General features: G+C 29.4%; 2 protein-coding genes and 1 pseudogene across 3 annotated transcripts; all 3 read right to left on the reverse strand.

Moving 5' to 3' along the window:
- Positions 1–5,978: 5,978 nt before the first annotated feature.
- LOC111298345 (beta-D-xylosidase 4-like) lies at positions 5,979–44,828 on the reverse strand (annotated as a pseudogene). Its single transcript, XR_016328447.1, has 5 exons — positions 44,582–44,828; positions 44,308–44,477; positions 44,119–44,212; positions 43,542–43,892; positions 5,979–6,454 (listed from the first exon to the last, which is right to left on the reverse strand). The product of XR_016328447.1 is annotated as a beta-D-xylosidase 4-like (transcript).
- Positions 16,365–43,261, reverse strand: LOC111298344 (laccase-14-like). The gene is made up of 7 exons (XM_022893095.2): positions 43,018–43,261; positions 19,459–19,559; positions 19,233–19,384; positions 18,890–19,131; positions 17,713–17,841; positions 16,646–17,590; positions 16,365–16,561 (listed from the first exon to the last, which is right to left on the reverse strand). The coding sequence occupies exons 1-7, from the start codon at positions 43,259–43,261 to the stop codon at positions 16,431–16,433; spliced, it is 1,944 nt and encodes a 647-aa protein (XP_022748830.2). The 3' UTR covers positions 16,365–16,430.
- A 5,137-nt stretch (positions 44,829–49,965) lies between the features above and the next one.
- On the reverse strand, positions 49,966–53,674 carry LOC111298346 (laccase-14-like). Its single transcript, XM_022893097.2, has 6 exons — positions 53,564–53,674; positions 53,338–53,489; positions 51,597–51,841; positions 51,251–51,379; positions 50,178–51,122; positions 49,966–50,096 (listed from the first exon to the last, which is right to left on the reverse strand). Exons 1-6 carry the CDS (start codon positions 53,672–53,674, stop codon positions 49,966–49,968), a joined length of 1,713 nt encoding a protein of 570 aa, XP_022748832.2.
- Positions 53,675–72,089: the final 18,415 nt, after the last annotated feature.

Here is a 72,089-nt window from a genome sequence, read left to right on the forward strand (position 1 = left end):
TAAATTAATTAGACAAAAAAATTTTTCTTTTATACTATAAAATTTTAATTGGTTACAAATTAAAATAATTTAAAATACACCATATATATATATATATATATATATGGTAATATATAAAATTTTTGTAAAAGTAATCCGACGATAAAGGCTAGCATTTACTAGCTTTTTTGATATGGAAACAATTAAATTAATTAAAATTTTAAAATTTGATATTTCACCAAAAATTGTAGAGATTTTTCTTTTATCATAAATAGTTTATAAATATCATCCTGTGAAGGTGAATGTAGACTTGGGTCTTAAACTTTACCGACTAACATTTCATTTTTTTTTATGCAATAATCAATAGGTGCTAAAATATATATTTTTTCATATTCTTATTTTTTGCAATTTAATATTTGTGTTATCTTAATTTATTGGTTTGTATTATATTTTATAGTATCTACTTCCTTGATTGTTTATATTTTATCCTTTATTAATTCTTTTTATTATTAGTTTTTTCATTTATTTTGATTTATCAAGTTATTAGATTATTTACATTACTTTGGATACTATAAATTTTTTTTGCAGGTTCATTGGCATATCTTACTTTTTCATTAACTTATTTTAGTACTTAGTAAGTTTGTTTTGTTATTAATATCTCTAAATTAGTGGTATTGTAAATGATTTTATTTTTTAAACTTTATTATCTCTTTTTCTTAATATTTTTTATGAATAAATGTTTATAAAAAAAACTATTATCTCACATATATAAGAAAAGTCATATTTTGGATGAGAATAATACTTTAAAAAAGTGTGCATTTTTCTAAAGTGGGTAGTTTTTTTTTTTTTTTAATTGAAAATATATACATATGCATATTTAATTGTATATTTTTATATTATATGTTTTTTTTTTTGTAATTTCTTTAATTAAGTCAAAGAGCATTATTATAGATGAAATACTATTTCAATGTGGAATACTTTTATATAACGTCCTTTAATTCAATAAGATTACATTTTAATTCATAAATTTCTCTATTAAAAAACTTACATAAAATTGTGTCTAATCTTTCATTTTTTTTTCTTTTCTTCTTAGTTGTCATTTTTAAGTATGCATTGTTTATATATCAAATTCTTTTCTTTTTCATAATAGCAAATTCTTATTTATAAATGTATATTTGTATGTTACAAAAATAATATTACAGATGGTTTATATCATGAATAGTTGATTTTGGTTTTTAATTCCTCTTTCCAATGCTAATGAATAATGTCCATAGACACCCTAATTAGTCCAAGCTTAAATTCATTGGGTTTGATTCAACAGGGTTCGAGTCTAAGCTCATTGGGTCAGTTCAATGAGGACCTATGATTTCATTAATTAGTATCGACATATTATAGACTTAGCCTCAGATTATCTTTCTTTACAGAATATGAAAAAAAAAGTGACTGAATCTTTTAAAGAGTATGCCCAGAGGTGGAGGGATATTGTTTCTCAAGTACAATTTTCTTTGACTGAGAAAGAAATCACGGTATTGTTTGTTAGCACTTTGAAATTTTTTATTATAAAAAGATGATAGAGAATGCAACAAAGAATTCCGTCGACATGGTGAGGTGAAGTCATTGAAAATGTCATTAAAAATGGTAAGTTAAAAGGAAAAAAAACCAAGAAAGTGTCAGAGAAGAGAAAGAATGAAGCTCAAGTCGTGAGCTTTGGTAGACAGTTTAGGGGATATCAACCTTATCTACTACAAGGTTATCCCCATACTATCGTGCTATGAGTTTTTTTAACAAAATTAAATTTTTGTACATTTATTTTAAAGGTTGATATTCATTCATTAATGAGGTAGCATTATTTGATTCATTGATAATATATAAAATCTATACATTGATAATGCATCAAATATAAACTCTTCATTATAAGTAAACCTTTTAGTATAATTATTTTTATTATTTCTGATTGAAAAGTTTGATATTTTATTGTATCTTAAAGATATAATTACTTTTAAAAAAAAATTCTTTACAACTCAAAATCTAAAATTCTTTTCTATTCTCTTATTTATTTTTTCTAACCAGAGACCAAACATACCCAGTATGATTGGAAACTCTGCGTGGGGCTTTGGAAAGGGATACTCAGATCCAAGCACTGGATAAAGTACGATTGCTCCATGGACTGTTGCCCTCGCCGCTCCATGGACTGTTGCCCTCGCCCTATCCATTATGTACATGCCACCACTCTGTTCCTCCTTCTACGGAATTCTCTACTGTGTACGTAAATTTCTTACCTGCTTGAATAGGGCACTGAGTAATGTATTCAGGTCCATACGACTGTGGATTCCTCTCTTGTTTCAATCCATGCCTGCAAAACTTCGTATTGCCGTTAAAAAAAATTCTCCACAGTTGATGTTTTAGCAAATAATTCCAAGTACTACGCAGGCATTTTAGTCTCAGAATCCACGTACCAGTGAATGGTTAAATTGTATGTTGCTTTTTTGTAGACCTCTATGATCATTTTATCCCCTCTACGAGCTTTCAAAGTTGGGCCTGGGAACCCACCATTCACTTGCAGGATTTTCTTGGTGCTACTTAGTCGACTGTAAGGAGATGATTCCACCTGCAATTATCACAAATGTCAGAATATGTGGTGGAATGTAGGCTTGCCTACGGAGATCGGAAAGCTGCACATACCACAAACTTATGGTGATGGATCACCTTCCCAAATTCACTGCAAATTATAGAAACACAAAAACCAAGAATTGCAAGAGTCTTTACTATTGGCATTGGACAACCAGAGCCCATCGGTGGTTTCGATATGGGGAGTTAGGCACCCAAAGGCAAAGCAATAAGAGGTCTTAAATATGGAGCATTCTTGTTTTTATTCCATTTCGTTGCTTATTTTGCTTTCCTTCTATATCTAACAGCTTTTATTGCAGTTTCCAAGTATTATATGTAGAAATATATATGAAGAAATCTCTTGACTAATTTTCTAGTCAGGTGGCCAGGCCAGGAAATGACTTGCCAATATAATATTTATATATTAAAAAAGAAAAAAAAAGACATAATTTTAGGATATTCCAATATATATATATATATATATATATATATATATATAAACAAAAAAAATTGAGACAAGGGAGTATGGTTAGGGTGTTTTAGGCCAACTCGATCTTGTTGCAAGTAGCTGATGGTTGAATTACAAAATTACCATTTATAACAATAACAATAAACTAAGTTTTATATTTTATAAATTTAAGATCGACTATATAAAAGGTAGAAAAATGAATCATGTTAGGTCGTGATTTTGAATTTTCTTAAGTTATTCATTTCTCAAAAATAACTTTTTCATCAACTTGTTTAACCTTCATATCATTTTTTATTATTTACATTTATTTTTTTTTTGATTTATTTTTAGAAGTTTTGATCTCTTCTAAATCTAAAAGCTCATTTCTCATAATTGATGTAAAATTAAGCCTACATTTTATATGTTCAAATAATCTCAAACGTGCACAACTAGGTCTCCAAAACTATCCTTTATTACATAGAAGAGATTTTTCTGTTTTGAAAAAACTTTAAGCGTTTTTTTCATTATTATGTATAGAAGATCTCTAGAGCCAAAACCCAAATTAAAAATTTCAAAAAAATTCTACAAATGGGCAATTTAGTCATTAAAAAATTGGTTCTCCATTATTTTTAATAAAGGAGGCAATTTAAAAAAAAAATACAAAATTTTAAATTTTAATTTTAAATTTATTAAATATTATTTTTTTCAAATATTCTTATTAATCAATTGAATTAATTTTCGAATTTATTGACTCGGCATTATTAGTTCTATGATTCTTTTTCCTTTGGTTGATTCCAAGCTGCAGAATATTTAAAAAAAAAAAACAAAAGGGTGACAAGTTGATTGTTTTTTGTTCTTTTAGTTAACAACATCTGTAAGCAATTTTTTAATAAAATTACAAATTTTAAAATTTATTAAATATTATTTTTAAAATAATTATATTAATCAATTGAATTAATTTTAAAATTTATTGATTCGGCATTATTAGTTCTATGGGTCTTTTCCTTTGGCTGATCGCAAGCTGTAGAACATTTAAAAAAACAAAAAGGTGATAAGTTGATTGTTTTTTTAGTCTTGTAGACAACATCACTAAGCAATTTTTTTTTAATTACAATTTTAAAAATTTAATTTTAAATTTATTAAATAATATTTTTTAAATAATTATGTCAATTAATTGACTTAATTTTTAAATTTATTGATTCGGCATGATTAGTACTATGATTCTTTTCCTTCGGCTGATTCCAAGCTGCCGAATATTAAAAAAAAAAAGAGTGACAAGTCTTTTTAGTCTTTTAGTTAACGTCACTAAGCAATTTTTTTAATCATTTATAAGGAACCCCGTCTTGGTGGGGTTCTTATTGTCACCATCTTCTCCGACTAATGATTTTCATCAATCACATATTTTTTAATTTGTTATAAAATATAATAATTTTTTAAATTTTATTTACGTTCAATTTGTCCAATGACCAACATTTGATGGATAGAGAATTTGTCTGACTCCATTCGAAATAACATTGATAAGAATTTTCAATCTTGAGAATGATTTTATTGGTGATATTATTTTATTAATAAAAATATTTTATTAAAATATAAATAAAATTAAATTTAAATATTTTAATTTTTTAATATTAACATACATAAATAAATAGATTTTAGTAAATTACGTTTGAGTCTGAGTTTAATTTTATCTATAAACACTTTAGCTCAAGTCATTATAATTTTAATCTATTGGCGCATGACACGTGAACAAAGAAAGTTGTTAGGAAACATAAGGATTAGAGTATTTTCTTTCTTTCTTTATTTATTTAATTAATTATGGACGAATCATCTCTAATAAAAATAATGTAAGAACTAGAATCTTACTTGATTATTTTGTCATTCTTTACGGGTAGGAAGACAAACAAAAAAATAAAAAGCTTATATTACATGTCACCCATAAAAAAGAGAAAATAATTTTTTATAAATATAAATATTAAGATTTAAATTTTAAATTAAGTGAATGTCATTTTTTAAAAATAATTATATAAAATTTTTTTATGTAAATGAATTGCAAGTAGTATTTTCTTACACAAGTTCAAACTAACATTTTCATAGAGACATTTTCACCCAAATAAAAACTAGTACAATTTGTTATGAAAAAAAACATATTTGTGCTTCATTCTCATTTGCATAATAAAATTTTACATAAAAAGTTATCTCAATACTTTTTTTTTCATATATTTTTTGTTGCCAGAATTTTATTTTGATAAGATTTGGTTATAATTATTGATTATCATATTCTAATTGCTTTTAAATTTACCTAATTAAATTTGGTTGGGCTAAGTTTGAAATTTAAATGGTCGTTATTTTGTTGTTCAACCCTTATAATAACTAAATTAAATTTTAAATTGCATGGATAATTGAGTTAAAATTTAAGTTCAGCTATATTATTTTTTCTATGTTGGATTAATTAGCGTGGGGAATTGGGAGAGGTTTGTGCGATTGAATATGGCCTAAACTGAAGCAACCATAAGCTGGATTGAGCCCCAGCTCGAAATGTTTTGCTTTGCTATGCGGCTATGCCTCGGCTTACTGCTATCACTTTATTACTACTACTCAACTTTGAAATTGCTAATATTGGTTCCCCCATGTGCAAGGCTTCAACTTATTTCTAAATTAGAGAATTAGCAAGAAAAAGAAAACCTTGTCTCATTACCTTCTTTTTCCCCCATTTCTTTAGGCAATGAATTACTTTGCTTCTATGTTAATTGATTTGAATAATTTGTTTGTCCTACCTATTATAATCACGCAAAGTTGCAGAGCTATTAATATATGAGAGCGTGAAAATTGATATGATTACAGTATAAATATACAAATTACCAAATATAATTAAAAAATTTTAAGGTATTTAGGTACTAACAATTATCATCTAAACACAAAGAAGTGAAATTCCTTTGAAGTGATCTTAGAAAAAAAGCATAGTTATCAGGAAAGCCGCTACTTTTATGTTCAAAATCAATGTAGAAATACTTGGATTATAATACCCAAAAATCACATCGGCTGTTGCAGCTCCACCAGCTTCGCCAGGGTAACCAACCCAAAGAATACTTGTAATTTTGTCATCGTTTTTTGCAAATGTTATGTCAAAGCCTCCTCCAGACATTATGACAAGAATCACAGGCCCTTTGGCAGCCTATGCAATTTCTGTTATTAGAAGTGGTTGCCGTCCTGGCAAAAGAAGGTCAAGTCTGTCAAAGCTCTCTCTTTCAAGATATTGATCTATGCCCATCACAAGGACAGTGGCATATGCTGACGCAGCCATTTTCTTAGCATCGTCTACTTGGGCAGTGCCACAAGCCATATTCGAGCAGCCAGGCAGATAGGTTGTTGCTACTGAAGCTGTTAGGCCCTGCAAAGGTGTCGTATATTTGCATGGAATGCCTGCAAACGTTTCCAATGATGAAAGTTAATCATGTTATTTTAGACATGCATGAATTACTAACAAACTTGCCAAGTTCGTAATTGAGAGTAATGTGTTCGATTACCTTCATAGTTTCCAATCATGGTTTTTGTGACATTGGCATTGGGTCCAATTACTGCTAAGGTTTTGGTAGCAGTCGGAGATAGAGGCAACGATCCTGCACTGTTCTTGAGCAACACAATCCCTTGTCTTGCAGCTTCACGGGCCAACTCTACTCTTGATGCTCTGGAGTGCACACGTCTTTTGGGCCAAGCTTTCCATAAAGTTGCTTGCCGGGATCACCATCGAAGAAGCCGAGTCACATTAAAGTAAAGAAATTGTTAGTGACGGCCTTATCAATGGCCTACTCATTCAAAAGTCCTGCTTTCACCAAAACTTCAGTGTGTTGGCCAAGGAATGATCCACAGTTGAGATCCAACCCTAGAACATGGAAACATTTGCAAACATATTATTCGACTCAATCAAATGGGCAATTAAACCTAATACTTTCAGCATGTAAAAGTCTATTTAGGTTAATTAATTAGTATTCAATCTGTATTATATTTTAGTATGACGGTATATTCCATATTGATAGTGGATCTTAATCAAATGTATTATTAAAAATCTGTAAGGTATTATGATCTTATCTTTGCTAGAAGACTAGCTATTTATAAAAATCATCAATCATACAGTAAAGTGATCATATCCTGTTTGATAAGATCAAACTTGGTTGTTCTTAAAGAAAAACAAAGTTTTTGCCATATGCTATGGTTAATTTGGATGGAGGATGTAAAATTCAATTCCTATAATTAATTAATTGAGGTTGGATTAGACGGCTACGTTGTTACTTAGTTTGAGCCATGGAGGTCGGATTAGACGGCAAGCTCGGATTAGGAGGAGTGGTGGGATCAATTTAGATTTAACCTCCTTTCATTGAGTCCTTGCACTGTTTCTATGATTAGGAGGAGTGGTTAGTTCAATTAACACATGATTTTGGGTCGAAATTCCATCCATGTAGGACTTGAGAGGACATGAAGAATGATTTTGGGTCAACACAAAACATATTCTTTAAATTATGGAAGAAGAAAAAGTTTGGAACGGAAGTTAGGGAGACTGAACTATATTGCTCATTTCATCTCTCAACTCACTTATAAGTGCGATCCTATTTTCAAACTTCTCAAAAAATATGATCTAGGAGAATGGAATGATGAATGCCAAGAAGCTTTTGATAAGATCAAAAAATACTTGTCAAATCCACCTGTGTTGGTGCCTCTAATCTTAAAAAAACCTTTGATCTTGTACTTAACAGTGCATGAAAATTTTATGGGATGTGTGCTGGGGCAAAGAGATGAAACTGACAAGAAAGAACGAGCAATATACTACTTGAGCAAAAAATTCACTGATTATGAATCAAAGTATTCACCATTAGAGAAGATATGTTGTACATTAGCTTGGACAACTCGAAGGTTTAGATAATATATGCTTTATCACACTACTTAGCTCATAGCAAAGCTGGATCCTATTAAGTATATCTTTGAAAAGCCATCATTGACAGGAAGAATAGCGCGATGGCAAGTTATGCTTTTAAAATATGATATCATTTATGTGACTCAAAAAGCTATAAAAGAAAGTGTCGTAGCCAAGTTCCTTGCTGATCGAGCTACCGAAAATTATGAACCAATGAACCTGGAATTCTCTGATGAAGATGTGATGGCCATTAAAGAAAATGAACTTGTTGAAAAGTCTTGAATGATGTATTTTGATAGAGCTGCTAATGCTTTGGGTCATGGTATTGGGATAATTTTAATATCTCCTGATGGGCACTATTATACCATTACAGCCAGGTTAAATTTTAATTGCACAAATAATGTGGCTGAGTATGAAGCTTGTGTTATAGGTATGCAAGTAACAATTGAAAAGAAGATCAAAGTATTAGATGTGTTTAGAGATTCAGTCTAGTCATCTATCAGTTACGAGGAGAATGGGAAACCAGAGATTTCAAGTTGATACAGTATCATAAGTACATTTCTCAGTTGGTTAAACAATTCAAAAAAGTTCAATTCGAGCATTTACCTAGAGAGGAAAACCAAATTGCTGATGCACTGGCTACTTTAACTGCAATGATTAAAATAGATGCAAATATTAAAATTCAACTCATCAAGCTGGATGTGAAAGATGAACCAGCATATTATTTAGGTGTTGAAGAAGAAGTTGATGGGAAACTATGGTATCATGACATTATGCAATACATTAAAAGCCAGTAATACCCAAAACATGTAACAAAGAATGATAAGAGAACTATCAAAATGTTGGCTATAAGTTTCTTTCTTGACGGAGAAGTCCTCTATAAAAGGGATCGAGATCAAGTACTCTTAAGATGTGTGAATGCAACTGAAGCGAAGAAGATTATTGAAGAGATGCATGATAGAGTTTGTAGGGCACGTGCAAATGGTCATATGATGGCTAGACAAATTATGAGGGCTAGATATTATTGGTTGACAATGAAGAGTGACTGTATTGATTATGCCAAAAAATGTCATAAATGTCAGATCTATGCTGACAAGATCCATACTCCTCTAACAGCGTTGCATGTTTTGGCTCCTTTATGGCCATTCTCTATGTGAGGTATGGATGTCATTGGTTTCATCACTCCAAAAGCTTCAAATGGACATAGATTCATCTTTGTGATGATTGATTACTTCACAAAATAGGTAGAAACCGTATCATATGCTAGTGTGACCCGATCTGTGGTATGTAAATTCATAAAAAGGGAGATAATATGCAGATATGGGCTTTCAGAGATAATTATTTCTGATAATGCCAAAAATTTAAACAACAAGATGATGAATGAAGTTTGCACTCAATTTAAGATTCATCATTGTAATTCGACACCATATCGTCCAAAGATGAATAGGGCAGTAAAAGCTGTAAATAAGAATATCAAAAGAATCCTAAAAAAATGATTGATACTTATAAAGATTGGCATGAAAAGTTGCCCTTTGCTTTGCATGCTTATAGAACATCAGTCCGAACATCTACTGGGGTCACTCCATTTTCTTTGGTATATGAAATGGAAGCTGTGCTACCGATCGAAGTGGAAATTCCCTCACTGAGAGTCCTGATGGAGGTAGAATTAGAAGAATAAGAATGAGTTCAAAATTGCTACGAGTAGTTGAACCTCATTGAAGAAAAAAGACTTACAGCACTTTGTCACAGTCAATTATATCAAAAGAGAATGATGAGAGCACATGACAAGAAAATCCATCCTCGTTGCTTTAGAAAAGGAGATTTAGTGCTGAAAAAGATCCTTCCAAATTAACATGATAATCAAAGAAAATGGACAACAAATTAGGAAGGTCCGTATGTGGTGAAAAAGGCTTTTTCTGGTGGGGCATTAATTTTGGCAAAGATGGACGAAAGTGATTTACCTGTTCCGATAAACTCAGATGCTGTGAAAAAATATTTTGCTTGAAAAAAAAATAAAAAAAAGTAAAAAAATAAAAAAAATAATGACTCATCTGAAGCTAAAAACCTGAAAAAAATAGCTTGGATGCGAAAAAGAAGCATCATTCCATAATACAAGGGCAAGTATAGTTTGATAAACTCTGAAGGATCAAGGAAGTCATCTAATTTAGTTTTAGAAAAAGAATATGAGAATATTCTATTCATGATTATCTTATGATCATCATTTGAGCACCTTTGTTTCAACTCAAATACTTTGCCATGCACTTGTTACCAGTTTAATAAAATATGGTATCATTCTTTTAGAAATAACACCTATCCATTCCTTTATTCTCATTTTTGTTTGCCATATGAATAGAAGAAATGTGTGATTGCATTTTATTGGTCTTGAGTTTGAAATGATGAAAAGAAAAACAAACATGAAAGATCTTAGCATTACTTTTTAAAAGTCGACAAAGAAAAATGAAAAAGGATGAGAAAAACATAACAAGACATTGATGTTGCAGACTTTTGAAGAAGAAAAAAAAATATTGTGGTCAAATGTTAAGAACAGATTGGTCATATAAGAATTCTGATAAAAGAAGTCAAAAGTGAGAGATTTTGAGAACCTTTTTACTACAATGAATAATTTTGATTGCATTACATGCATTGCATTTAGAGCACTCAGTACATGCATCCATGAACAATTTTAATAAGGACGAAAACTTTCCATTTTCTGATCAAATAAAAGATTTCAAAAGAGAAGAATTTACTTGTTAAAAGAAAAGAACTTAGTTTTGAGAAAAGATGAAATTTTTTTAAGGTTGTTGAGTCTCTGCTGAGAGGAGCCTTTTTCAAGATAAAATTTTAAAGTTATTGAGCCTCTGTTGAGAGAAGCTTTCCCAAGATGAGATTTTTTAAAGTTGCTGAGCCTCTACTGAGAGGAACTTTTCTAAAATGAGATTTTAAAGTTGTTAAGCCTCTGTTGAGAGGAACTTTTTTCAAGATGAGATTTTTTTAAAGTTGTTGAGCCTTTACTGAAAGGAGCCTTTTTCAAAATGAGATTTTTAAAGTTGTTGAGCCTCTGTTGAGAGGAGCTTTTTTCAAGATGAATTTTTTAAAGTTGTTGAGCCACTGCTGAGAGGAGTCTTTTTCAAGATGAATTTTTAAAAATTATTGAGCCTCTGCTGAGAGGAGCTTTTTCAAGATAAGATTTTAAAGTTATTGAGCCTCTGCTGAGAGGAGCCTTTTTCAAGATGAAATTTTTTTAAAGTTGTTGAGCCTCTGCTGAGAGGAGCTTTTTCAAATGAGATTTTAAAGTTATTGAGCCTCTGTTGAAAGGAGCCTTTTTCAAGATGAATTTTTTAAAGTTGTTGAGCCTTTGCTGAGAGGAGCCTTTTTCAAGATGAATTTTTAAAAGTTGTTGAGCCTCTGCTGAGAGGAGCTTTTTCAAGATGAGATTTTAAAGTTATTGAGCCTCTGTTGAGAGGAACCTTTTTCAAGATAAATTTTTTAAAGTTGTTGAGCCTTTGCTGAGAGGAGCTTTTACAGATTTTAAATTTTTAAAAGTTGTTGAGCCTCAAGTGAGAGGAGCATTTTCGATTAAAAAAAAAAAATTCGTTTGGATTCCGAACAAAATTGTTGTTTTTGTCTTTGCCCTATTATTGATTACCAGTAATGTGCAAAGAGGGGCAGCTGTAGACATCAATTTGTCCAGAAGTATAAAATACAAAATATAAGTATAAAATACAAAATATAATAAAAAAACATGAAATAATATAAAAAATATGAAAAAAAATAGAACAGAACAAAAAAATTGAGGATTGCAGTGGTGCCATCCCCAGCACCACTGTCACCACCCGTGCCACCAGACCCACCAGACTCTACACCCCATTCTTCTGATCACCAGACCCTACCCTCCACCCCTCGAATTAATCCTTCCGTTGATAAAACTATCAGATATGACCAAAATTAATAAAAGACGCATGGGGCTCATGTTTATACCCATGCCGAGCCCCATGCCCTTCTTTCCAAACACACATGGCTGGAGCTCTATAAATAGAGCTCCTAGCGAAGCCAAAAAAAAAAAAGAAGAAAAGAAATGAGATGCTGTAAAAAAAATGAAAAAAAAGACACAAAAAATACACAGTCCTCCTGTAGGGAGGAACCCAACGCCGAGCTTTCTGCACGAAGAAGAGAAAAAAAGGGGTTAGTTTAAAAAAAAAAAGGGTCAAGATATAAAAAAATAGTCTCATCAAAACTTCATCAGCAGATCTGGGGGTCCTGAGACTCTTTTTGGTGAAAAAGACCTCAGATCTGAACTCAAGAGGTCGAAAGAAACATTTTAGAGTTTTAAGAATTTTTTCGACCACCGACGACGGTGGTTGGTGACCGACGAAAGACGACGACGATGGCGGAGGAACGATCAGTCGACCATCTGTATTTGGCAGAGAAAAAAAAAGAGAGAAAAGAAAGGATTTTTTGTCTGAGAAACGGAGGAAATGAGTGAAATTTTTTTTTTGACTTTTATATAAGCTATTAATAGCCAAAACGATGTCGTTTCAATTAAACACCTAAAACGACGTCGTTTTAAGCCCAAGATCGACGTGTCAACCCGTGACCCGACTTGCGATCCGCTTCCTTCATCAGCCTCTAATCTGTCTGACTGAACTGAAATCGAATCGTCCAGATCGAACCGAACCACCCAGATCGTGCCCAGACCGAGCTGAATCATTTGACCGAACCATCGAACCGAACCGCGCGTTGATCGGTCCGATTCAGGTAAATTTTTTTTTTTTAATTTTTCTTATTTTTTATATATTATTTTATTAATATTATGCATATTAAAATGTTTATATTTGTTAGATCAAATGATGAAATTGTGATTAAATTTTTAAAAGTAATAATATAAAAATAAATTAATAAAAAATGAGAGAAAAAGAAATTTTTATCCGACGATGAGATTCAAAGGTATTTCGAGTAGTGATGCCTATGAAATCTCTAAGTGAAAAGATTTTTTTAAATACTACCAGTGTATTTGAGTATTTATAAAAAAAATTTTCAATACAATAAAAATTTTCTTTTTTTTTTTAAATAATAAATAAAAATTGATTAATATATTAAAAATAAGTAATAAAAATGAGAAGAAAAGAAATTTAATCCAATGATGGGATTCTAAAAGTATTTCGAGTAGAGATGCTTTAAGAAATCTCTAAGTGATAAGATTTTTTATAAAATATTACCAGCGTATTGAAATATTTGTAAAAAATTTTCAATATAATTAAATTCCTTTTTCTTCAAAATTTCAATAAGAATATTAATAAAATAATTAATAAAATTTCTAACAAAGAAGAATAAAATGTGTGCATCAACATAGTAACATTTTGCATTCATGCATGACATTTTTTTCGAAAAGTAAATTTGAGCCTCCGAGGATGAGATTCTAAGGTATTCCGAGAAGCGATGCCTAAGAAATCTCTAGGTGAGAAAAAGTTCTTCTAATGTTACCAACGTACTGAAACATTTTAAGAATTATTTCAATAAAAAAGTTTAATTTATTTTTCTCGAGAATAAATTTTTTTTAATAAATAAAAAATCAAGGGAATTATTTTTTTGAACACCGAAAATTAGACTATTTTTATCAAAATCAAAGGATAACACGTTGTTAATTGGTACCGTTTTTTTACGGGCGTTGTGGGGGTGCTAATCATTCCCTACACGTAACCGACTCTCGAACCCAGACTGTTTCGTAGATCAAAAAATTATTTTTTTTAATAAATTTTAATTAATTTTAAAATTTTATTAAAATGATATGTTTTAATAGGTGGCCAATCACACCTAATCTAAAAAGATTGGTGACGACTTCATTTATTTATTTTATTTTCAAATTCGTCGGATGGACACAAAACTATAACGACACATGTCACCAAACATCCAAAGCCATTTTCTAAAAGGAAACTTGGACAAGTAGCTACGTACTTCAGCCTCGCAATATTTACCCAATCTGCATTTCTCACAATTTGAAAGTTGAAACACATACCAAGTTTTTCCATGTTGTCATGTATTACCACTACTAACTATAACGCAGATACTGATCATGCAATTTGCCTGCAAAACAATTTGCTGAAACTAAACAAGGGAGAAAAAAAAAAGAAAACCGACTGTCATGTTTATGTTTGAAAAAACTAGTGATTAATAACAAAAGATCAGAAATTGAAAGTGGAATAAATTTGTTGAATGGACAAAATTTTGGGCGTTTATAAAGCCAAGATTTTTAGTTTCCAGCCCATAATCATGAAGCTGATATTTGGAAGCTTGTTAAGAATGGAACGGCAATTAGGAAGTTCCATTAATTGTTCTTGGCCCAAAAGGAAGGTAAACCTCACTGGCCAACATTGCTTCCCATTCACAAAGTAATCATCTAACAAACAGCAAAATCATTGCACATTGGGCATTTTTGGTGGTGGTTGGTCTGTCAACCTCTATTTTGATTGTCTTTTCTCTACTTAGATGCTCTATCCTAAGCTTTATGTGGATTGATTGAAGAATAATTACTAGAAAGTACTTGAAAAATATGTACAAAACAAAAACAGCGATCGCGGGTGCCTGAATTCATGACTCAGATAGTCAGAATAATTCACAAGGAAAGGCTCTTGGCCCATTTTGTCAGTCTCCCCGCAAGTTTCCATGCAGCCTCAGAGCTGGCAATGGATGGTTTTGACATGGAATTAAGTGTGTCCTGGCCACCTGTTTTTCATGTGGCCTTCTGATCACCAATAAATATGCGGCTCCCACTTAGTTGATATTATGGGACTTATCCCAACATTCCTTGTTGCCGCTACTGCGTCTATGACGGATGCAGCATGGGAGTTTATCTGCTATGTTTGATGTGAACATCATGACCAAACCCGGATGAAATATACTCTGCTACTGATAAAATCCCGTGGTGGTAGATAGGCAAAATCAAGCGCCATTCAAGGACCTTTTTTTTTTTTTTTGAAGCGATTCATAATGGGAAAAAGGTTACGATTGTGGAACTGAAATGGTACACCGTAACCCCCATCCCCAAAAGTTTTTTTATCTTTATCTTTTTTTTTTTATTATTATTGGAAGATTCATAAGGCCACAATGAATGCTAATGCTTTGATTCTATATATATATATATATATATATATAGACACACAGAAGCATTAACTTATATCATTATAATATTTTTTAATTATATATTTTTTTAATCATTAATTTCAATAAATTTAAGAGAGGTGATTAAATTATTATTATTATTTTTTAAACTTATCTCTTTTCATTTTTTAGATCTATTAATATCAATTATTAAAAAAAATATATAAAATTAAAAAATTTTATATTGATGTAAGTTATATATATTCGTGTACAACTAGTAATTTGATTGTTTTTATAAAATAAATTATAACTTGAGAATAAGGAAAAAAATTGTATACACTAAAATTTAAATTATAAATTTATTAAATGTTACTTTTTAAAAATAAATGCATAAATTATTTAAGCATTTTATATGTACAAGTATTCCAAGTCAAATTGAGTTCATCCTACTTAAGGATGGCCAAACAACTATTACCCAACAGGTTTTGATGTGTTCCAATTTGATAGGATCGCAAATTTTTTTTTTTTAAATTGAAGGTCACGTAAAGATGAATAGAATTTTTTTCTAAAATTAAGATCAAATTAGAGTCTGATTTTAAGTAGTATCATTTCGATCTAATTCGAATATATAAAATATATTTTTTATTATTTTTTTAATTTTATATTTATATATACAATAAAATTATTATTTAATATTTTAATTTAAAATGTTCACTTAATAAAAATATTATATTTATGAATAATTAAAGTATATTTTATATTAAAAAATAATATTTATGAATAATATATTAAATTAATTCTATGTCAAATCAATTATAATTTATCAATATATAGATTAAATATAAACAATAATATTTTAACATCAAATTAAATTAAAATCAAAATTGAAATAAGACCTGATCTCTAACTCATTGTCATTCCTGCCATTCCAAGACTTTCCCATAGTTGGGAGAAGTTCTAAGTGACCCAAGGCTTACCACGGCTGAATAGGCTTCTGGTCACAAGTACTGGGCCTTAAGTTCTTTCTATTCCAGGCTCCAGTTAATTTTTCTTTTTATGGACTCATTAATTAGGTTTCCAAAGGATTGCGGGTTGGAGCTGTGACAGTGACTCAAATGGGCTAGTCTGAATTTCTCTTAGCGAATGTCGAAAGCCTAATTTCTGTTATAGATCAAACCATCTTACCTATAAAGCTCTTTTAGGGAAATGCGTTATAGAGCCTTTTCATAAAGAAAAGCCCTTTTACCTTTAAACGTTGAATTTGTAGGTCAAATAATCACATGGCAGTTGCTTGGGAGGCCAAAATTGTTTCTAAAACGTCAACGCGTAATTTTATTTCATGAAAACAACTAAACAAGCAATGAATACTTTCTTTCTTTTGTTGATCTATTGCCCTCAACAGGTTGGCAAATCATGAGGAGGTGGGACTATTTGACTTCCAGTAGTATTTCCATTTTTTACAATGAACACCATGCTCATTCCCCAAGTGTGATGACGCTCTTTGTGGCAATGCAGCAACCAAACTCCTGAAATCATCAAAGTAATAGTAATAAGAGAAATTTTATAATTGACATAGTTCAGGAACAGGAATAGGTAAAAAATGAACTCACCTGGATTGTCTGCCCTAAATCTGATGGCAACCCAGCCATTCTTCGGAACTCCAACAGTGGTCTCCTCTGGTGGGTTAACAAGATTATACTTTAAGGGGTCCTTCTTGGGGTTGAAATTCCCAAAACCCCAACCAACGACATAAAAGCTATAGCCATGGAGGTGAACCGGATGGTTATCACTTGACAAAACATTTGTTCCCTGAAAAATCAGTTCAACACTGCAATTGTATTCCAAAACCAATACCTTGGTGCCAAAGCTAGGTGTCAGCAGGTTTTCTGGTAGGTTATCACTAGTGTAATTGAATTTATTGGGTGGTTTTCTTGGAAAATTTTCTTCAAAAACGCCCTCGATTCCATAATAGTAAGCCTGAAGGATATCAATTTTGGGGGTTATAAAGCTTATATTGTTAACACTAGAAGCAAATCTTTTACCAAAGGGACCCTTGCATGGTTTCTCAGTGCTGCAATTAAGTAGGTTGACAGATATGGTATATAGCAAATGAGTGTCTACGACTAGCGGCACTTTGGCTGGATGGTTTTCGTTAGCCAGGCTTCTGAATTGCTTACTGAAGTGAGTTGCTGCTTGTGTCCTATTATATGGGGGAAGGTTTGGCAATGGAGACCGTGGGCTATGGTATGACCCCTGATATTGTAGAAAAGCTGTTACTATCGTTTTGTCAAAGCCAGCTCCTACAGCATCAGCATATGCTCTAGCTGCAATAAAATAGTTTCCAGGGGATTGGTTTGCTTCCAATAGAACATCCATGGATTGACCTGGGGTGATCATCAAGTAATCTGTTGTAAATCGCTTCATGTAGAATCCATCCTTTCCTACTAACGTTAACTTGTGTTTTGCAATGGCAAAGAACATATTTTCATCCATGATTGCATTAATTATCCGAAGAAGATATTGTTTGCCCTGCTCCACCATCATCTTATAAGTTCCTATATTTTTAGATACAATACATTAATTAGGCATCATTTTCTGAAAAAACAATATCATAGGTCATCCTTACCAGAATAGAATAAAAAATGTAGTAACCATTTTATTTGTCCTGATAATTTACCTTTCTTGGAGCATGGATAGAAATAGCCTGGTTGCCCGTTTATGGTATATGCATCTGAAGTTAGGGGTTCCTCTCCAGTTAGATTTGCTTTTCCCGAGATTTCCATCACATTTTTCTTCCACCACTCTCCTGCATCGGGAACATTGGCATCAGAGCCATGCTTATTTAGGTGGCATAAAAAATTTATTCTCTTTTTTTTTTTTTTTTTTTTTTTTTTCAAGTTGCACATTGAAGAACGCATAGTCAAAGGCTCATTTTTCTTTCTTTTTTCTCGTGAGCATCTCTATTTAGTTAGAAACTAACGTGGTCCATTGTATAGAGATGATGAGTTTTTTAATATTTTAATGTCTAAAGCAATGAAAACCTCATGAAAATTTTATTTATATAAATATAAAAGTGATGTTGCTTCAACAAAAAAAATTGAGATATTTATATAAACATAAAAATAATATCGCTTCAACAAAAAAAAATTGAGGTTTCTCTTGTAAATATTTGTGAATAAGATAAGTACATTATCATAATAGTGCTAAAACGATTATAAATTTTTAACAAATGAATAAATAAGTCTTATATGTGTTATATTTTCAATTCTAACACTAAGAGTTAAAGTTTAATCTGTGGATACCATCAATTTTATTAGAATTCTAAGATATATATATATATATATATGTTAATTGAAAGTTTAAATTAAGAGATAACTTCTTATATTCAAAATATTTATTTGTGTGAAAAACTAAAGATTAAGTATCAATATTCTAAACTAATGATAAATTATTGGTAATTTAGAATGTGGTGCATCTTATATTAGATAAAAAGATTTAATTATTGGTAAATAGACTTCGTTTTTGTATTAATTTTATTCTTGTTCTGAATAATTATATTTAAATAAAAATAATTATTATAAATAGTCACAGAATATAAATAAATTATTATTCATATAAGTCATGATTATACAAGTAATTATAAGTATTTGAATAGAAATTTATATCTATTTATTTATTATAAATAGATCTTTTAGTATAAGTAATTTTACCACTTCTAATTAAAAAGTTTAAGACTTCCTTATATTTTAGAGGCATAATTATTTTTTTAAAAAATATTCTTCCCATCTCAAAGTTAAAATTTTTTTTTCTATTCTCTTATTTTTTTTTTCTAATATACAAACTAATTAACATACCAAGTATGATTGGAAACTCTGCGTGAGGCTTTGGAAAGGGATACTCAGATCCAAGCAAGGGATAAACTATGATTGCTCCATGGACTGTTGCTCTAGCCCATCCATTATGTGCGTGCCACCACACTGTTCCTTCTACGGAAATCTCTACCCTGTACGTAAATTTCTTACCCGGTTGAATAGGGCACTGGGTAATATATTCAGGTCCATCCGACCATGGATTCCTCTGTTGTTTCAATCCATGCCTGCAAAACTTCGCATTGCCGTTAAAAAAAACTCTCCACGGTTGATGTTTTAGTAAATAATTCCATGTACTATGCAGACATTAGTCTCAGAAGCCACATACCAGTGAATGGTTATATTGTATGTTGCTTTGTTGTAGACCTCTATAATCATTTTATCCCCTCTACGAGCTTTCAAAGTTGGCCCTGGGAACTCACCATTCACTGTCAGGATTTCCTTGGTGCTACATAGTCGACTGTAAGGAGATGATTCCACCTGCAGTTATCACAAATGTCAGAACATGTGGTGGAATGTAGGCTTGCCTACGGAGATCAGAAAGCTGCACATACCACAAACTTATGGTGATGGATCACCTTCCCAAATGCACTGCAAATTATAGAAACACAAAATCCAAGAATTGCAAGACTCTTTACTAATGGCATTGGATAACCTGCAGAGCCCATCGGTGGTTTCAATTTGGGAATTAGGCACCCAAAGGCAAAGCAATAGGAGGTCTTAAATATGGAGCTTTCTGGTTTTTATTCCATTTCGTTGCTTATTTTGCTTTTTCCTCCTATATCTCACAGCTTTTATTGCAGTCTCCAAGTATTATATGTAGAAATATGAAGAAAATCTACTTTTCTAGTCAGGTGGCCTGGCCAGGAAATGACTTATTTCAAAGTAATATATGTAAGGCAAGATGTCAGCTTAAATTCTTTATGTTTTTCATATTTAACATTAAATATGCAAATTCGAATTAAAAGTTAAATTTATTTGATTAAAACAATCAAATATGGCCAAGCAAAATTAGACAAAAAAAGTATTATATATCATATCAAACTTGTTTTTTTTTTATTTTATTGAATGTATGTATCTTAAAATCTTCTTTGGACTTAAAAGTCTTCAATGTTTATACTACTTTCGTCTCAAATTATTTGGTTGTTATTAATTTTTGTAAATTTTAAAAAAAAAGTTTTGATTTTAATTTATTTAATATTAAATTTTAAAATTTTTTATAAAATTAAAAATTTATAATATTTAGTGTCAAAAAGTAAAAAAATTATTAAATATAATTTAAAAATATAAACACCTAAGATTTGTAGATGTTCATATATATATATATAATTGTAAGATATTCCAAACAAATATAAACAAAAAAAAAATGAGACAAAAGGAATATGGTTAGTGTGTTTTAGGCCAACTCAATCTTGCTGCAAGCAAATGACAAAATTACCCTTTGTAACAATAACAATAAACTAAGTTTTATGTTTCACAAATTTAAAGTCGATTATATAAAGGGTAAAAAAAAATTATGTTAGGTAATGATTTTGAATTTTTTTGTGTCACTAATTTTTCAAAAATAATTTTTTTTTTTACTTTTTTAATTCTCATATAATATTTTATTACTTATATTCACATCTTTCTTGATTTATCTTTACAAATTTTAATTTTTTTCAAATTTTAAAACTCATTTTTCATAATCGATGTAAAATTAAACTTATATATCATTGGTTCAAATCATCTTAAATGTGCTAAGTTAGACCTACAAAACTACCCTTTATTACATAGAAAAGAGTTTTTTTCGTTTTTTTTTTCTTTTGAAAAAAACTTTAAACTTTTTTTTTCCATAATCAGGTATAGAAGATCTTTGGAACCAAAAGCCAAATTAAAAATTTTCAAAAAAATTCTACAAAGGGTAATTTAGTCATTAAAAAATTGGTTTCCCATTTTTTTTAATAAAGGGGGCAATTTAAAAATAAAAAATTTTAATTTTAAATTTATTAAATATTATTTTTTAAAGTAGTCGTAAATTAATTTTCAAATCTATTGATTCGGCATTATTAGTTTTATGTTCCTTTCCATTTAGCTGATTCCTAGCTGTAAAACAGCAAAAAAAAAAAAAAACAAAAGAGTCACGAGTTGATTGTTTATTAGTCTTTTAGTTAACGTCACTAAGCAATTTTTTAATAAAATTATAAAATTTAATTTTAGATTTATTAAATATTATTTTTAAAATAATAGTATTAATTAATTAAATTAATTTTCAAATTTATTGATTCGGCATTATTAGTTCTATTGTTATTTTCCTTTGGTTGATTCCACGCTGTAAGACAGTAAAAAATAAAATAAAAGACTGACGACTTGATTGTTTTTTAGTCATTTAGTTAACGTCACTAAGCAATTTTTTAATAAAATTACAAAATTTAAAATTTTGATTTTAATTCAAATTTATTAAATATTATTTTTAAAATAATTCTATTATTTAATTAAATTAATTTTCAAATTTATTTATTCGGCATTATTGTTCTATTATTCTTTTTCTTTGGCTGATTGCCCGATTCCAAGCTGTAAACAGTAAAAAAAAAACAAAAGAGTGACGAGTTGAATTTTTTTAGTCATTTAGTTATCGTCACTAACTAATTTTTTAATAGAATTACAAATTTTAAATTTTAAATTTATTAAATATTATTTTAAAAATAATCATATTAATCAATTAAATTAATTTTTAAATTTATTGATTTGTAATTATTAGTATTATGATTCTTTTGTTTTCACTAATTTCAAGCTGCTAAGTAAAAAAGAAAAAACAAAAGAGTGACAAGTTGATTGTTTTTTAGTCTTTTAGTTAACGTCAATGGGCAATTTTTTTTAATCATTTATAAGGTACCCCGTCTTGGTGGGGCTCTTACGGTCACTGTCTTCCCCATCCAATCATCTTCATTAATCACATATTTTTCAATTTCTTATAATATATACTAAATTTTTTAAAAATTTATTTACGATCAAAATTTGTCCAATGACCATCATTTGATGGACACGGAGTTTGTCTGACTCAATTCGGAATAACATTAGACAAAAATTTTTAAATTTGAATATATTTGATTGGAAGTATTATTTTATTAATAAAAATATTTTTATTAAATTTTAATTATAAAATATTAAAATAAAATAATTTTTTAAACATTTTAATTTTTTTTAATATTACCTTATTTAAATGAATGAATTTGAGCAAATCAAATTTGAATCCAAAGTTTAATTCTATTTATAAACAATTTTAGTTCAAATTATTATAATTTTAGTCTATTGGTATATGGCACATCTTCGAAGAAGGGTTGTCAGGAAACATAAGGATTAGAGTAATTTTTTATTTATTAATTTATTTAGTTCAAAAGCAATGTAAGAAACATAATCTTACCTGATTAATTTGTCATTCTTTATTGGTATTGTTAGGGGTATTTATCATAATATATAGATTTGTGAATCTACTGTTAAACATGGATGAAAGAGACTTATCATAAATCTTTTTTACTTAGGTGTGATTGGTCACCTGAAATATATTTTAATTTATAAAAGTATATGTTAAGTTCGAGAGTCAGTTAAATATAAAAATGGTTATAGTACTCTCATAACACACATCCAAAATATGATATCTATTTGATTTCAAATTATTCAAACCTTGGTTATTTTTATGATTTACCAAATAATTTAGTATTAAAAATTGATCTTAAAAAGTATTACAATAGTTTGATAGCAATTTAAGATTTTTTTTTACCTCAAAAGTATTTATAGAGACTAATATTTAATTCTGAAGAGGTTCCGTCGTCGGATTTATCAAAATATTTTATTCAAAAAAATCTCTCAATAGTTTGGTAATACTTAATTTAAAGCAATCCTCCAATAATTTAAAAGATAATAAATTATTTTTAAAAATTAATTTATAAAATTTTCTAATAGTTTGGTAGATTCCACAAATTTATTTTGTAAGAATTTTTTTTGTTTGAAAAAGATTCTTTTTTATTACCCTTTTTTATTTTTATTTTTTTATTTTTATTGAAAGGATTTATAACTATTTTTTGAAACTTTATTTGAAAAGATTTTATTTATTTATTTATTTTTTATTTGAAAAGATCTACAATTGGGTCGAGCCGATGCCAAGGTTAACACGTGGATCCTCCTCAGGTCATCCGCGAGTCAAGGCTTTCCAAAACGCTATCGTTCTGGAGTAGTATAAAAGGCATCACCTCAGTGGTTTCTCAAAATTACCCGAGCCACTCTATCGCTACCATTAGTTTTCTCTGCTTTCTTTCTAAAAATCTCTCAAGAACCCACCGATAAATTCAACTAAAAATTGAGAACCTCACCAGTTTTCTGGAGATATCATAAAAAAATTCAACCGAAAACTGAAAAACTCATGATTTTTGAAAAACTTGTCGGATTCTGAAAATCTCGCTGGAATCTTTAAACCTTTACCGAAAAAATCACCAAAAAATTCAAATCTTTATCAAAAAAATTTTTCAAACCTAGAAAAAACCTAGAAAAATTTCAAAAAATCCCAAAAAGCTCTAAATCTTTTCCAAAACTTTCTACAACATTAAATCTATCTCCAGAAACCTAGAATCACTCCTAAAACTACATATTAAACCCTAAACCCCAACTTCAGAATTTTAAAAATCTTTACTACCAGAATTTTTTCAGACCCTTTTCTTTTAAATTTTTTCATGTCTGTCCTTTGATTTTCAATCCAATTTATAGGCAGTCCTAGGATGATTTTTAGGAAATGGACAAAATCAATCCTACGCTTAAATCCTGGGATATAATTCTATCCAGACAAGATTTTAGGTCCAAAATTTAGTGATCACACACTGATGCGGTCTGGCATTAAAAATTTGACCATGTGGTGGGATTCTAATCATGATTTCAGATTTCCTTTGTCCATGTACAAATTGAACGAAAAAGGAAAGAAGAAAAGTAGAAAAAGAAAAAAATTAATAAAATAATAATAGTGATAATTATAACAATAATAATAATGTAATAGTAATAATAGTAATAGTGACATATTATATTATAATACATACGAAAATATCAAAGAAGGAAAAGGAGAATAAAATATAAATAATAATAATATTAGTATAATAATAATAATGATAACAATAATAATCATATAGATATAACATAATACCATATAATTTATACCATAACAACAAAATACAAAAGAAATCGGTCCAATTAAGCCCGGACACAAATGAATGTCTATAGTATTTAGTAGTGAAAATGGTATATTAATCTTTTTTAACATTTGTATTGACTTGATATATTCAATATCATATCAACTCAATCATGTCATTATTATACCTCATTGGTCCCTTTCTTTCATCTATAAATATAAACATCTATATATTATTATGGTAAGTTCCTTTTTACCTTAATATCCTATCTTTCTCTCTTTTTGACCTTTTTTCTGACTTGCATGTCAAAGTGCAAATGTAAGGAACATTTTCTACTTTTGCCTCTAACCACTTTCCTCTTTTATCCTTTTAGAAACACCCTCACATTGAAACTCGGTATCAACATTTAGCGTGTCAGGTAAGAGGCTTTTCCATTCATTAGTTGAGCACGAAACAATTCCACCTAGAAAGAGAACTTTTGAGGAAGGAGAGATGGTGACTTTGGCTAAAATGAAAACACACAATAGCTAGCATCGAACCAACTTGCCATACAATAAGTTGGTCTGATCATAGAGCAGTTTTAGGCCCTGACTAAGCAGATATAAGCTCTTAAACATATGTTGCAGACCATAACCCCACCACAGGTATTGAAAGTGCTTAATCTAGTCACCCTCAGCCAATAAACTGCAGAAAGACAACCAAGTTACAAAGAGATAAAAGGCTTCTTCGGCCTTAAAGGAAAAAGAGCATAATACCCTAACTTACCACTACCCTAGCCATAACTCGATACACGTCATGACCTAAAAATCCAAATAAACAAATCTTAAACCCTAACCAAACAAAGACTTAAAAGCTCAGATGCATGCTATAGACAAAGAGCCAAAGGTAAAGGTAGCAGCTTTCGAGGACGAGCTCAAATTTTTAGAGACCTTACCTTTCACGAAAGAGATTGACAAAGCTATACCTCCAAAAGAGTTCAAAATGTCAACTTTAGAAACTTACAATGATACTTCTGGCCCCTTCAATTATCTAGAATCTATAGAATTAACATGATGATGTAGAACATGGACAAAGCTCTAAGTTGTAAGGACTTTGCTACCACCCTCAAGGGCATAACTCGATCCTAGTATAGCAGTCTAGAACTAAGGTCAATTATAACATTTAAAGAGCTTAGCCACTTTTTTATCTTGATTTGTGAATAGCCAAAGAATGAAGAAGACAATTTTGAGCTTAATGTCAATCCACCAAGGTCATAATGAATTCTTGAAAAGTTATGTCACGCATCTTAATATGAAAACTTTACAGGTAAAAGACCTAGAACAAACGACTGCCGTAGCTACCTTGATAAGTGGACTTAATGATAAAGAGTACCACTGAAAACTAACCTTATGATTAAAGCCATCTGAGATTCTGGCCGACGTCCTACTTATAGCTAAAAAATATAAAAACGTTGAAGCTATTATGAGAAATAATTAAGGTGATAGATACCCATCCTCTCTCCTTAATGGTTGAGATGAGATTGGGATCTCTTTTCTTTGGTCGTAAGAAAAGTAAAAATTTTTATGATCTTCTTTTAAGAGGAAAATGACATAAGGCCTGGAGCCGTAGTGAAGAAAAAAATTATACTATACTAAATACCTCCCCAAAAAAGACTTTAATGCAAATCGAGAAAAAGTCTGAAGCTCAGTAGTCGAAGCCATTGAGTCAAAACATGAAGGATCTGACCAAAAGATGTGTCTTTGATAGGGACATAGGTCATAACATCGAAGACTGCATCAACTTCAAAAATGAGATTGAAGCCTTAATTAGAAGAAGTTAGCTAAAGAGGTTGTGACCAACGAAGACAAGGATAGATCGAGTCGAATTATAAACAGGGCTAAAGAGAGCTCACAAGAGGTAGAGAGAGAAGGCTAAAAAAAAAAAGAAAGGGAAAACCCGAGAAGATGAGCCAACATAGGAAGAAGGTAGAGCTTAAAATAATAGGTCGATCACTAGAATGATTAATGTAATTACCAAAAAGAGCTCGACCTTAACCAAAAGAAAGTCTAACCTTAATATGATCATGGCCATTGGTTTTTAAATGAGAAAGAAAAAAATTGAATAGATAAATTGATCTCATTTAGCTCGAAAGATCTAAAAAGAATCTAACACCTTTATAATGATACCATAATACTTACAGCTGTAGTGTACAACTATATAGTCAAAAAAATCCTATTCAATAATGGAAGCTTAATTGACGTCATATACTACAACACCATAAAGAATATGAAAATCAGTAAAGATCAAATGCAACCAATTGCTACAACCTTGGTGAAATTTAAGAATGAATAGGTATTAGTGAAAAAGACTATTAAATTATCAATCTTTTTGGGAACAAAATTAAGGACAGTCACTTCAATCATAGAGTTTATGGTTGTAGACGTCTAATTTGTCTATAATATGATATTAGACCAACCTAGTCAATCTGTTATGTAACTCATAGGCTCAATTTTCTATTTAAAAGTAAAATTTTTAACACCTCAAGGGGTCGAGAGGTAAAAGGAGACCAATCCATGGCATGACAATATTATGCCATAATAATGAAAGAAAGAACTAAGAAGCAGATCGACTTGATAACCAATAGAGATTAAAAAAAAGATAACCAATAGAGATTAAAAAAAAGTAAGAAAGTAGGACCAAGAACATATAACATAAGATCGACTTGATAGAAGCATGCTCTTAAGCTACCCCAAGCTCTTAAACTCAAATAAAAGACACATTTTGTTTCATTTTAAAAATTTTTAAAGATGATCGAGCTTTTAAGCCTATATAAGCAATTACATGTCATTTTGATCAAGCTAATATGCTGACAAAACAAAGTTTGAAATAAAAAATACATACTGATTCAACAATATAGTCTAATTGGTATAAATAACATACTAATCATCACGTCAAGATCTATCTTTCATAAAAAATAATCCTGACCTAATTGAACAGAAAGAAATAATTGACCAAAGACCTGACTCAAACAAGAATTGACTTGAATAGATGGAAGATCTTGTAATTATACAATTTTAGGATATCATCCTTAAAAATTATATGCAGATTGGGACTAAATTATAGCACAAAGAATAGTTAATTCAATTTTTAAGAAATAACGTCAACCTTTTTCACTTGGACACTGTCTGATATGCTTGAATAGACACTAAAGTAATGGTTCATAAGCTGTACACCAACCCTGATGGAAACTAGTTTGACAAAAAAAGAGGACTTTTACCCCATAAAGATAAAGGGCTATCGAGGAGGAGGTCGATAAATTATTGTGAGTAGGCTTTATCAAGAAAGTTTATTAATTTGAATGGATAGCCAATGTGATCATGGTTAAAAAAGCATAACAAAAAATAGAGAATGTGTATCGATTTACCAACTTGAATAAAGCATGCCCGAAGGATGATTTTCATCTCTCTAACATAGATTGGCTAGTGGATAACAGTACAAAGCATGGCCTCTTCAACTTTATGGATACCTACTCTAGCTATAATGAAATCAATATATTGAAGAAAGACAATGAGAAAATGACTTTCATCACTGAGAAGGGTCTTTATTGCTATAAAGTGATGCCCTTTTGGCTTAAAAAATACAGGCTTGACCTATCAAAAGTTGGTCAATAAGATCTTTAAAATTTAGATCAATCACAACATGAAAGTATATATAGATGATATGATAGTCAAAAGTAAAAGCTTGAACGAGTAGTTGAAAGACCTTAAAGAGACCTTTGACATTTTAAGAAAATATAAAATGAGGCTTAACCCAAGCAAGTGCACCTTTGGAGTCACGTTGGGTAAATTCCTTAGCTATGTGATTAACAAGAGGGGGATAGAGATGAACCTAGAAAAAGTTTGAGTAATCTAAGATAGGAAAGCATTGACCTCAGTAAAAGGAGTATAAAGGCTAACTGAAAGAATAGTTGTGCTGAGTAGGTTTATGTCTAATCAACAAAATGATGTCTACCTTTTTTTAAGATCTTTAGAAACATCTCTAATTTTAGATGGACCCTTTAATGTCAGAAAGTTTTTAATGGATTCAAAGAGTTCATATCCTCTCTATCTATCCTCTCTAAGTCAAGGTCTAGTGAGACTTTGTATTAATATATGGCCACTACAAACTAAGCCATTAGATCAATCTTGGTTAAAGATCAAGAAGAGAGACAAAGATCGATCTACTATGTAAGTAAGGTGTTGATGGGGTCAGAGATAAATTATAATAGTATAGAAAAATTAGCCTATCCGATTGTCATCTCAACTAGAAAGCTTAAATCATATTTTCAAGCTCACTCTATTCACATACTGACTGATCAACTTTTGAGACAGGTTTCACAAAAGCTAAAATTGTTAGGAAGATTAATAAACTTAGTGAATTTGACTTGCATATATTATCCAAGTTAGCCTTGAAATCTTAGGTGTTAGCGAACTTTGTTGTAGAGCTTACCTCAGCTTATCCTAGTGAACAACCTGAGGAAAATGAAAAAACTCCAGACAAAGAAAGGTATGAAAACTTTTTATCAGTAGATTAGCTACGAGCCACAGTGGAGGAATCGATCTCATTCTGATCAACAGTTAATTGAGCTTAAACTTGTTTAAGTAAAGAAAAAATAAAATTGAACTTAAACTCGAACAAAATATATTCAATTCCTCATTAGGTCAGTACAATGAATTGCCATTGATAGAAGTTTTTGTTAAATGATTTCTATTAGAGGTCACAATAAAAATTGACCTCATACATCAATAGTTCTAGACAAAATTCATAAAAATTTACAAAAGTAAAAAAAAAATGAGTTAAGCATCAACTACATCTACCGTAGCAGTAGTGGCACTTGTGTCATCAGTAGCAGTAACAACATAAACCTATACTTCTATAGCCTCACCTCTCTCAGCCTCGACTCTTAGAGTAGCCTCAAGCTCAGCATCTAGTGCTTCATCTTTATTTTATTTGTCTTTTTCCTCCTCGTATTGATTTGTAGGAGGTTTCAATCTAACATTGTTGATACCAATATAAAAAAGGTTGAGGTTAAGGTCGGTAAATTTAAATTGCACCTCATCTTTGGCTAGCTCGAAGGTAACAAGCATATTATCCCTGGAGAATTCCATTTGGAGCTTGAGGAATTCATTAGAGGCCTTGAAGTCCTTGACGACTTTTTTGTTAGCTCTTCTTTCTTATTCTTTTCAGCCTTTAGCTTTAAACTTAGCTTGACTATTTCACCAAGTTTCAGCTTAACCTGTTCCCTCATTGACTCTACTGAGGCTTTCTTAATATGGATGATTTTCAGCTTCAATTCTTGTCATTTGCTCGACCTTTTTTTTATGGGACGTATTGACACTGGACCTCACATTGCTTAGAGATTCGAACTCTTTTTGTGATCTTCTCTTAAGATAGTTATATCTTTTTCACTCTTGAGCAAGTAAGTCATTACAAGATAGGCGTGGTAAAGGGCTTGGTTAGTGTTATCAATGTAAACACCCTAATTTATTTGGGGGTCTATTTGGATTGATTTTTTTAATAAAAAATAATAAATAAAAAAATAAAAAAATAAAAAATAAGTGTTTAAGTTGAATTAATTGGGATTTAAAATTTAGAAGGGATTGAAATCCTTTCTGGTTTAGGGTTTTTGAATTAGAACCCTATGAATAGACACCTACACAGATCAAAGACAGAAAAATATATTACACACAATAAAGCATCTATCATAGCTAGGATAATGCTGATTCCAAGACCAGTGTAAGCTTGCTTCGCCTAGGCTACACAAACTAGGTTCAAGCTTTCAAGTAGAAAGGTAGATGGGATGATCATTATAATACGATGCTAGCACCTGATTAGCAAGAAAAGCTTTCCCTAGCACATTGGTTTGGTGAATCCTAGAGGTTACATCAATTTTGATACTTTTACTTACTTTTTATTTATAAATTTTTTAATTGTTTGGTACTTGTTCTTTTTTTTAATTTTTTTCATTCTTTAATTGATTGTTTATTCATTTGTTTTGTTTTATGCATAATTGTTTATTTATTCACTTTGTTTTATGGTTTTCATTATTTGATATTAAATAAAATAATAATAAAAAACATAAAATAAAAAATATTTTTTTAAGAATAAGTATTAATTACCCAATGATGAAATTTATAAAAATTTCAAATGGTAAATTTCTTACGAAATCTTTAGGTGAGAAATTTCTCTAAATTTATCCCAAATAGTGGAATAATTTAGACGAAATTTCAACAAAAGTAATTGTATTCTTTTCCAAATTTGGGTTGAAAATATTTGATAATTATCCAATGATGAGATTCTTAGAAATTTTAAATGGTAAGTCTCTAAGAAATCTTTAGGTGAGAAATTTCTTTAAATTTATCCCAAATGATGGGAGAATTTAAATAGAATTTCAATAAAATAAAATTGTCATATTATTTTCTTTCCGAAAACAAAAAGAAAAAAATTTTCTAAATAGGCCCAAATGGTGAAAAATTTAAAAATTTAAAAAAAATAAAAAAAGAAAATATTTCTAAATTGACGCAAATGGTGGAAATTTTAATAAAAAAATAAATAAAATTTCTAAATAGGCCGAAATGGTGAAAAAATTAGAAATTCAAAAAAATATATTTCTAATTTGACCAAAATGGTTGAATAATTAGATATATTTTCAATAAAAAAATCTAAAATAATAAATAATAAATAAATTTTTTTTTATGATAGAGCTTTTTCAAGGAAACAAATTGGATCCTTGAATACTCTTGAGGTGAGAAAATATTTTTAAAAATTCTACTAGATTGATGGAAGAATCTTATAAATTATTTTCAATATTTAACATAAAAATTTGAAACTACTAGATTCAAGACCTTAGGATAAATTTAAAATAAAATGACACCATCCTTTGAATGGGTATGTAGAGGTGCTATAACCTTTTCCACATGTAACCGAACTCTCGAACCCTGTTCTAGCTTATAGACCCGAACCTATTCTTTTAGGAACCCTTAATCAAGCTTAAGAGCTCCTTAAAAGGATAAATTCCTTAAGTGGCCAATCACACCTAGTTCAAAAAGATTGGTGGTAACTCCATTTGTTATGTCTGGCTGTGAATTTACGGATCTATATGTTATGACAGTTTGGCAGCTCCATTGGGGAAGTTAGAGAGTCAAGCCATAATTTTTGAATTTATCCCATCTTTTAGTCTAATGGTTTTAAATTGTAATGATTTGTGTTGTTTGTTTACTAATGTTTTTATGTCTTTCTTTTTTTTCTTTTATTTTTAGGGCATGAAACTTATATGTTCCTTCACACACACTATAACAAGCATTTACATTACATGAGCTCTATACCCGAGCTTTGTCCCTCTTAGGAGGGAGTAAAGTACCTACGCTCTCGTGAGATGATAATCTCCACAATGGCTAGTGAAATACTCCCACTCAAATTGAATCTTTTTCGTTGGTAGCCTGTGATGGGTTAGGATTGGAATGCCTTACTAGTCTGTGATGGACGATGATGGAAGGAATAATTTAAGAACCTTTAGTGGTTAAAATCACCTAACTTTGCATATAGTGTACACTTAAAAGGTCAGCCTCAAGATAGAGCCCTTATTACCCGATGATAGATGTAACCCAAAGATTAAGACACAATAAGGAACAGTTTGTAATCTAACCAGTTTGTTTAACTTTGTGCATTTGCATCATTTCAATTAGCATTTGTATTATCATATCATGTATAATTTTCATTGTCATATGTAACATTTTGCATCTGCATCATTTTTATTTCATCCATGAAAATGTACATTTTAGTTATGCATCAACACACCAAACGTAAAGCATAGCATATCATTTTTTATCATAATTGTGGTCTTTAAGGTTTAAGGATAGCTCCACTAGCCAAGAATTTCACACAATCAACTCACCAATATAAAATAAAAGCTTGAGCCAAACAGATGGAACAAGAAAATTTCAACCATCTCAGAAGGATAGAAAAAGCCCAAGAGAAGTTTGAAAAGGAATTGAATAAGATTTCAAAGGCTTTGAATAAGTTGAACAAGGGGAAAAGTGTAAAAGAAAATACTAGCCAACAAGACCATTCATTACAAGAGGTGACAAACCCTCTATACCCTCTTGGTTTTTGGCCGTATCAAGCCCAATCCATACAAAACTCACCACCACAGCAGTTCACCTATCTTGTAGGGTACACATACCCTAACATGCCATTAACTTCAAATCTAGAACAGTACCAGAGTTATATAAATCTTATCTTTACTTAGAAAAAAATAGAATCAGTATCAATCCTCAACTTGGATGATCTAAAAGATAAATAAAAACTGAAGCCTAAGGAGATGAAAACTTTAGAATGCTCAAAAGTTGAACAAAAGATGAACTTGCTAGAGTATAGGTTATGAGTAGTGGAGGAACTTGATTTTTATGGTTCCATGGATGCTATTGGGCTCTATTTAGTCCCAGATGTTGTTATGCCTCTGAAGTTCAAGGTTTCAGAGATTGAAAAATTATGATGGTATAAAGTGCTCAAAGACCCATATTACTATGTATTGTAGGAAGATGGCTGCCTATACTCATAATGAAAAGCTACTAATACATGTGTTTCAAGATAGCTTACGAGCTCTGTTGCTAGGTGGTATGTCTAATTGGACATGACCTACATTCGTTTTTGAAGCAATATAGCCCATACCTTCATTAATCAGTACCGACATGTTATAGACTTGGTCCCTGATCGCTTGTTTTTATAGAACATGAAAAAAAAGTAAATAAATCATTCAAAGAATATGCCCAGAGGTAGAGGGATGTAACTACTCAGGTGTAACTTTTTTTGCTGAAAAAAAAACTATAGTATTGTTTATTTAAAATCTTCCTATTATGAAAAGATAACATGGAATGCAACAAAAAATTTTGTTGATATGAAGATATCAGGCGAGATCATTGAGAATGCCATTAAAAATGATAAGTTGAAAGGAGGATAAATGAAGAAGGCATCAAAGAAGAAAGAGATTAAAGTTCAAGCTGTGAGTTTTGATAGACAGTTCAAGAGATATCAACCTCATCCACCATAAGGTTACTCTTTGTACTATCTTGCTGTGAACAATATCTTACCTTACCCTTACCAACTATATCCACAATCAGCTTACCCTCAAATTTACTAATCAGGCTTTCAAGTGCATATGATTCTAGTCATATCACTATATTAGCTTCAAAGCCTAACAATCAAGTGAGTGGTTTAAGGAGATCTCGGGATATCTAAGAAAATGTTGATATTGACCCTATCCCTATGACTTACACTGAGTTATTCCCAGAATTAATCAAGAACAATTTGGTATCTCCAGTTATTTTAGAACCATTGAAGCCACCTTATCCAAAGTGATCTGATACTAATACGACGTGTAATTATCATAATGAGAATGTAGATCATTCCATTAAAACCTGTCCTATTTTCAAACACAAAGTGTAAAGTTTGATCTAGAAAGGCTTAGTGAGCTTTGACGAATCAGAGGGGCAATATGTCAATAAAAATCTTTCACTTGATTGCACAAGGGCATAATTTTGAAAAGAATGTTAAGGCTGGTTGGAAGTTACTTGTCATTTTAAGATTTCTTTCAAAGTAATGTTAGGAATTCTTTCATGCAATAAGACTTCATTTGTTATCATTTTAATAAAAGACAAGTTGATGCATTTCATTTTCTCTTTTATCCAGGCCATTATTATATGCTTCGCTATTTGCCATATCTTTTTATTCCCGTTCTCAAATTTCAAATGATGAATGCTTAGACAATGATAGCAATAATTTTGGGATTTAATTTTGAGAACTCATTACATTGATCTGAGGAGATTATTTAAGTAAAAGAAGTCAACTACTAGCAGATGTAAAATAGATATGTTTTAAAAATATGCAATCATTTATAAAGATTCATAAGATTGTTTTTGTTAAATAGATGATATTTAAGGAAAGCATTCACATTTGAGATAAAAAATGGTTATTTTTCTTTTACCATTTGAAAAATCATTGATTGCTACCCTTTTGAGCCTATTATGATTTTTTTTTCTAAAGAACTCCAACCAAAGATTACCTTTCACACTATAAGGCAATTTTTGAAAAAAAAAAGAGACAAGAGATCACAAAAGGTCTCAAAGATAGAAAGAAAAAGAGGAGAAAAAAAAAAAAGCAAGAGAAAAGAAAAATACATGCCACAAATGATTTGAGGCAACGTAATAAGAGTCTTTTTGTGAGGAATAATATGAATGAAAAAGGAAAAAATAGTGAAATGATGTAGAATGAGGCAAAATGCCAAGTTATATCAAGTAATGAGAAATGATTCTTTAGTTTTAAACCCTTTAAATACATGTTTTGAGCCTATTTTATTCATTTTTTACCCCTTACCATGACCTATATTAAAACTTTTAAAAGTTCATTTGGATCAAATGTGAGTATTCAAATTGAATGATCATATATTGGGCTAAGACATGCTTATGATAAAACAATGAAATCATGCTACATTACTTTAGAGATTGATGTGTAAGAGATACTACTAATGGATGGACAAGAATGAAAAAAAAGTGAAAAAAAAGAGAAAAGGAAAGAAAAAAGGAAAAAAATGAAAAATGAAATAATGAAATAATAGGAAAATATAAAATGAGAGAAAAGAAAGACTCAAATTGAAAACCAAAAATGTGATTTGGGTAAAAAAATCTTTGTTGAGAGTTGGATAAACAGTTCATATGAAAGAAGGTCAAAGACATTTAAAGATCCTTCAAAGTTGAGGCAAAGTTCAATGAGCTCAAAAATGATCTCGATAGTTAATGGAATGAGTTTTTGAAAGAGAATCTTGATTAATGTTTAGAATTGTTTAAGTATTCATTATTTGAATATTGTTACTCCATTTTTTCAATACCATTCCCAAGGACATGCTATGAATTTGCTCTTTTGCCCTAATTGTTTTTGTACCAAACTCACTTTTCATTGATTGCCTTTCTCCTGATACACCTTGTATTCTTTTATTGTTGCATCCTCAAAATAAATAAAAAAAATGTATGACTGCATTATATTTGTCATAATTTGAAATGATAATAAATGAATGATAATATGTATAAAAGATTCTTGCATTCTTTTGAAAAGAAATCCAGGATGATATGGGATAAAAAAAATGAAGAGATTGCGAAAACCTAGAAAGGTGTTTGAAAGGACACATGATGTGAATATAATGATGGGTTGGTTGATATAAACTGGGAATTATGATTAAGTGATGAAAATAATGTAGATCAACGGATGAAATTTATTTTAAAATGGCTAATGCTAATAAGTCTATGAGTGGTGACCAAATGATGGAGGATAAAATTTGTTTTAAAATGGCTAGTCTAAGAAGCCTATAAGTGGTGACTAAATGATAGAAGACGAAACTTATTCTGAACTTGCTAATGTTGAGAAGCTTGTAAATGATGATCAAGTGATGAAAATAATGAAAATTAGTTGACAAAACTTGTTCCAAAGTACTAAGAAGCTGAAAATAGGGAAAATGTGAGATGGTGAGGGTCTTGAGAATCGTATTACCGCAATTAATTAGAATTTCATGACATGGACATCGGCATTACATACATTATGCTGTTGTTTGGAGAATATTTGAAACTTTGGTTTGGCTATGCATTTGCATTTTACAGTAAATATTTGAATCATGGTTGAGAGTTTGCATCATTAAAAAAGTGTTTGCATCATTAAGAAAGTATTTGCATCATTGATCATGACATTCATTACATACTAAATTTTGACTTTGGTAAAAGTTTAAAAATCATCTAAAAAAGAAATTTTGAATCTTTGGATGAAGTCTTTTAAGATAAAAGTGTGAATCCTCAAATGAGAATCTTTAAGAAATCCTCAAATGAGAATCTTTGAGTCTCAAACGAGAATCTTTGAGTCTTAAATAAGAATCTTTAAGAAATCTTCAAATGAGAATCTTTGAGTCTTAAATGAAAACCTTTAAGAAATCCTTAAATGAGAACCTTTGAGTTTTCAAATAAAAATTTTTGAGTTTCAAATAAAAATCTTTGAGTTTTAAATGAGAAACTTTGAGTCTTAAATGAGAATCTTTAAAAAATCTTCAAATGAGAATATTTGAGTTTTCAAATGAGAAACTTTGAGTATTCAAATGAAACTCTTTGGATGTAAACCCCAAATTTATCGAAAATGAATTTTCAAATTCCAATGTGAATCTTCAAAAAGCTTTAAACTCTTTAGATGTGAATCCCAAATTTGTTGAATCTGAATCTTCAAATTCAAATGTGAATTTTCAAAAAGATTTAAACTCTTTGGATGTGAACCCTAAATTTGTCGGAAGTGAATCTTAAAATTTGAATGAGAATCTTTGATAAAAACTCAAATGAAAACCTTTGAGATTTTAGATGTGGGACTCTAAGATTTATTGAATGTGAATCTTTGAACTCGAATAAGAAGCTTTGAACTTTTGGATGTGAATCTCCAAAATTCAAATGAGAATCTTTAAATGTTGGATGTAAGCCTTGTAATTTGCATGTGAATCCTTAAATTAAAACTTTGGGTGAGAACCTTATAAATGTGGATCTTGAAATCTTGTAAATATGAATTCTTGCATATTTAAAATTTTACGAATCAAATTCTTGTGAAACTAAAATTTTGAGAATCAAATTTCAATGAATTCTTACAAAGCTGAAAGGTTCTTACGAATCTGAACCTTTGAATTTTAAACTCAAATTGTGAATCTTTGAGTTTCCATTTCATCAAACCTGATCTATGACTTTTCTAGATGTGATTGTCAATGAGCCTTTTATTTTTTAAAGTTGTTGAGTCTCTGATTAGAGGAGCATTATTTATTTTTTCAAAGTTGTGGAGCCTCTATTTAGAGGAGTTTTTATGTTATTCAATTAGTCTAAAAAAAACACACACAAAAAAGTGTTCAGTTGATTAGGATGTCTACATCTTTGCACAATTCTTATTTCATAAAAAATGTGCAAAGATAGACAGCTGTAGATACCTTAATCTGGCTAGAGGTCTACTTGGATTGATTTTGCTAATAAAAATTTTAAAAAATAAAATTAAAAAAATTAAAAAAAATTAAAAAAATAGGTGTTTAAGTTGAATTAAAATTAAGAGCTAAAATTTAGAAGGGATTGAAATCCTTTCTGGTTTAGAGTTTTCAGATCAGAACCCTATAAATAAACGGCCACACAAATCAGAGATAGAAAAATAGATTACACACAATAGAGCATCTATCATAGCTGTGGTAATGCCGATTCCAAGACCAGTGTAGGCTTGTTTCACCTATGCTACACAAGCTAGGTTCAAGCTTTCAAGCAAAAAGGCAGACATGATGATCATTATAAAACAATGCTAACACCTTATTAGCAAGAAAGCTTTCCCTAGCACATTGGTTTGGTGAAGCCTAGAGGTTATGTCAACTTTGGTACTTTTACTTATTTTTTATTTATTTATTTTATAAATTCTTTAATTGTTTGGTTCTTGTTCTTTTTTTATTATTTTTTATTCTTTAATTGATTGTTTATTCATTTGTTTTGTTTTAGGTATAATTGTTTATTTATTCACTTTGTTTTATGGTTTTCATTATTTGATATTAAATAAAATAATAATAAAAAACATAAAATAAAAAATATTTTTTGAGAATAAGTATTAATTATCCAATGATAAAATTTACAAAAATTTCAAATGGTAAATTTTTATAAAATTTTTATATGAGAAATTTTGTCTAAATTTATCTCAAATAGTGAAATAATTTAGATAAAATTTCAATAACAATAATTAATATTTATTTTCAAACAAAAAAATGAAAAAAAAATAAAAATTTTTAGAATTAAATACAAATTACCCAAGGATGAGATTCTTAAAAATTTTAAATGGTAAATTTATTAAGAAATCTTTATGTGAGAAATTTCTCTAAATTTATCCCAAATGGTGAAATATTTTAGACGAAATTTCAATAAAAGTAATTGTATTCTTTTCTAAATTTGGATTGAAAATATTTGATAATTATCGAAGGATGAGATTCTTAAAAATTTCAAATAGTAAATTTTTAAGAAATCTTTAGGTGAAAAATTTATTTAAATTTATCCCAAATGGAAGAAGAATTTAAATAAAATTTCAATAAAAAAATTGTCATATTATTTTCTTTTCAAAAATTAAAAAAAATAAAAAGAATTTTTAAATAGGCCCAAATGATGAAAAATTTAAAAATTCCAAAAAAAAATTCCAAAAAAAAGAAAATATTTCTAAATTGACGTAAATGGTGAAAAATTTAGAAATCCAATAAAAAATAAAAAAATTTCTAAATAAGCCCAAATGGTGAAAAATTTAAAAATTAAAAAAAAATTTTAATTTGGCCCAACTTATGAATAATTAGATATATTTTCAATAAAAAAATTAAAAATAATAAATAATAAATAAAAATTTTTTTTATGACGGAGCTTCTTCAAGAAAAGAAATGGGTTCTTTGAATATTCTTGAGGTGAGAAAATATTTTTAAGAATTCTACCAAATTGATAGAAAAATCTTACAAATTATTTTACAATATTTAACATAAAAATTTGAAACCATTAGATTCAAGACCCTAGGATAAATTTAAAATAAAATAGTACAATCTTTCTGATGGGCATTTGGGGGTGTTATAAATTGCTTCACATGTAACTGAACTCTCGAACCCTATTTTGGTTTATAGACCTGAACCTATTTTTTTAGAGATCCTTAGTTAAATTTAGGAGCTCCTTAAGAAGATAGATTCTTTAGGTGACCAATCACACCTAGTTAAAAAAGATTAGTGACGACTCCATTTGTTAAGTCTAGCTATAGATTTATGGATCTATATGTTATAACAATCAATGGGCTGAGGTAAAAGCTTTTGATAGATTGCATAAGATGAGCTTAGACTTAAGCAAAAACAAAAGCAAAGAATAATGAAAAAACTTAGCTAGATTTAAGTAATACTCATTGATGGGAGGACAATGACCTTGTAGAACCTCTTCACCACGTTAAGGTTTTTTGTTGGATTGTTAGTCGAAGAGTAATCCAACCTTGTGCAGATCTTCTCTAAGTTGGGCTTTAATACTTTGGACTTAGAATTCTCTAAGATAGAGGAAGAAACCTCGATCTTTAGTTTTTTGGCAGAAGAGAGTACTGTCGAGAAGAGATCTCAGTGAGCTATGGTCTTTTATTTTATATCAGCAAAGAAGTATTGACCTGATGAGCTCGGTTACTTACCCATTATAGAGTTGACGACCTTATTTCACCCATATGAGGGGGCTCTAAGCTGGATCTTTTTACTCTAGGCCTTTTTGGGCCTAGGCTCATGTTGGAATAGAGAAAAGTTAAAATCTTTATTAATAGACATCTCTACAAAGATGAGCTTATAGGCAAAGATCCTAAAAGGTTACCTTACACCTACCACAGTACTTTATCTCATTTATTATTTTAAGAGAGGTCAGCTTATAGGCATCTATGATGAGCTACCTCATACGGTGTATTTCATTATTTTGTTCCTATCTAATAGATTAAAGATAGATAAGCAATTAGCACATTTACAAAATTATCAGGCTTATTTATTATCTCTCAGGCCTCGACCTCGACCTCGACTTCAGCCTCAGTCTTATCATCTTTATTTGGTTTTTATTTTTTAAGGCAAAGAAAAAACAGCTTCTTATTTTTTATGGAGCTCGGGTAGTCAGCAAATAGTTTTTTATTGGGCCAAATTGTTTTGTAATACCACCTCCTATCACTGAGATGCTTTTTAATAGAAAAAAATTCCTTGAATAAAGAGAGATTGAGAAGAATATCTAAGTGTTGGCAAAGAATGATAAAACCTACTATATATTGTATAAAGTTAAGGTGAGCTAAGTGATAATTAAATTATAAGAATTTAAAATTGAAACAAATAAAGAATGAAGTGGATATCTTAGACTGACTATAAATAAATCCTAATATACATAGAGCCGATGTGGCCCTAATTAATCGATGACCTTTTCTAAGAAAATGAAAGTTCGTCACTATAGCACGAACGTGATTGGCCCTGCCTTTTAGTTCCCTCATCTCACTCTTTAGGGATCATACAACGGTCGTATAAAGTATATATAAGAACCTCGGCTAACTCGTCCTACCTCGAGAAACTCTTCTCTTTATCACCATTTTCCCCATTGGGGGCATCCTTTTTCTTTTATTCCCTTTTGGAACCTTCTTCATCGTTAAAGTTTTCATCGTCAAAAGACTTAGACTCATTAACAAGAGTAAGATTTTGAGATGGTGCGTGGCCAAGAGCATCATAACCTCAGGGAAAAAAGAGAGAAAATGAGACCCTTTGAGGGAAAAAGTGATGTCAACAAAAGTTGACAGAAGGGGAATAAAAGAAATGATAGAGGCATTTATGGGTGGGAGAGCAGAAGAAGAAAAAAATTGATGAACCAAACCCAAAATGAGGAATAACCAAAGATGAAGAAAGATTGGCCATAGAAGAATGATTAACCTAAAAGATAGAGAAAAGAGGTGGATTTTCTATTTCAAACTCAATATGAATACATAGCTTTTTCATGCTCATAACCAGTTCTCTTTTTATCTGAGCATTCTTATCCTTTCATTGCTACCCTTCCATGGATATAGGGTTGAGCCAATAAGCCATCCTTTGATAATCCTACCTTTGATAACTAGGGGGATTAGATCATTGTCCTCTTTTTTGAGCTAACCTCCTTTAAAAACTATTCGTCTTCTTTGAACTAGAACTAGAAGACATGATGAAAAGAGAACATACCAAAAAAAATAGAGAAAGCAGATAAAAAAAAAACTATAAGGTTAGAAATAAGAAAGCTTGTGAGGTCAAAAATACTAGATCAGACAGACAACAATAAAGCAAGAAGTGGAAAATGAAGGCATCAACAATCCTTTATATAGCTGCTATTCAGATTAGACGAGTGGCTTAAATTGTGCCACGTGTTAAAGCATCGTTAGAAAATGTCTTTTTGCCTTTCTTGCTCTAAATTTTACTGCCCAAACTTTCTCTCTCTTCATTTGATGTGACCTCAACCTCCAGACCTCGTCAGACCGAATGGCTTTTTAAATCAAACCTGCCCTGTGAACTAATGACCTGTTCATCACCAAAACTTAAAACAAGGACTCGAATCCAAACTTCTGAAAAAACGTTTAAATCTTACATCGACCAAATGAGCTCTTTTTTCGGACAAATGATAACTTGGCATCTTATAAGTCAACTATGCATTCAACTCAAGGCATGCGCACAAGATTGAACCTCCACCAAGCCGAACCATAGTTCACAGTCAATTACCCTGAAAGATGACCTCTACACCAATGTCAGCTATAGGAGATCAAATTTCACATCGTCTCCCTTAACTTGGCCGACCTATACAAAATATATTAATTGCATACCCAATAGTCTGATATTCAGATGGGTCGATGGGGAGACAGAAAATATTGGGGACATTTAGTGGTAAAAAAGATATATTGGTCTTTTCCCTCATTAGGAATCCTTAGCAAACAACTAGGGTAATTTGAACATTTTTATCTACTTGATACACTCAGTGCCATATCAGTTTGGCTACATCATTATTGTCTTCCATTGGTCTCTTACCTCTCATATATAAATATAGATATCCAGACATTATTATGGCAAGTTTTCCCTTACCTTAATATCCTATCTTTCTCTTTTTCTGATTTCTTTTTGACTTGTGTGTCGAAATGCAAACATAGGAAACACTTCCTACTTTTGCCTCTAATCACATTCCTCTTCTATCCTTCCAAGAACACCCTCATGTCGTAGCTCAGCATCAATAAGTACGAAAACCAAAAAAGCTTGTATTATATGCCAATCATAAAAAGAGAAGATATTTTTTTACAAAGTAGATAAAAAATATTAGAAATATTAATATTTGAATTTTAAATTTATTGAATATTATTTTTTAAAAATAATTTATATGAGTTTTTCTCTGTAAGTGAATTGCAAGTGTTATTTTTTTAACACAAGTTCCGGCTAACTTTTTCATAGAGACAATTTTCCCCAAAATAAACGCTAGTTCAATTTTTTTATGAAAAAAAAAACATATTTGTGCTTTATTCACATTTGCATGATAAAATTGTACATAATAAATTAACTCAACGCTTTTTTTTCATATATTTTTGTTGCCAAAATTTTATTTTGATATGATTTGGTAATAATTATTGATTATCATATTCTAATTGCTTGTAAATTTATCTAATTAAATTTGATTGGGCCAAGTTTGAAATTTAAATGGCCCTTAATTTGTTGTTCAGCCTATATAATAACTGAAAAAGTCTTAATTGTATGAATAATTGAGTTAAATTTTGAATTTAATTATATATATATTTTTGCTATGTTGGATTAATTTGCGTGGGGAGTTGGGATAGGTTTATGCGAATGAATATGGGCTAAACTGAAGCAACCATAAGCTGGGTCTTTTGAGCCCCAGCTTGAAACGGTTTGCTTTGCTATGCCTTGGCTTCCTTCTGCCACTTTGTTACTAGTACTTACCCTTAAAATTGTTGATATTGATTCCACCATTTGCAAGGCTTCAACGTATTTCTAAAGTAGAGAATTAGCAAGAAAAGGAAAACCTTGTCTCATTACCTTCTTTTTCCCCCATTTCTTTAAGCAATTACTTTGTTTCTATGTTAATTGATTTGAATAATTTATTTGTCCTACCTATTATGTGTATGATCACACAAAATCAAAGAGCTAATAACATACAAGAATATAAAAGTTAACACCATCACGATACAAATATACCAATTATCAGATATAGTTAAAATACTTGATAAGGTATTGAGGTACTATAATTATCATCTAAACACAAAGATGTGAAATTCCTTTGAAGCGATCTTAGGAAAAACCATACTTATCAGGAAAGGTACTACTTTTTATGTTCAAAATCAATGTAGAAAGACTTACTTGGATTATAATACCATAAATCGCATCGGCTATTTCAGCTCCACCAGCTTCACCGGGGTAACCAACCCAAAGAATACTTGTAATTTTGTCATCGTTTTTCGCAAATGATGTGTCCAAGCCCCCTCCAGACATTTCGACAAGAGTCACAGGTCCCTTAGCAGCCTTTGCAACTTCTGTTATTAGAAGTGGCCGCTGTCCCGGCAAAAGAAGGTCAACTCTGTCAAAGCTCTCTCTTTCAAGAGATTGATCTATGCCCATCACAAGGATGCGGCATCTGCTGAGGCAGCCATTTTCTTAGCATCGTCTACTTGGGCTGTGCCACAAGCCACATTGGAGTAGCCAGGCAGATAGGTTCTTGCCACTGAAGCTGTTATGCCCTGCAAAGGTGTTGTATATTTGCATGGAATGCCTGCAAACGTTTCCAATGATGAAAGTTAATCATGTTATTTTAGACTTGCATGAATTACTAATATTTGTTTGGAGCTCAACTCAATGTAAACTTGCCAAGTTCGTAATAAAGAGTAATGTGTTCGATTACCTTCATAGTTTCCAATCATGGTTTTTGTGACATTGGCATTGGGTCCAATTACTGCTATGGTTTTGGTAGCAGTCGGAGATAGAGGCAACGATCCTGCACTGTTCTTGAGCAACACAATCCCTTGTCTTGCAGCTTCACGGGCCAACTCTTGATGTTTTGGAACGCACACGTCTTTTGGGACAAGCTTTCCATAAAGTTGCTTGCTAGGATCACCATCGAAGAGGCCAAGTCGCATTAAAGTAGTGAAATTGTTAGTGACGGCATTATCAATGGCCGACTCATTCAAAAGTCCTGCTTTCACCGCAGCTTCAGTGTGTTGGCCAAGGAATGATCCACAGTTGAGATCCAACCCTAGAACATCGAGACATTTACAAACATATTATTCGACTCAATCAAATGGGCAATTAAACCTAATAACTTCAGCATGTTAGAGTAGAAAACTACATACTGTTTTGTTATTCCATTAATTAAACCTAATAACTTCAGCATGTTAGAGTAAAAAAACCTGTTTCAACTTAGAAATTGGACCAAACAGACACCATTTGTATCCCATTTTTAATAAAGGAAGCAGAGTCACCTGCCAAAATTGCTTTGGCTGCAGCTTCCCTGGTGTCTGGTTATAGTGCTGGTTATTGTAGAACATGTCTACTGAGTCACAATCTGAAATGTACCTGCAGCAACCCAAAAGCCTTGCAAACAAAACATTGCTTGTTAAATACTGACTGACCATAAATTGTCTTGAAAATGCTAGGAGAAATGAAAATACCCATTTAATTTCCACTGGCCTCGAATAACCCCCGCAAGAAGATCAGGGTCTGCGAAAGTTGGCTTACCGTTAACCTGGTTGTGAGAACACAAAACACTGGTAACAGTCCCATCAATAACACAGCTCTTGAATGGTGGTTGAAATGTATCATCCATATCTTGTTGTGTTACCTAACCATCCCCAAGCCAATCATGACAAACGCAATGACTTTTGGATTTACAAAGACAATAAAGTAACCAATAAAATATCTTAAACTCTATAGAAATTAAATTACCACTGTATTGAAATGGTAGCCATCAATCCCTTTCAAGTTATCCAAATGTTTACAACATGCAGCAACCTTAAGCCGAGAAGGGTCACCATCATCACTTAATTTGTTGTAAGCCTTTGATATAACTTGATCCATATTTACTGGCGAGCAATGGATCCTCTCCGGATGTTTCTTGCCCCATTCCTCTTCTGGGGTCTCAGAATATGTTAATGTTTGGAAACCAATATGTTAGCCCTGACAATCCTACATTTTACTATTCTAGCTTTGGTTGAAACAATTGGCAAATGTGAAAAAAAAAAAGCGTATAAATTAGGGCATAATAGAAGCTAAACATTACTCACAGATTGAATGCAGAAAACACAATAACATTGAATGCGGCAAACACACAATAACATGGTGTTTCTCTGCATTCAAAAGTTAGGTACAGGAAGCTGAAATGCTGAATAGACAATAATTAGGTTCCTCTTCTTCGTATAAGACTTATATTTCAGAAATATCTAGACAAAAAGTGTAACCCACGACTACTAACACACGAAAAAAAATGAAAAGAGTAAAAGCTAGAGGAAACTTAGGCTTCCTCATGAATGGAGGAAAAAAGTATCTCCTACCACCTTTGTTTCAGCTCAAGCTTGGAATATTTATAGGAGAGTTGTTAAAAGCAAACGTTGTTTTGTACTAAATCTTCTTTGGGCTTTGTTTTCGACAAAGGGGAAACCAAACCAAAATTTTAAGAGAATCAAAGATTTTTGTTTTAGAGGAATACTTTAAAAGAAAAAGGTTATCCCAGACCGTGATGGATTCATCTTTTTCTAACTCGAGGTTGTTTTACGTGGAAGTGCTCAATGCATGGGAGTTTGATTTTTTTATGTTTGAAAACTTTTGCAAATGTTGTTTTCAAAGAGTGTGTCTTCCAATAGCAATAGCTTTGAAGCTTATGCTACTATATATTGTACTGTCGAGTAAGGTTAGGGTATCGTTGGACTCGAGATTTTGGGCTTGTTTTTTATTGGAGTTTATAATAATATAAATTGAATAATGACACTTCATTAATGATGAGTAAATATTAATCTTTAAAATAAATATACATAAATTAAAATTTTTAAAAAAATTTATTTATTAATGAAATTTTATTATTTGATTTACTTCATTAATAAATTATTATTATCTGACAGTATATAAAACATATATATTAATAATGCATCAAATATAAATTCTTTTTTTGGCATTTCTATAACTCACGTGAGGTATTTTGGGATAATGTCTCGGCTATGTTGTTACCTAGTTTGAGCCAAAAGTTGACAAAATGTTAACGTTGGTTTCTTTGCTTACTTGCTTTGAACCCCTCTTACTCCAAGCTAATTTCCTAGGCGATTAGATTAACAATGAATTAGTTAATTGATATAATCATTAAGAGTCATTTTTTGCTGGCTCTGAAAATCTAGTGGTTTATGGAAATGTTGCTAAAAATTATAACATGGGAAAAGATAAATGGATGAGAAACGGTAGTGCAAACATTTAAAATTAAGTTTCCATTTTTTTTGGTTTCAAATAAAGGCCTGAGAAAGGAAGAGTATGGTTTACCATTACTAATCCATTTGAAGTATTTATAGTAGAGGTAAGCAATAACTGTAATTTTAACATGAAATATCAATGGAGGTGGGAATCTCTTTCCTTTCCACCTAGAAAAAGACTGAAATGAAGAAGGAGACAACTAAATATCTAGATGTGCCGCAAGAATAAGTAAATGTCAGCCATTTCATGATTTGCTTTTTGCAATTCGATAGCAAAGATAATATTCCACTAGTACTATAGAAGAACCGCTTTTTTCTTCTTTTTTTTTTTTTTGTTTTTTCTGTTTGAACTCAAGAAATTCAGTTTTGTAGCTGATTCAAATGCCACCCCACCTTTCAGCCACAGCTCATAATCAGCAGGTAAGGTGTTAGTACATATCACCAAACACCAAAAGCCAGTTTTTAAAAGGAAACTTGGACAAGTAGCTAGGTACTTCAGCCTCTCAATATTTACCCAACCTGCATTTCTCACAATTTGAAAGTTGAAACACATACCAAGTTTTTCCATGTTGTTATGTATTGCTAGTACTAACTATAATGCGGATACTGATCATGCAATTTGTCTGCAAAACAATTTGCTGAAATTAAACAAGAAAGAAAAAACAAAAACGACTATCATTTTATGTTTGAAAAAACTAGTGACTAATAATAAAAGATCAGAAAATTGAAAATGGAATAAATTTGTTGAATGCACAAAATTTTGGTGTTTATAAAGCCAAGATTTTGAGATTCCAGCCCATAATCATGAAGCTGATATTTGGAAGCTTGTTAAGCATGGAAAGGCAATTAGGAAGTTCCGCTAATTGTTCTTGGCCCAAAAGGAAGGTAAACCTCACTGGCCAACATTGCTTCCCATTCACAGAGTAATCATCTAACAAATGGCAAAATCATTGCACATTGGACATTTTTTGGTGGTGCTTGGTCAGTCAACCTCTATTTTGATTGTCTTTTCTCTACTTAGGTGCTCTATCCTAAGCTTTATGTTGATCGATTGAAGAATAATAATACGAAAGTACTTGAAAAATATGTACAAAATAAAAACAGAGATCACGGGTGCCCGAATTCATGACTTAGTCAGAATAATTCACAAGGGAAGGCCATTAGCCCATTTTGTTAGTGTCCCCCCAAGTTTCCATGCAGCCTCAGAGCTGGCAATGGAAGGTCTTTACTTTCAAGTGGCCTTGTGATCACCAACAAAAATGCGGCTCCCACTTAGTTGATATTATGGGACTTATCCCATCATTCCTTGTTGCTGCTACTGCGTCTATGACGGATGCAGTGTGGGAGTTTATCTGCTACGTTTAATATGAACATCATGACCAAGCCCTGCAGAAATACATTCTGCTACAGATGAAATCCCGTGGTGGTAGCTAGGCAAAATCCAGCGCCATTCAAGGACCCTTTTTTTTTTTTTTTTTTTTGAGGCGAATCATAATGGGAAAAAGGTTATGATTGTGGAACTGAAATGATACACCCTAACCCCCATTCCAAAGATTTTTTTATCTTTTTTTTTTTATTATTGGAAATTCATAATGCCACAATGTATGGTAAGACTTTGTTTCCTTTTTACTCTCTCTCTCTCTCTCTCTCTATATATATATATATATATATATTTATATACAACTAGTAATTTGATTGTTTTTATAAAATAGATTTTAACTTGAATAAGGAAAGAAGTTAGTCTTTACTAAAATTTGAATTAAAAATTTTTTAAATGTTAATTTTTAAAAATGCATAAATTAAAGGTAAATTTCATGAAAGATCACCTAACTTATATCCAAATCCCATTTTGGTCATTGAACTTTAACTTATACCATTTAGATCATTAAAATTTGTTAAATATATTAAAATTGGTCACCTTAATAGCTTCTAGATAAATTTTGATAAAAAAACGACATGACTGCCACATTATCAGCTGCATCATTTGCCATATCAACTAATTAAACTCATATATTTTCATTAAAAGTTATTAAATTTTCGCTTAATTTTTAAATAAGTCATTAAATTTTAATTTGTTACTACAAGATCATTAAAATTTGTTAAATGTACTAAATTTGATCATTCTAATAAATTTTATCCAAATAAAAGTTAAATAAATTTCAAATATTGAACTTAATCAAACAACATACATATTTTCTATATAACCAAAAATCCTCTTATACTCCATAGAAAATCAAAAGAAAAAAAATTAAGTAAACCTAAATCGGATAGGCTTTCAATAAATATTTATTTTTTGTGGAGTATTACTATTTTTTTGTAAATTAAAGAATATAAATATTTAAATAAAAGAAAAAGTCTTTACAATTTAATTAAAGCAGTAATATTTGAGGAAAAACAAGTATTAATTAAAGGTCTATTTGCTCTAGATTTACTTAATTTTTCTGTTTTGAATTTCTGTGAGGTATGAGAGGATTTTTGGTTACATAAAAAATATGGATGTTGTTTAATTGAGTTCTATTTATATTTTATCTAACTTTTTATTTTGGATGAAATTTATTAGAATGACCAAATTTGATATACTTAACAAATTTTAGTGATCTTCCAATAACAAAATAAAGTTCAGTAACCTATTTGAAAATTGGGTGAAAATTTAATAATTTTTTATGAAATTAGTTAGCTGATGTAACAAATAATGTAGCTGATAACGTGATAGCTACATCATTTGTTTGTCAAATTTTGGATGTAATCTCTTGAGGTGACTAATTTTAGTATACTTAACAAACTTTAATGATCTGAATAATACAAATTAAAGTTTAATGACATAAATAGGATAAATTGAGTGACCTTTCATGAAATTTACCCCATGAATTTATTAAGTATCTTATATGTATAAGTATTCCAAGTCGAATTGAGCTCATCCTCTCTAAGTATGGCAAAATAACTATTATTTGATGGTTTCGATCTGATTCAATTCGATAGAGGTTAAAATTTTTTTTTCTTAAAAATTGAGGGTGAGGTCAAAAACAGGTTGGATTTTTTTCCTAAAATTATGATCAAATTAAAGTTAGATTTTAGGTAGAACCTGCCTGACCCATCTTGAGCATATATAAAAAAAAAAATTTGTTATTATTTATTTAATTTCATATTTATATATATGTATAATAAAATTATTATTTAATATTTTAATTTAAGATATTAATTTAATAAAAATATTATATTTATGAATAATTAAGGTGTAATTTATAATAAAAATAATATTTTATAACTATTATACTAAATTAAAAATATTAAATTAATTTTGAATCAAATTAATTATAATTTATAAATATATAAATTTAATATAAAATTTAATATTTTAATATCAAATCAAATCCAAATCAAAATTTAAGCAAAAATCCCATCCAGCCCATCTCAATGTCATTCCTCCCATTTCAAGGCTTTCACAGAGTTAGGAGAAGTTCTAAAGTGCCCAAGACTTACCACTGGTTCTTTCTTTTCCAGGCTCCAGCTAATTATTCTTTTTATGGACTCATTAATTGGGTTTCCAAAGGGTTGAGGGTTGGTGCTGTGAGTGAAGCAAATGGGCTAATCTGAATTTCTTTTAAGCAAAATTCAGAAAAGCCCAATTTTGTTATAGACCAAACCATCCTAAATTTAAAGCCCATTTAATGAAATGGGTCATAGAGCTTTTTCATGAAGAAAAGCCCTTTTACGTTTAAACATTGAATTTGGACGTCAAATAATCACATGGCAGTTGCTTGGTAGGCCGAAATTGTTTTCTAAAACGTCAATGCGTAATTTTATTTCATGAAAACAACTAAACAAGCAATAAATCCTTTTTTTTTTTTTTTTTATACATTTGTTGATCTGCCGCCCTCAACAGGTAGGCAAATCATGAGGAGGTCGGACTATTCGACTTCGAGGAGTCGCTCCGTTTTTTACTATGAACACCATGCTCATTCCCCAAGTTAGATGACGCTCTATGTGGCAATGTAGCAACCAAACTCCTGAAATCAAAGTCATAGCAATGAGAGAAATTTTATAATTAACATAGTTCAGGTACAGGAATAGGTAAAAACTGAACTCACCTGGATTGTCTGCCCAAAATCTGATGGCAACCCAGCCATTCTTAGGAACTCCAACAGTGGTCTCCTGAGATGGGTCAACAAGATTATAATTTAAGGGGTCCTTCTTGGCGTTGAAATTCCCAAAACCCCGACCAACGACATAAAAGCTATAGCCATGGAGGTGAACCGGATGGTTATCACTTGCCAAAACATTTGTTCCCTGAAAAATCAGCTCAACACTGCAATTGTATTCCAAAACCAATACCTTGGTGCCAAAGCTGGGTGTCAGCAGGTTTTCTGGTAGGTTATCACTAGTGTAATTGAATTTATTGGTTGGTTTTCTTGGAAAATCTTCTTCAAAAACGCCCTCGATTCCATAATAGTAAGCCTGAAGGATATCAATTTTGGGGGTTATAAAGCTTATATTGTTAACACTAGAAGCAAATCTTTTACCAAAGGGACCCTTGCATGGTTTCTCAGTGCTGCAATTAAGTAGATTGACAGATAGGGTATATAGCAAATGAGTGTCTACGACTAATGGCACTTTGGCTGGATGGTTTTCGCTGGCCAGGCTTCTGAATTGCTTATTGAAGTCAGTTGCTGCTTGTGTTCTATTATATGGTGGAAGGTTTGGCAACGGAGACCGTGAGCTATGGTATGACCCCTGATATTGTAGAAAAGCTGTTACTATCGTTTTGTCAAAGCCAGCTCCTACAGCATCAGCATATGCTCTAGCTGCAATGAAATAGTTTCCAGGGGATTGGTTTGCTTCCAATAAAACATCCATGGATTGACCAGGGGTGATCATCAAGTAATCTGTTGTAAATGGCTTCATGTAGAATCCATCCTTTCCTACTAATGTTAACTCGTGTTCTACAATGGCAAAGAACATACTTTCATCCATGATTGCATTAATTATCCGAAGAAGATATCGTTTGCCCTGCTCCACCATCATCTTATAACTTCCTATATTGTTAGATACAACGCATTAATTAGGCAACATTTTCTGAATAAACAATATTACATAGGTCAGGTCATCCTTACCAGAATAGAATAAAAAATGTAGTAACCATTTATTTGTCCAGATAATTTACCTTTCTTGGAGCATGGATAGAAATAGCCTGGTTGCCCATTTATGGTGTACGCATCTGAAATTAGGGGCTCCCCTCCGGTTAGATTTGCCATTCCTGGGATTTCCATCACATTTTTCTTCCACCACTCTCCTGCATCGGCAACATTAGCATCAGGGACATGCTTATATAGGTGGCATCAAAAGGTGGCAACATTTCTCTTCTGGTTTTTTTTTTTTTTTTTTAAGTTGAGCATTGAAGTACGCATAGTCAAGGGCTCATTTTTCTTTATTTTTTCTCAGAAGCATATCTATTTAGTTTCCAGAACTTAATGGAAAAAAATGTACAGTGCTATAGACAACTAACATACCAAGTATGATTGGAAACTCTGCGTGAGGCTTTGGAAAGGGATACTCAGATCCAAGCATTGGATAAACTATTATTGCTCCATGGACTGTTGCCCTTGCCCATCCATTATGTGCATGCCACCACACTGTTCCTTCTTCTACGGAAAGATCTACTCTGTACGTAAATTTCTTACCTGGTTGAATAGGGCACTGGGTAATGTATTCAGGTCCATCCGACCATGGATTCCTTTCTTGTTTCAATCCATGCCTGCAAAACTTCGCATTGCCGTTAAAAAAATTCTCCACAGTTGATGTTTTAGCAGATAATTCCATATAGTATGCAAGCATTTTAATCTCGACGCAGAGATTTAAATCGCAGTTGCGATCACGTTTTCGGTCACGTCGCATTTATCATGGTTGCGGAGATAACGAATAAAATAATGATAGTCACGCTCATCGTGGTCATGAATTTTTTTTTTAATTTTTAATAATATATCATAAAATGAAATAAATAATAATTATAAACATGCTTATTATATTTAAAATAATTTATAATATTTTAATTCTTTAATGCATATATTAAAATAAATATTTTAATTTTTTTTGTTTTGAGTCAGAAATCAATATACATATCTAAATGTTGATTATTAATATATCTATGAATTTTGTCAATATAAATGCTATAAATGCATATGATTGATGACAAATTATCATTATGAAATTAATATTATAAATTAATCTAATTAAAAAGAATAATAATGAACATTTAAATATTTTTAAGTACAATTATTAAGGTAAATAGATTAAAATCTAATTTTGTGGAATAGATACATGTAAAATCACTTGTACATATCATCTCTCATTTTCTTTCAAATTTCTCATCTAAAATCTTTAAAACATTTCCAAAAACTTATTTTCGATCATTATTTACCTTTGTTCTTAATTTTTTTATCTAAAAATATTAGGTATAAAAAATTAATAATAAATATACTTAATAATATTAATATGTTATTATAAAATTATTTTTTAGATAATTAAAAATTAAATTAACTATTTAACAGCTAACTACTCTATTAAGTTTTTATCCAAATCATAAAAAAATTCAAATACCCATTTTCCAAAAAGTAAAAGAAAAAGATGACCAAAATGAAAAATAAAAAATAATTTATATGTGATATCGATCTCTCTCTTATCTTTTCTTTTTTGTTCACTTTGCTTTTTATCCTAAAATAGAGTCACCTACGGCCCTATTCAACCTTCCTCTTGTCTTTTTCTCAAGAGATTTCAACTCTCTCCTCTATTGGATTGATTTGGGAGTTATTTGTAATTATTTTATGGGATTATACAATTCTTAAGTTGCAAAACCAAAAAATCTTATACCTTGATGAAAAGAGTTTGACGATTTGAAGGTTAGTTCTTTTATTGGAGCTTTATCTTTATATTACTTCTGTTATAACTATTTTGATTAAGATTTAAATTTAATTAAATAATTTGAACTTGAAGAATGATTTTTTATCAGTTTGATATGTGTTTTTATTTTATTTAATGAAAAAGAAACATAACTAACGATTTTAACGTCATGTTATAATCGTATTTTTTTGTTAAGCGGTTATTTGTGACCGTAAATAATCATTTCAGGTATGATTATCAATCACCCCTTATAATGGTTGAATAGCGAAAACGGTAGGCAGTGCTACCGCTAAATAGCGGCTGTTTTATCGCGTTCGCCTGACGCTATTTAAAACTCTGTCAGAAGCCACGTACCAGTGAATAGTTATATTGTATGTTGCTTTGTTGTAGACCTCTATAATCATTTTATCCCCTCTACGAGCTTTCAAAGTTGGCCCTGGGAACTCACCATTAACTGTCAGGATTTGCTTGGTGCGACATAGTCGACTGTGAGGAGATGATTCCACCTGCAATTATCACAAATGTCAGAATATGTGGTGGAATGTAAGCCTGCCTACGGAGATCAGAGAGCTGCACATACCACAAATTTATGGTGATGGATCACCTTCCCGAATGCACTGCAAATTATAGAAACACAAAAACCAAGAATTGCAAGAATCTTTACTATAGGCATTGGACACCTAGAGCGCATTGGTGGTTTCAATATGGGGAATTAAGCACCCAAAGGCAAAGCAATAAGATGTCTTAAATATGGAGCAGTCTTGTTTATATTCCATTTCATTGCTTATTTTGCTTTCCTTTTATATCTTACAGCTTTTATTGCAGCTTCCAAGTGTTATATGTAGAAATATGAAGAAAATCTCGACTAATTAATTTTCTGGTCAGGTTGCCAGGCCAGTAAATGACTTGCCAGTTTCAAAGTAATATACTTAAGGTAAGATGTCAGCTAAAATTCTTTAAAATTCCTGAAGATTTTGTTATCAATTAGTAAAAGTTGTTAAGATTTCTCATGAAAAACACAATTTTACCAAATTCCAATTTTTTAGTTAATATGCTTTTTTTTTTTTTCAAAATAGATACTTTGACAAGTGTTTCATATTTAAAACTAAATTAATTTTAGGCCCATGTTCTGCGCGGGCAAACAAATTACTTATTTCTTTTTACATACACTATTATTTAAAAAGTAAATAATTTTATTTTAAAAAATAGTATATTTATTTTTTTGATAAGAAACTATATTTTTCAATAATATATAATGTTAAAAATCTCATTTTGTAATATAGGTGGTGTATATATATATATATATGTATGTATATGAAAGGGGATCAACTTACACTAATAACAAACAGTTTAATTATATATATATATTATCATTGATTTCAATAAATCAAAGGGATAAGATTAAACCAATTTTTTCTACTTATCTCTCTCATCCCTTTGATCTATTGAAATCAATGATCAAAAAAATATGTAAAAAAATATAAAACTTTTATCTCTCTCTCTCTCTATATATATATATATGTATATGTATATATGTATAGGCATGCTTAAGAGTATTTAATCTATTGATATCTATAAATTAGTAATTTAATATTTATACTTATCTCATCTTTATCATAAATTTATAACTTAATTAGATACAATTGAATTATCTTACTTTTTATCTTTAAAAATACAACACATAAATTTTCAAAAGAAATTAAAGTGAAACAATTATTATGTATTAAAACAAATACCATATTTATTTGATTAATAAACTTTCAATCAAAATCAATATTCGATTGACCTAATTAAGAAAATCATTGAAATACTTTAAGTCAACATACGATTATAAGAAAAAAAATTATTGAAAATGAAAATCAATTATTTATTTTAAGTTTTCATTGTTTTCTTCAAAATTAGAAAAGTTATCCAAAATATTTTTAAGATATAATTCTTTATTGAAATTTTTTGCAAAAATTATAACACGAAAATTTAACAAATTTAATAGAATTTAATTGGATAAGAAAAAGAAATTGTTTTGATACTTATTTGACAATGTATTATTAATACGTGCAATTGTGTGAATTGAAATATAAAAATTAGAAAAAAAATACAGTAAAAAAAGAAAGTGCATGATAAAATGTTGAATATAAAATTATATTGAATCAATGTTTTTGAATTATTTGGTGAAAATAAGTATATCACTTATCTTAAAACTTGTATAACTTATCTTGTTATATATCATAAAATTGAAAATAAAGAGCTACTTCTATCTTTTAACAATTTCCATTAATAATAAATTTTGTTTAATTATTTTTTATGTATCATGTTGTATATTAAATAGCTAAATTGTCTAAATTATTATTTTTAAAATTTTTAAATCATCAAATAATAATGCATATATTAGAAATACACATTAAATACATCTCATATTTATTATTTAATTCTTTTATTCAATAGCAATTGAATTAAACATGGCCAAATAGTTGATCATAACAAAATTGTTGGCAAAAGGTATCCATTCATGGCATAAGTGAAAGCAATTAACTTCTTAATTTAAAAATTATGCTATTGTACCAAAAAAAATTATGCTATTGATTCATACAAAGCAAATCTAACATAATATATATAATAAATTAAAACCACATATATTAAATGTAAATAAACATGATGTTTGAAAAAAACTACAAATGAAAGGCTAAATCATAAAGCGAAAGTAAAAAAAAAAAAAAAAAAAACTATGGTTTCTTCCCTGTTTCATGAAATGTGAGATTTTTATCTTGTTTCATTATAAAAATTTTAGATACAATATTTTGAAATCAAAGAAAGATTTGTGCCAGCATGAAATTCAAGCTAATAGAAAAGTAAATGACTTAAAATCATTAAAAATGAATAAATTATAAATGAAGTTTAATTGAATATGCATAAAAAATAAACAAAAGAGAAGTAATTCCAAATATTATAAAGTAAAAATATTTATTAGTTGAAAAAGGTAAACAAAAAAGAAACAATACCTACAGTAAAATCAATACATTTTTATTGTTAATAGTGATTGAAAATATAAATCAAACTAAAAATAGCTAAAAATAAAAATAATTGGTTATCATATAAAAGATTCGATGAAATTTTTTAAGTTGAGATTTACCTAATTACAACAAAACAGATGTATTTGAAGGGTTTTGGTGAACCTTTAAACAATTAAATGCATTTGGAGAGTTTTGGTGAACCTTTGAACAATCTTAGTATAAAATGATTCTTCATTTATAATACGAAGCTCTTGTAAAATTTAGAGTAATTTAAACAAATCAATTATAATGGGTTACTTAATTATTATCATATTTTTAGTTTTTATTTTGAAAAGTCTACATTTTATATTTTAAAAACTTTTGATTATGAATAAATTATGTCTTCAAATTAAAAATTTTATATGGTAATTAATCACTTGTATTATGATTTCTAAAAACAGACACTTATATAGTATATAACAAAAAATATGTTTAAAAATAATTAAGCCTTTATTTTTATTTGAATTCTTGATATTAAATGATTTATATATTTATTTAAGCTTATAAATTACCTTATTAAATACCAAAATTACATTGTTAATGCAAAAAATGATGGATTGACAATAAAAACCTATTAATAACTCAAAAAGTAGAATTGAATATTGGAAAGTGAATATTTTTTACCCAAATGTAATTCAAAGTTGAATATTTATAATTGAAAAAAGTCTTAGCAAAATTATTCTATATAATAATGATGACAATTAAACTTTTATCACCTTCTTTATAAATTTAATTGAGAATAATTTAAGGTAAATAAAAATAAATTTATTTAATTATTTTTTAATTATTAAAATACATTTATTATAGAACACATGTTAATTTTTTAGATTGCCCACATGTTGAAAATGTAGACTATACACATCAAATTATTTCATTTTTATTAGAGGCTTTGGCTTTTATATATATTTATATAAAATAAGGTATACAAATGTCATTCGTAGTTTCTTTTTGTATAGGGCATTCTTGATTTATCAATCTTTAGGCTTATTTTGTAATATCTTAGCTTTTTTTAATTATAGACTCATCTTAATTTTAAAACTTTACCATAATGTATATGATTAATCAATAATGATCTAAAATTTCACACATTATGAATATAAACGTGCAAATTGTATCATTTTAAAAAATCATATAATAACATGTCGTATTCATGTCAATTCATCTTTTTACATCTTTACCTTCACGGTTACGATCCATTGACAGGAATTACCAACGTCATTAGAAATCACCAAATCCAAATAAAAAAATTTAGTCTATAAATTTACCAGAATCCATATATAATGTTTGATCACGTAACTTTAATGCATGAAATGACAGTAAATCTTGATCAGTTGATTGTTCAAGCAAAGATGAAAGAAGGTTTGGGTTTTAACTTAAAGAAAGAAGTAAAACAGAGATAAGAATATCTTACTATTTTCTTCTTTCTTCTTGCAATAATAAATCCAAAGACCCTTCTTCCAGGATTACACTAACGACATTATATTAACTAAGCTGGGGAGGATGTAGGAAAATATATGTCTTTGCCGTTGCAGGATTCTGATTCTCTGCACCCTTGCTCCGGTCATAACCCACTTGTCAAAAGAAGTTCAAGAAAAAGAATAATGGAGCTCCAAATTCAAATTGAAAACAATGCAAGGGATTAATTTTTTTTTTTATTAGGCAAGTATGGAGGAATGGTCTAGGTTTACTAAGGCCCAGCCGCTTTTCAAATTCAAGCAATAGCACAAGAATTAAGAAACTGCAATAGTATAGAGAAAATATAAACATATAAGATCATGTTTGGTTGGAGAGAAAGTTAAATTATTGACCGAAATTTAATTTTTTGTAATTTAATTTTTTAGTTTGGGTCATGAAATCTAATTTTGAGATTTTTTAAAATTTTCATTAATGTAAAAAAAGGAAAGTGATAGCCTAAATCAAAAACCCACCTTCCATGAGATTTTTTAAAATTCTTGGTGGAATGTAAAATTTGTCCCGTTTTGCTCTTAATAATAATCTTTTACGGTTTATTTTATCCTTAAAAATTAACGTAATTGCATGATAAATTCAAATCTATTTTGACATGCAAAACTGCATTTCTAACTATATAATTGGGCAAAATTACATTTCTAGCCACATAATTGGACACCTGACAATGATAATGTTTATTTAAATTTTTATAAATTTAAATAATTTATTTTTAACTGATAAAGTTTCAAAAAGAAAATATTTTTGAATCATAAACTTAATTACTCTTATACAAAATAAAATCTTAAAAAACCAAAAATTTTCTTTTACACAACATTGTTATGTCAAAAATGTAGTCATATGTTATAATATGTTATGAAAAAATTAATTATAATAAAAACAATATTTTTAAAATAAAAAGGTAGTAGATTGTTTCAAAATTAGGATTTTGAATTATTTTTTATATCAAAAGCTTGCATCTTTAACATATGAAATGTAGTTGGTCGTGGAAAATTATAACAAAATAAATTTTATATTTTCAAAATTAGCAACGTTTATTAGTATAAAATCAAAGTAATTGATAAAACATAATGATTTTTTTATATAAAAACATAGTTGTTGTTGGTGGAGTTATTATAATATAATATTTATTTTGCTTTTAACCAACTTTTGTATGTAAAAAATGTAGTAATTGATAAAACTAATTTTTTGTTTATATTTCTCTATATCAATGACTATGTTTTTTGTTATGGAAATGAAGTCATTGATAAACTGTAGTGATTGATCACATGGAACTGCTAACATTTTTAAGAAAAAAAACATAGTCTTTATTGAAAACACGAAATTTTTTTTTTTTCAAAATTCAACAAAGACTTAATTATTGTAGTAATTGATCACATGGAACTGATAACATTTTTAAGATAAAAAAATAATTTTTCTTGAAAACATGAAATTTTTTTTTTCAAATTCAACAAAGACGCCTTTTCTAAAATAGAAAGCACAGTCTTTGTAGAAAACATATAAAAAAAATCATAATTCAACAAAAATGATGTTTCTAAAACAAAAAATATAGTTTTTGTTGAAAACATCACATTTCTAAAATAAAATCACAATCTTTATTGAAAACATGAAAAAGTTTATTTTCCAGAATTCAATAAAAACAACATTTTTAAAATAGAAAACATAGTTTTTGTTGAAAATATGAAATATATATATATTTAGAATTCAATAAAGATGACGTTTCTAAAATAAAAACGCAGAACACAATTTTTGTTGAAAATATACAAAAATATCTTTATTTAATATTATTGCATATAAAATTTAAAATACATTACTTAATATTATTACATATAAAATTTGTTCCGGTGGCTTTATCTTTAAAAACCCATGGGAAGGGGTTTACCACCCCTTCCAACCTTTACCCCTTCCAACCTTTACGTCTACCTTACCATGAAGGTTGATCTGCATTTTTTTTTTTTTTTTACGTAGGAACAATAACATGTTACATTCCCCTAAATCAAATACAAAATTTTTACACTTTCTAAGTCAACAAAAACCTAAAAATCACACATTCTCTTTTAATATTATTTTTTTCCCAAATCATTTTCCCTCTAAATCACTTTCTCTCCTGAAATTTAAGAATTTGTGAACCAAACACTCATAAAGTTTTTCCATCAAGAAGACTAGTTGAAAGCAGAGTAGTGCAAATGTGTCATTTGTTGAAGCTGAAATGAAATTTATCAATAGATTTAATATAACACTTCATTTATTTTAATTTAAACGTTTTATTTCTTAACCCATTAATTTGCTTTTGCTTCTTATCCATAATGAATTTGTGTGCAAGGATGCATGCATGTTTATGACCATGTATGCATGAGAGAGAACGTATGAGATGTTGTTAAATAAGGGGGTTTAGAGCTATAAAGCACAACCATTAACACAGATACATAATATAAGTATGATATGACAGATATGATGATGTGACATTTTTTAAAAAATAATAGTACAAATACGGTAGGACGCCACAATAAAAAAAATTTATATAAAATATTTAATGTAAATATAAAAATTTTAAAATGATAATGGTAGACATCCATTTTGTTCGGTCTCATTTTAACCTAAATATAATTTTGTTTTTATTTTATTATTATTATTATTATTATTATTATTATTATTATTATTTCTTTAGAAATGGTAATTAAGATTTCTTTAAAAGGGATAATTTTAACTTAGTGACCAATCACACCTTAAAAAAAAAAGATTGGTGATGACTCATTAACTTTTTACGTCTAACGATCAAGTCCCTAGATCGATATGTTATAACAATAATTAATAATTATATAATTATAATTTAATCATCCAAAAATGTCTTAAAAATTGGGACCTTAAAATAATTACAATTAAAACCAAATGAAATAAATAAGCTGCCTTAAAATCTGTAAAGCCTATAGGCCGAAACCTAATTTATTTATTACACAAAGTGTCTTTTTTCTTCAAAGGCAACTAACTCATCATTGCCGTTTTTCTTTTCAAATTAGACTTTTTTTCTCTATAAAAAATAGGATAACCTAACAATAGCCAAGTTAGTTTTACTTCTCTACCCTTCTTTTTTTAATATTATTCCTCTTTTTATCCAACATTGAAAGCTTATTGATACTCAAAGGAGAAAAAGGTTGTGGCGACATGAATGTTATTGTAATTTTTGCCTTGTCTTGACCGTGTCCAACCTTATCCAATTTGATTTTGTTTTTGTCATATTTCGTACATATTTAGTTGTGTCGATGGCATGCCTATATCGAACACCAATATGACATCGGTATGCCAAGGGTTCCATGCTTCATAGGTTTAGAGTTATATGTGGAGAATTTATAAAACCTAAAATGCTCCATTGAAAAATAAAGAGATAACTCAAGCTTTTTTACGTAGTTCATCGTACATTAAACAACTTACTATTAGATTGTCAAATCTTACGACCACAAAAGTACTATAAGATAAAGTGATTTTAGATTTTTGGAGAGAAATTGATTCCTAGCAAACTGTGATTCTTGAGAATGGATAATTCTTTCTGTCATGGGAAAGTCAGATTCTTATGTTTAGTTCACGGAATCTCAAATTACGTAATAAAGGCTTTTTGCTCTAATGTTTTTCATTACATGTGAATAACACGTAATAAACATTTCAACTCCTAATTTTGTTACTAAAAATAATATGTGACAACCATTAAACAACAAAAATAAAGAAAGTTTTCATTTTTCATTATGTTAAAAATAAAGCTGTATATTATAAAAAAAATACAAAATATAATAAAGAACACACAACGTTTTGGTCATTATAAACGTAGTTTTTGATAAATCAAAATAAAATTTATCTAACAAACAGTCTTTGTTGTATAAATGCCGTAATAAATAACAAACACAATGTTTCTATTATTATGAATGCAATGTTTGACAAAGAAATAAACATGATATTTTGGTTTTATAAACATAGTCTTCGAACAAACATGACATTTCAGGCATTACTAATGTATTCGTGTTTGGCAAATAAACAAGCAAGACTTTTTTGTTTAATAAATATAATCTTTGAAAAAACATGATGTTTCTACCATTATAAATGCAGTGTTTAACAAATAATAAAAATGGTATATTTAACAGGCACAACATTTTGGTTTTATAAATGTAGTATTTGACAAATTATATTAAACAAACATAATGTTTCTACCATTATAAATGCAGTGTTTAACAAATCATAAAAATTTTTATTTAACAAGCAAGGCATTTTTGCTATTATAAATGCAGTGTTTAATATTCTTTATATACTTTTTTCTCCAAATCTATAGACGAGTCTCTTGTGTCTATATCAGTGTATCGCTCAACATATTTTTTATATTTAAATGAACTCTAGCCATTAAATCATCATCGAATCACAATCGTCGTCATTGCCACTACTAACATTATTCTTGTTTTAGGGAACAAATTATTTCTCATGTTGCTTATTTATGACACAAAGTAAATAATAAGGTATTCAAAGTATATTTCTCTTATTTCCATTCTATATTTGTTTGTAGAGATAAATTGATGTGATAGATTCTAAATAACATATGTCTACCTCAACTAAACATGAAGAAGAACATGTGTCATTAACCTATTTTGTTAATACATCATTTTTGAAAAAAAAAAGTAAAGTTAAGGGATGATCAAAATTGCTTTAAGCAACTAAATAGAAAATATATGTTAAGTTCAATGTTGATGGATAGCTTGTCGTAAGTGGTAGATTGAAAATGGCTAGCCATATTGGATGTCTCATTTGAAAGACAATATCCATTAACTACAACAGGTGAAAGAAAATTCTAGCAAAGAAAAAGGACCAAATTTGGGAATCGATTGTGATAAGTTATATTAATCAAATTAAAAATATTGTTTATTTGATATCTATTGCTTATGAAATGCAATTACATTGCCTATGAAATGCAATTACATTGCCTTATTCCAATTTATTATTTTATTCTTTATAAGAATGCTTAACGTATCGGTTGAATATAAGAAAGTTATATTGCAATATGCTTGTTTGAAATTAAAAGACTTTAAAGGCAAATTGATCCAAAAATATATATTACCTAATGTTGACAATTTTAAACTTTTGGCTCATCCTCTAACCATATATTCAAATTTAATTAGTGATGTAAAATTGATGAAATTTATTTCACTTCAATTACCATATGAATTTAGTATATGTGTAGCAATATTTTCTATAGAAAATTATTAAAAAGCAATTGTTATTGAAATTGTTTGTTTCATATGTTCTTAATATGTAGTAATTCTTATCCTATTTGGTACAAAAAATAAGGGCCCAAAAAAAGTATAATCATCAAATATCAAGAAATGGGCATGCAAATTTTAAATATGAACTTGTAAGTTTTTTTTATTGTGTATGGTACACTTTGTTTAATTAATTTGAAATTCATTTACATTACAAAGAGGACTTATATTTTCATATGATTACATGAAACATTTGAATCAAACAATGAAATATCAATATGAGATGTTTGGAAAAAAGCACATGCATAAAAAAAAATGGAGAGTATATTGAGGAAGCAACTAAAGAAATGATTAAAAAAATGATAAGTTCATATATATCTTGTTTGCTACTTTCCTATTTGTGCATGTTAATATATCATATTGACTTACATAAGTATTTATGTTTTAAGATAACTTAGTTATGAAATGCACATCCAGTGAAATTGAAATTGAAATTAGTAATGGCATTGATGTGCTGACTTTGGCTTTCAGTGCTAAAGAAAGACCTAGCCATGTTAAGGGTGTTGGGAGCTTTGTTTGTCCAACAAATTATTTCAAAATAAGACCTAAACCCCGTACATCAAGGACTGCTCAATTGAGAATTATAATAGCTCAACAAAATTTACACATTGTTGAATTGGAGACACAATTGATAGCTATATTAACTAACACAATAGGTCAGTCATTTACTGAGAATGTAGGAAATGTATTTGTGGATGAAGCTTTTGATCAATCATCTCTTCCTTTAATACACATTTTGATTTAATTAATTGGATTTAAGGATCATTGTGATTTGATTTTATATCAATACACTTGAATTTTGTATGTAGCAGGTTTTAAAGACTGAGATTAGCCAAATTCCACTTGCAAAATCTAGTGTGTGTGCATTTCTCCATTATGCAAAACATCAATTAGTAGATAAAGAACTAATAAATGTAAAAATCGAAGATGGATTATTTAACTATCCATTAGCTTCGTGATTTAAGTAAGAGAAAATTGTTAGATTTTGTTCAAAGATAAAAATATCAGTTACAAAAATCTTGACATACACGAGGTTAGCTTATATATTCATTTAAATATAAATAATATATTTATTCATAGTGTAAACCCATATTATAATTAATTTGTATTTCATTATAGCCTCATTTACAAATATGTGAAAAAGAGACAAATGACAGCTACCTATAAATTCATTAGCCCAAGTCGATATCTAATCCCACGAGTTCTATAGCTGAACATGCATTTGCTTTGGCATGTGTGATGGAAAGAAATTCCTAATACTTTCTCACACCTTATAATTCTATATATATGTTCATGATATACCTTAATCGTTGATTATTTTACATTTTTTATAAAGATTTGAAAATTGTTAAAAGCCTAAATTTGAACATTGGAATCAATACTATTTATTCAAGGGTCATTGGCAATTGTTTGTCATTGAATATACGAACTATACAATTTACTTATTTGACTCAAAAAAAGGTAACTCAAAACCATTCCAAGAACTCAAAAATATAATAAAGCGATACTTATCTTAGTTATGTGAAATAAGTTCTATTATGTTTACGGTTTATTCATGATTATAATGTTATATTTATTATTACCTTTTTGTGTTGTTTTAGGGGATTGACTACCATAATAAAGAAAGAAAATAATGTGGGTTACATTTTTTGTATGTTTGTTTATTTTAATTTTTTCCAATTGTTTACATCATTGTGAAAAGCACTTGACAACCTAACAATCATTTGTAGATTCCTCATCAACAAGGAACTCAAGAATGTGAGTATCATGTCCTCAATTTCATGAAGAAAATAATTAATAACAATATTTTGAGTACACCAAATCAGTGGTTTAGAAAGAAATATTTCACAGAATAGGTAATTGATGGAGTACATTATGAATGGTGTGACTATATATTCAAATTTATTAGTGAAACAAGGAGTCATTTCTCTTTTTTGTTGATATAAATTTTTATTTTGGTGTAAATTAAATAAATAGTTTGTATAGAATTCCAAATTCAAACTATAATGATTATACAAGTCTAATTTTTTTTTTCCTTTTATGTGGCTCATGTCCAAATTCAATATATATTAATGTTTATATTTTGTCCAAACAATGTATCGTCCAAATTTTATAAATTAAACAACTAGAAGCCTAAGAGCATTGATTTTATATATTGCTAAACTTAATAGAGATATCATTTTGATGTTAAAAAACATAGTCTTTGATTTTCATAAATGATGTTTTTGTGTTAAAAACGCAATCTTTGTTAACAACAATGATGTTTTGATGATATAAAATATAGTCATTGTCAGTTTACAAAATTTAAATTGAACTTTTTCAATTTTATGCTAACTTAACAATGACAATATTTTTTACTAAAAAACATAATATTTGTCTTCAAAGATGATATTTTTATGTAAAAAAGCATAGTTTTTGTTAGTTTGTCAAATTTTAAATTGAACTTTGAAATTTCATGTTAATTAACAATGATGGCGTTTTTTGTTAAAAATGCAGTGTTTATCTATAAAGATAATATTTTTATGTTAAAAACACAATTTTTGTTAGTATATCATATTTTAAATTGAATTTTTTTTAATTTTATGTTAACTTAACAATGACAATGTTTTAGTTTTAATTCAAAAAAATAATTATATAAATGAAAATTTTTAATTATACCATTCCAATTTAAAACAGCTCAACATTAGAAACTAAATATAATTTTTGTAATTTAAAAAAGTAATTATAATATTTAAATATTAAAAAGAAAATATAATATCCATAATTTAAAACAACTACATATGTCTTGAAGTAAGAAAGTCAAATGATGGTCGACAAGCATTGCATTCATTCAATTACTTCCATAGGTAATCCTTTTGAAATTCATTTGACAGACAATAAAAGAAATTAACTTTATAAGTACTCCTCAAGATATACTCCTCAACAAATAGCATTTTATCTTAGCAGAATCCATCTATTTGCAAGATTTCAATAAAGAACGACATTTGCCTATCACTTCTCTCAATTTTTTTCTTGAAAAAAGATAAAATACCATTGATTTCTTGCATTGCTTTGTAATATGCAACCTCAATATTGCCTATTTGCTCCACCAATTTAGCTAATCCATTAGAGCTCTTAAAACATTTCATGCTTGACAACATTCTACTTATGGTAGGAATTGTCGCATAAGTTGAACCTTCAACTTCATCATCCTCTATTCTCTTCTTATCATGATTAGTGTTGGCTTCATTCTTGTTATACCCAAAGTCAGCATCATTATCAGTATGAAACGATTTAACAACATCAGTTGCGATTTCAACTCTTGATCCAGCTACTTTATCTCAACAAAAATATCTTGACAAAATCATCAAAGTGAGGGAAATGTTTGTTCCTTAACCCTTTAGTATGGGGTTGAGTCTACACAAAAGTGAAAGTAAAGAGATTTAAATATATGTATAAAATATTTTGATAAGAAATTAGCAATCAGAGTAATTTTTACTTACATGTTAATGATTTACCCAAACCTATTGATCAAAAACATACTTGTCAATAGTTATATATTTTTCATTTTTGTTTCATCAAAATCCACTTGCATTGGCTATCATATCACAAATAACATAATATTGTCTCTTCAATAACTTCATTCTTGACTCAATATGTAGGGTTACTTTCAGTTGTGCTTTAAAAATTTTAGCCTAGCCAACTCTAAATGTTTCATTATTATCTTTCCATCTAGGATTATCAGCTAAAACATGTAGGCATTGGATAAGTGTGGCATCCTTAACCTTTATCCATGTGTGATTACCAATTGAAGTTTGTTTTCTTCTTTTATTTGTATTTTTTATGTTGAAAACAAATGATGACATGTTCATATCATAATAATATAGTTAGACATCATGCAACAAATACATATCACATCAAAAACCAATGAAGATGAAACAAAAAATTAAAAAAGAAAGAAAAGCAATAGATATGGTAACAAGACAAATATTATTACAAACAATAATCAACTACATCGTACATTCAATTACAAAAAAAATAAGAAAACAAATATAAAACAAATGTAAAAAATAAATGGTACACTCAACATTACATACACTCAACAATGTTAGTAATCAAATAAAAAAAAATTAAACAATTTGTCCTTAGCCATTGGATTACAACCAATTCGTAAATATCTTCTCTGTCAACTTATTTTTAAACTCAGTCCAAGCATCACTTGGCTTAACGTGCTTAATAAAATCATGATTATCATCTCTTTCTACTGGGCTCTTATTCACTTCAACAACATCACCTTCAATAAAGTCGATTAATATCTCAGACCTAATAAAATTAGGGAAAAAATAGCAAGCAGAAATAACTCTAGACTATATTTTTATTGGATAAAATAATTTCTCCCTTAAAATTGCCCATTTAGTTTTCAATATACAATTTCTTGCTTAAGAGTATTTTATATTGAAGTATTCCTAGGGTGTCATAGGTTGGTGTCCTGACCTACAATCATTCAAGTTATATCTTTGACTTTTATAAGGTACCACGAAACTTTTCCTATTTGTGTGGCCTGTATCACACAAATAATAAAAACCTAAATCAAGTGTCAAAACATTAATATGCATTTAAAATGTGTTTCAAGACATAACTAAAATCAAAATATTAAAGCTAATACCTTGTAAAATCCTTAAACTATTTCTACATGTAATGGCATCCCTGAACTCTCTACCATCTACTGTAAAACCATTACATTCTGGTAAAATATAAATGAATTGCATGTCAATTGTTCAAAAACTAAAAACATTTGTAGCAATTTTATTTTTCCTAATCCTATACTTAGGATTGTCAACTGAGTCTACATTCATGTAAGCTTTATCTAAGGCACCTAAACCATTTTTACATGTAATGACATCTTTGAGCACTTTGTCATCTATTGCAGAACCTTTTCATCCTAGTAAAACATATATGAATTTGTATATTTAGTGTGCAAACACCAAAAACATTTATACCAATTTTATTTTTTCTAGTATTGTACTTAAGTTTGTCAACTGAGTCTACATTTTCCCTATGTAAGTTCTATCTACGGCACCTAAACAATCCTAAACCCAACAACTCTAATTAATACATTATACAAAATTGAGATAATATTAATACTTATTTAAAGTAGGCGATGATTAATGCATTACCTTGAACTATTTTCATTTCTTATCTATTGAATTCTCTACTGTCGCTTTTGGTTTTTTAAATAATAAGGAATATATTCTAAAAATAAAATTCAACATAATATGAAATTGTCTACTAATTTTTTCTCCATATCTTGCTACTCAACGCTTAATAATCCTATGTTTTATATAATGGGCAATTGTAGACACCTAATTTTATTCGAGTCAATTCAAATTTGTTTGATTTTTATGCTTAATTTACATAGTCATATTTAAGCAGGTTTAAGCATTAGATTGAATTAGACTGGTTCAAGCTTGTTTTAGATTAGTCATTTTTAATTTAATTATTATTATTATTATTATTATTATTATTATTATTATCATTTATAATTAATAAAATTAATTGAAAAATAACAAAAAAGAAAAATTAGTTAAAATTAAATTAAAAAATTAATTAAATTACAAAAAAAGGGGTAGAAAAATAAAAAAACAACAAAAATGCATTACAAGATAGCTTCTGGCATTACTTAGCGACTACCTTACACACTTCCTAGCCGTCACCTTAGACCACCTTATAATTTTGTCCATTATGAAATTTATAGAAAAAAAATTCATAAACACCATGCACATGGGGGTTCCAACATCCATTTTCCTTAAAGCCCTAATAGCACCATTAACAGTTTCTCTGCAACCCTTGCACCAAGCACTAGACCCTTATTTCAGCACCCAATTCACCATTTCGAAACCCTTGTCCCGCACTTCACTATGGCACCCACCATCACTAGAACGAACCACAAGCACCAACACTCATAAAATAATCCCTACTAACCCAATAGAGTCCACCAGTTTCCTCACCTTCTAAAACACACAGAGCTTTAAACCCAACCAACACGCAAAAAGGACCAACTATACCACCATTTGTACAGTAAAACAAACCAACCATAGAATAGAAAAACTCTCGCAACACCAAAGGTAAAACCCCTATTAACCCAATACCCATGTCCTATATAGATTTATACCCACTGCTCCGAGAAAACTTCCTCATTGCCCCTATCTTTATTGAACACCTCAAACCACTTTATCCCAATTGGTACGACCCCAATATCCAATGTGAATATCATTTTGGCATTGTTGACCATTCTCTAGAAGAGGCACGTATTTGAAATACAGGGTACAAAGATTGAAAAAAGTTAGATATTTGATTTTTTATGCTGAAATAAAGCAAGTTGTTTACAAAAATCCTTCATCAATCTATACAGAGATAGTAAGCAATGCTGTAGGTAATACTAAAGTTGGCTAGGACAATGGTAAATATCCTTACCGACAATCACAATTAACTTCTTTTGGATTTTTTAGATGAGGCAAGAAGGAGTATGAGCGAGTTCAACACTTTATGGCCCTAGTCTTAAGATAATTCATGATGTGTAAATTTAAAACTTTTGGGAATGAATAAAAAGTCTCTTGACCTAAATTTCTTATGGATAAATGTCTCTATTTATGTTTCATTTTTAATAATGGCATACCTAAAAGAGCTCGTAAAAAAACTGATGGTTGTAAATATGCTTTTACCAAAATTTTAAGGTAAAAGAATATCTTTAAATAACTTGACTTGAATATAAAAGGGAATTTAGGCTTATTCTTAATAATAATAAAATTTCACTTACATATCATACATCATTTGTTTGAATTCATTGTTTTTTCTGCCAGATAAGGGCAAAGAATAGTGATTTTGAATATACTTTCATCAAACTTTCAAAGAAAAAAGATATTTTTAAAAATTTTAATTATAGAATTTATGCCATACATTTTTTACTTTTGGTAATTAATAAAAAGTTCAATGATAACACATCCTAAGAAACAAGATCAGTTAAATTTGCACACTTATAACACTCAAACTTGTACCAAAATCATGAAAAATAAATATACAAGTCAGATGGATAGAATGAAAAATAACCAAGGAGAGATCAGAGAAACAGATACGGGAATGCAACAGAATATGAACAGACAATTGGCAAAATTAAAATAGATGTTAGCAGGTTTGACAAAAAAAAAATTTGTTAAAACATATGAGGCAATGGATGAAACAACTGTTAAAAGACCATTGCATCCACCTGGGTTTAGATATCCATATGTTTGAGACCCCACATGTCATAAGCACCTCCAGTAACTTATCAATCTTATATTGACACTTCTGTCAAGTTACCTCTAATTCAAATAAATGTTAATCCTGATACTACTCCTTACGACTCCATTGTTGTGCCTAATTTGGATAATCTAAAAGAATGAAAGCAACTAAAAATGGTGTCAGATCCATCAAGAGATATGATGTTAAAAAATTAATATGATTTGTTGAAAGAGAGACTGAAGACAATTGAAGGCCATGATATATATAAGAATGCTAATGCCAAAGAGCTTAGTCTAGTGCCTGATCTTATTATTTTATCAAAATTTAAAGCCTCAAATGTCAAAACATATGATGAAACAAAATCTCTTTGGCACACATCACCATATACTGTTGAAAGATAACAAGCTACACTCATGATGATAAGTTAGTGATATATTACTTTCAAGATAGTCTCACCAAATCTATAACAAAATAGTATACCTAGCTAGATCGAAGCAAGATTTTCTCCGAAATGATTTGGTTAGAGCCTTCCTAGTATAATACAAGCATATTAAAGATATGGTACCAAATAGGTTATCTCTACAAAATATGAAGAAAAGATCAATCAAAATTTTCAAGGAATATGCACACAGATGGAAAGACATGACAACCTAGATATAATCACCTTTATCAAAGAAAAAAATCACTATTTTATTTGTCAATTCTTTAGACACTTCCTATTATGAAAGAATGATTGAAAATATCTTTAAAAATTTTACTGACATGGTAATTACTGTGGAAATGATAAAAAAATACAATCAAGAATGACAAGATTAAGTTGAAAGATGCAATTGATGTTGAAAAGGAAAATACATCAAAAACAATGAAGGGGAGGTGCAAGCAGTTACATATAAAAGGCATCTACCCAAGAATTTTATCTTATGCAATTTTTATTTTTTTCATCAACCTCACTCTTTGGTTAAAGGCAACATTTCTCAAAGCCTATTTATTTATCAACCATGCCAACATTAGGATTTTTTTGACAAAATCTCCATCATCAGATGATCATTCATGATCTTGTTCCTACACTTGAGCCTACCATCCGATCAACAAAGAATCAAAAAAGACTAAGAAATGATCAAGAAAAATTTTTAATACCTATTTATCACCTTTTACTTTTGCTAATAACATATTGATAACTTACTCTTATACCTCCAAAAATGACACCTAATCCATCAACAAAGACTTATAATCCTAATAGCAAGTGTGATTATCATATAAGGATAATTGACTACTCGATTGAAAAATACAGACAACTAAAGAAAATATTGAGAATCTCATCAAAAGTAGTATTGTGACTCTATAACTGATAAAACAATGGAAGTTGACTCTATCTAATTACGAAACGTGAAAAGTTGAAATGTGGAAGGAGGTTTTAAGTTTTGAAAGATCAAGATAAGATGATTTCCTTTTGAACCTTGTATATGGTGAGCATTTTGTGTATTGTGTGATCAAATTTGAGATATCTCATACAACCTAATTTTTATCATTATAAAAATCTTGAGTAGAAAACAAGATAGGGCATCAGCTATGTAAAAATGATTGATGGTTATAACATAAAAATAAAATAAAAATAAAAAATAAAAAGAAGCCTTTTGTTTTTTTTCAAATAATTTGCTCTTCTAATTAAGTGATCGTGTTTGAAATGATGAATGACCATCTCTTTCTATCTTTAGCATATAAAAAATTATCCACTTGCTATTCATTTGAGCCTATTACATATTTTATTCCCAAAATGAACCCTCACTAAGGATTATCTTTTATATTAAGGAGCAAAATAATGATATCTTCAAGAGCCCACTTTAAGAAAAGTATTTGATATTAAGAACATCTAATACGCACCTCGAATATGAGAGCCCGAGGTAAAAAGTGAAAGAGATTTCAGTTGGAATCCCAAAAATTTAATAAAGTAGATTCGTAAAAATGAAGTCAATTGTTTCAAAAAATAAAAAAATAAAAAAAGAATAAATAGCAAAGAAAGAAAAACATACACCTCAGAGAT

This window comes from Durio zibethinus, chromosome 16 (genome assembly GCF_047325235.1).
Source record: "Durio zibethinus cultivar Kanyao isolate XHJ-2024 chromosome 16, ASM4732523v1, whole genome shotgun sequence".
Lineage (NCBI taxonomy): Eukaryota > Viridiplantae > Streptophyta > Magnoliopsida > Malvales > Malvaceae > Durio > Durio zibethinus.

Coding starts and splice junctions, on each gene's coding strand:
- LOC111298346 (XM_022893097.2), bottom strand. CDS start 53,674: ATGCGCTCTAGGTGTCCAATGCCTATAGTAAAGATTCTTGCAATTCTT. Junction 51,842..53,337: donor TACAATATAACTATTCACTG/GTACGTGGCTTC, acceptor GAAGTTTTGCAG/GCATGGATTGAAACAAGAAA. Junction 51,380..51,596: donor AGAGTTTCCAATCATACTTG/GTATGTTAGTTG, acceptor TTGCCGATGCAG/GAGAGTGGTGGAAGAAAAAT.
- LOC111298344 (XM_022893095.2), bottom strand. CDS start 43,261: ATGGGCATAGATCAATCTCTTGAAAGAGAGAGCTTTGACAGAGTTGAC. Junction 17,591..17,712: donor CTATCCATGCTCCAAGAAAG/GTAAATTATCAG, acceptor CTAAAAATATAG/GAACTTATAAGATGATGGTG. Junction 16,562..16,645: donor ATTTAGGGCAGACAATCCAG/GTGAGTTCATTT, acceptor TGATGATTTCAG/GAGTTTGGTTGCTGCATTGC.